The sequence below is a fragment of the Dipteris shenzhenensis genome, chromosome 25, assembly GCF_047967505.1.
Source record: "Dipteris shenzhenensis isolate YYH24624 ecotype China chromosome 25, Dip_SZ_1.0, whole genome shotgun sequence".
Taxonomy (NCBI): Eukaryota; Viridiplantae; Streptophyta; class Polypodiopsida; order Gleicheniales; family Dipteridaceae; genus Dipteris; species Dipteris shenzhenensis.
The window spans coordinates 48,952,702-49,013,649 of NC_141620.1; the positions used below are offsets into that span (position 1 = coordinate 48,952,702).

The 60,948-nt window shown below is 44.0% G+C and overlaps 2 protein-coding genes across 6 annotated transcripts; one reads left to right on the top strand and one right to left on the bottom strand.

Annotated features, from left to right (window-relative positions):
- The first annotated feature begins 1,415 nt into the window (after positions 1-1,415).
- On the top strand, positions 1,416-4,677 carry LOC147885998 (uncharacterized). The gene is made up of 3 exons (XM_087396266.1): positions 1,416-2,799; positions 2,971-4,152; positions 4,289-4,677. Exons 1-3 carry the CDS (start codon positions 1,416-1,418, stop codon positions 4,675-4,677), a joined length of 2,955 nt encoding a protein of 984 aa, XP_087252392.1.
- Positions 4,678-27,027: 22,350 nt separating this feature from the next.
- LOC147885999 (polygalacturonate 4-alpha-galacturonosyltransferase-like) lies at positions 27,028-60,452 on the bottom strand. Of its 5 annotated transcripts, none has more exons than XM_087396489.1 (10): positions 59,053-60,452; positions 58,863-58,897; positions 58,682-58,741; positions 58,146-58,274; positions 57,882-58,053; positions 57,690-57,775; positions 57,037-57,323; positions 29,325-29,682; positions 28,631-29,215; positions 27,028-28,448 (listed from the first exon to the last, which is right to left on the bottom strand). In XM_087396489.1, the coding sequence occupies exons 1-10, from the start codon at positions 59,204-59,206 to the stop codon at positions 28,173-28,175; spliced, it is 2,142 nt and encodes a 713-aa protein (XP_087252615.1). In that variant the 5' UTR covers positions 59,207-60,452; the 3' UTR covers positions 27,028-28,172. The 5 variants fall into 5 exon arrangements, with proteins under 5 accessions (XP_087252615.1, XP_087252613.1, XP_087252611.1 ...); XM_087396487.1 differs by having other exon boundaries at positions 57,690-57,778; XM_087396485.1 differs by having other exon boundaries at positions 27,029-28,448; positions 57,037-57,374.
- Positions 60,453-60,948: the final 496 nt, after the last annotated feature.

Below are 60,948 nucleotides of genomic sequence, written 5' to 3' on the forward strand. Positions count from 1 at the left end.
ACAAAAGTATAGAAGGGCCAATGGGTCCTCCTTGGACTGAAACATATAAGAAACTCATTTTCTCATATGGAAATTGTTGAGTGGTGATTCCTCGGGGATTCATTGATCCATTTTTCTTAATGTCACTCATTGTTCATGTGACATTTCAAATATTTTCTATGGGGGGAGGCACATCTGAAAGATATTTGGTTGATGGAGACACATTGTTTCTAGAAGCCATTCCCTACACTATTAGAATAAAAGGTCTTGGGATTGGCTTGAAAGCATGAGCCATATTCCCTAGGTTATCACCCATGCTTTTGCTATGAAATCAGTTTTACTTTAGGCTAGCAATGTCAAAATTATGGAAATAGGCATCGATTTCATTCTTTTCTTACATTGATCTTGGATTATTAATAGCATTGATACCTAGGTGAGACGCATTGGATGTTATACAAGGTTCTTGCATTACATTGTCAGTTGCCTTTGACTTGGAGATTCACACATGAAGGTGGCCTTCTTTCTTTAGGATGTTGCCTATGGTTCTTGCCTTGGAGTTGCAAGAGAGAACGCAACAGTGCTAGAATCTAAACCAAAACTCGACGACAACTTGAGGACTAGATGCTAGATTGGGTTGGTGCTCATCTACCTTTTTCATTTTTGTCTCTCTATTGGCCTCCTCTATTGCCAATGTAACATTGACTTTTAACTATTTGGGAGGAGCGATAAAGTAGTGGGTGTAAAGTTGAAGGCACAATTGACACGTTTTTCTTGGGGGGAGGGAGGATTTGGGGGAGGGGAGGTGTGCTTGGTCAAGTTTAAGGGTCCCATGGAAGGGACCCTTATGTATTGAGGAATTCAGTGAAAGGTTTGATATTTGTGCGATATGTTGTCTTAGGGTGGTTTACCATAGTATCATAAAGTATCGTAAAGGGTCCTATTTAGGAATGCCTTTCATAGGACAATGTTCTCTTGACTTATCCTAAGCCTCCGAGTAGGAATAGTCTCACCATGGTTTGAAACTATCTTGAATCTCTTTTGATGGCTTTCGAGCAGCTTAGTGGAAGTCACCCTTAGGGATGCATCTGTTTTTTTAATTATAAAGTAGGTGGATGTATTAATGTGTGTTCAATGGGTCTCTAATTCTATATGAAGCATATTGGTAGCACCATGGACTATTACAATCGGACACGTAAACCATTGGGACATGGCAAGGTGTATGAAACACAGTGAGCATGTCACCAAAATATTTTTACATGGGTTTGGTGGTAGCAAGGAGCCTGAGTGAGCGGATGGCACTCCATGAAGTGTGGAGGTGTATGGTGTGGGTGGGAGTCCCCTTCCACATGAAGATGAGTATGAGCTTGGGGTGGGAGGAAAGATAGAGGTTCATTATAAATATAGTTGAAAAGTTTTTGGTGAACAAAATTGAGAGGATGGCACTCTATGAATTGTGCATGTTGGTGGTCTTGGTCTTGTACACGAGCAAGAGCTTATGCTGCGTGCCAGGAGAGGAGGACGCTCGCCGTTTGCTTGAATTCAAGAACTCCATTTCCGATCCCATGCAAAGCCTCTCAAGTTGGCTCATCAATCAAACCTCCTCCTCCTCATCTTGCTCCTTAGCTCGCAATTCTTCTTGCCCACCTCCTTGGTTTGGCCTCCTTTGCCACCCTCCCCATCACCGTGTCACCTCCCTCTCCCTCTCCTCCCTTTCCCTTCACGGCCTCATCCCTCCCTCCCTTGCCCTCCTCCCTTTCCTCCGCACCCTCAACCTTTCGTCGAATCGTTTCACAGGTAGTATTCCCCCTCAACTCGCCAATTGCAGCGCTTTACAAATAATAGATCTCTCTCAAAACGCTCTCTCCGGAAGGATCCCTAGCGAGTTGAGCCTCTTGCGCGAGCTGCAGCTGCTTGATCTCTCCGAAAATCGATTGGAAGGGGACATTCCACCCACCTTTTCAAACTGCTCGGCTCTACTTCGGCTTCGTCTCGCCTCCAATCAGCTCTCTGGCATCATACCGCCTGAGCTCGGCATGTTGAGTAGGCTGGAGAGGCTCTACCTTGGGTCAAATTACGCAGTAGGGGGGACCATTCCTGCGACCTTGTCGAATTGCTCGGCTCTAGTTCACCTTCATCTCGCCCAGAATCAGCTCACTGGCATTATACCACCTGAGCTCGGCATGCTGAGTAGACTGGAGCTGCTCTACCTTCGGAAAAACTCACTGATGGGGGTCATTCCTGCGACCTTGTCAAACTGCTCTGCTCTAATTTATCTTGTTCTGGGCAAGAATCGTCTCTCTGGCATCATACCTCCTGAGTTGAGCATGTTGAATAGACTGGAGTGGCTCTACCTTGATACAAACTCACTCACGGGCAATATACCAGCAGAGCTCGGCATGCTGAATAGATTGAAGATCCTCGATCTTAGGACAAACAATCTATCAGGTGTTGTGCCAACGACTCTGGCAAACTGTTCAGCTTTGGTAAACCTCCGCATTAGTAGCAACGAGCTCACGGGCAGTCTCACGAATATTCTTCTGGGACTATCCAACGCTACAGAATTCCAAGTTCTGGATCTGGGATACAACCGTTTCCAAGGTGAACTTCCCGACGTCTTCGATAGATTATACCCCAGCATCGTTCAGATACTGCTCCGACACAATTCTTTAAGGGGTCCCCTTCCTCGTTCGCTTCGGCATCTCAAGTATCTAATTACTCTAGCGCTCGACGATAATATGTTTCAGGGTGCTATTCCCACCACATTTCTTACCGGCTCTCTCCAATTAGAGGAGCTAAACCTAGCCTCCAACAATCTCACAGGTGGAGTTCCTCTCTTAGCTTTCTACATGGGAAATGGGCTTGGTTTTGAGGTCGTGATTATCGAATCATCATGCGTTCATTTCTTGACATCCACAGTTCTTATCGAATCATTAAGTTTCCGGTTCTGTAAGTACAATATCTCAAATTTTTCTCTTGTTCACAATGACACAGGTTTCATTCCCGCCGATTTGGGAGCCTTAATTCCGGGGCTGTTGATCTTAGATCTATCGCACAACGCTCTAACTGGGCCTATACCCCCAACACTTGGATCGCTCATACAACTACAACATTTAAATCTGTCGAACAACCAGCTCTCAGGCGACATTTTTTCGACTCTTAAGTATCTCGACCAATGTGTTCAACTGATCTCTTTGCAACTAGAGAACAACCAGCTTGGAGGCCACTTACCGCCCAGTCTAGGGAACCTTCGTCTAAACTTGCTCGATATTTCTGACAACAAGCTCACCGGCCCTGTTCCTTCGAGAACAACTTTTGATAATGCATCGATTACAAATCTTACAGGAAACCCAGGACTTTGTGGAATAGTTGTGCACCGACCTTGCAGCATAGGGCCTCCACCGAAGAATACTTCACACGAGCACCATTTAGCTCAGTTTGGACTTTCTGCGATGGGGTCGGTGGTCTTGGGAGTGATACTCCTCCTGGGAATTATTTGGCTGCGCAGGCACTGCTATAGGCGCAAGGAGCGGGCCGAGAGGATCTTAGATCGTGAAGCGCAAGCCTTACAGTTAACCACGCTAAGCAGTATGCTTGTAACAGGCCGGGCGCAAGTGAATCTAAAAGCAGATGAGGTAAGAGAAGCAACAGGTCGTTTCAATGAAATGTATTTTTTGGGCAGGGGCAGCACGGGCGTCGTCTACCGAGCTTTTCTCCCGGAAGGAGGATTAGTGGCAGTCAAATTGCTCAACAACGACATCGCATTGGGAGCTGAGGCCAGCTTTAAAAGAGAGGTTGAGATAATGAGCATGCTGAGGCACAGGAACGTAATGAGAGTGTTGGGTTGTTGCTTTAGTGTGGACGTGAAGGCGATCATACTAGAGTACATGGTAAACGGGAGTCTGGACAAGTATTTGCACGGGGGGTTTGAGCTTTCAAGGGAGCAGAAGCTGAAGATACTGTGTGGAGTGGCACACGGACTGGAATATCTACACCATAGCCATCCTGCTGGCTCCATTGTGCACTGCGATCTCAAGCCTGGAAACATTCTGTTGGATGCAGACTTTGAAGCGCACATTTCCGATTTCGGCATCTCAAAGCTCCTCAACAATGGCGTCAGTCGCCAAGAGTCCGCATCTTTGGTTCTGCGAGGGTCGATTGGCTACATTGCTCCAGGTCAGTGAGAGCTCTTTATTCACAAATATTTGCCACTAGATTTTGTTGCATATGAAGATTGCTCATGCGATTGCGAATTAGATGCGGACCGTAGATTGTTGTTACCTATCGTGCTTCTGTTAAAATGATCACGCAGAGTACAAGTTTGTACCAAATCCAAGTACAAAGGGAGATGTGTACAGCTTTGGAGTGGTGATGCTGGAGGTCCTAACAGGTGAGAGGCCAACGTCCCACGATATACCAATTGAGCATGAGAGCCTTGTGTCTTGGGTGCGATCAGCCTTCCAAAAACAAGAGCTTTGTGTCTTCAATACTCCCAGGTTTCCTTCAGAAGTGGCAAGACGATTGGCGCAAGTTGCTCTGCTGTGCACTCACGATGCACCCACAAAGCGTCCCTCAATGGTCGATGTGTCATGCATCTTGAACGACATTCAGAATGGTCCAAGGCTTCGTGCATATCCCAATTTGTTGCAAAACATACCCAATGCTATTGCTTATTGTCATTCTTCAGACGATGATGATTAAGTGGCTTTTTCTAAAACCTAGAGCTCCTCTAAGAAACGCATTTAAGCTCCATAAATCATTCAAGATTCAGTACTTTAGTAGGAGCTACTGTATATATGCTAGATCTTAGGGCCTTATGTCATGGAAGGGAAATACGTAAGAAATAGCTATTTCTTGCACCATGGGAAATAGGTGGGAAATAGGGTAGGACCATGGGAAATAGCACTCCATGCTCTAGACCTCAAGGTGCTATTTTCCACACACTTGAGAACCATTGACGTGACATTTCCTTTATAGCATGTCTCATTTTCCCTTGGATCATTATGTCATGCATCATAGGAAAAACATGAGAATTAGGCTCTTCCAAGGGAAAAGCATCCAAAATAGCCATCATTATTTTCCCCCTTTTCCCTCTCCATGACATAAGTCCTTTAGTAGGTACATACATCCCTTACTTTTAGTAGGAGCTAATGTCGATACCCTTGGCAAGCCATGCTCTGCATCTTTTGGCTGTAGCATATGTGCAAGAGTAGTTCTCGCTTAGCACATTGTGCCGAGAACAACGTTTACTATCCAAGATTAATTTGTTGCTTGCAATATTATGTAACTTTGCTTATTGTGAGTACTTACCCAATCCTAGCAAATGTGATTTATGGTATCTCATCCATATTTAGTTCAATCTTTAACCATCCTTCCTAATCCTTTCCTCTCTCAATTGTCCTTCCCTCTTTTGCCCCTCGCTTGCCATGGGCATGCCTAATCTAGTTTCACATCAGGCATGAACTAGAGCATCTGAAAACTATATAATATATTTAAAAAATGAATAAACAAATCATCCATCATTAATTTTACTTAAAGCATTCATCAATGAATTACCCCATCCATGATATACTTGTTCGTGTAAAGCTCCCATACTCACCAATAAGTTCACAAAACCCCTTCCTTTGGAAAGGTAGAAACTAAGAAATCAACGTTGGCACCCGATTTGCAAAGCACTAGAGCTAGAATCTAATGTATTTAGGTATCCTTTTTTTGAAGTTATTCCCTCGATCATTCCAATGTGAGTATGATGGATTAATTTTGAGCTATTGCCTTGAATTTTGGTTTTCCTAGCCTAAGCATTACTACCTGAAGCAATAAAAGCTGCTCATCCACTATCAACCACCATAAGAATGTTATAATCACTTGCAAATTCAATAAAACTTTTGAAAGTTAATTTTATAAGGGATAGCCCACCATATATTTCTAGAAGAAGGCAATTCTATATGACCTCATAGGAATGAAAGGCTAAAACATTTGCAAGGTTTAACAGTTTTATTCAAAGAAATATAAAGTTCATAATATTTGAAAAATTTAAAAAAATAAATAGACTTAATTGGATTAAATTGTATTAATATCATGAAACTTTAAAACTTAAGTTCTATAAACTATCTCATGATGCAAATTCATGAAATGGAAAGTACTATAATATAGTTGATAGTACGATGGTGTGAATCATCTTTTGTCTCTTTTTCTCTCACTAATATTAATTGATCAAGATAATTCGGTGAATTTTCTCACTAGAGTAAAAAATGCCTTTTAATCTCACCACATCCTCATCTATTTGTAAATCATGAACACTTATTCATTAAATTGTCTTAGAACCACACAATACAAACTAAAACTTAAGAAATTTCAGAGAATATATTTCTCACTAAATTATCCAAATAGGTGTAGACCTGTCTGAAGATTTCCTTTGGAGATATTTGGCATTGAACTCGACCTTATCTCCTCCATCTAAGCTTGAATCCTATTATAGCCATCCTAGCCAAGAAGTTGTTAGGAGCAATGTGATAACAAAGCAACAATGTGGGAAGTGGAATGCATAAAGTACACAATTCAGAAAGCATATAGAATGGAAGTCACTGATATGTGTGGTTCACCCAATGTGGGCTACATCCATGGAAGAATAGCTAGTCCTATGTTTTTCTTATCTAGCCAGCAAAAAGATATAAGTTACAAGAAATATATCCAATGCTCTCCTGCTATGTGAGCCACACACCATTTTATAAAAATTTGACCACACAACTCATGCACCCATTTTCATATATTTTTTACTTTGGTGGTGCTGTCCCAACAAACCCCCACCAAGGGGGGCCTAAATTGATGTCGCTAGCCCCCCTTGGAACTCAATGGTGATAGAAGTAGGAGGGACGTTGCCACCCATCATAGAGTGGGTATAAACATGCTTACGCCCAAAGAATGGCTAAAATACAATCTCTGAAAAAAGATCACGCTCCACATACAATAATCTCCCACTTGATATCGATCATACTAACTCTACCATAACTACACTCACTGAAATTCTTTGGATCTGGCTTCTATCATATTTTTCCTCATTCTTGAAGACCAATTGAAATTGAGCAAGAGCTCAACTTCTCCTTGGTTATCACCTTAGTCAACATGTCTACAGGATTTTGGTTAGGGTGTATCTTTTTCAGCTTCAACCATCCATCCTCCAAAATAGATCGGATGAAATGACATCTCAGCTATATATGTTTGGTTCTTGAATGAAAGGTTGAATTCTTTGCGAGATGAATAAGACTCTGGCTATCAGTATACAAGTTGCAATTTTCTTGCTTCTGGGCCCAAGTTTCTCCATAAACCTGTGTGACCAAATCATCTCTTTACTAGCCTCTGTATCTGTAACATATGTTGTAGAAGTTTCAATAACATTTTGCAACTTTGAAATCAGGTTACTGTTGTTCCATCTACAGTGAAAACATACCTAATGGTGCTCCTTATTCCATCTTTATCACTTACCATATCTGAATAAATGTTTGAACCTTTATAACATAATGCATGAGTAGTTGTACCTCTTAAATACTAGATAATCCACTTTACAGCCATCCAATGTTATTTACCTGGATTGTTCCACAACAAGACAAAGCACCCATAGACGCATTTACTAAACTAAAAAAAAAACTTACGGGCACGTCTATTTACGCATCTATTTCGCGTTTAGAGACCCACGTCTAACAGCGCGTCTATATAGCAGACAGATGCACGTATAGACGCGCATCTAGATGCGTAAATAGACGCTCTACTAAAAAATTTAAAAGACAGACAGACACATCGTTAAACGCATGTATAGACGCATTTATAAACGGTCTTATAGATGTGCAAATAGATGCTTCTCGAATAGACAGACGCGTATATAGACGCATTGATAGACGCGCTACATAATATTTTTTTTAAAATTTATAGAATGCTGTGTATGTTGTGTATGCTATATAGTTACAAGAATCCCATTTCCACATTGTGTAATTCAATTCTTATAGCCAACCGCATTTTAATTACAATTCCAAATAAAACATTACAATTCCAAAATGCAATAAAATTGAAAGCTCAAAAAGTACTTGTATGTACATATAGCACGAAGCTAAGCCATGTCATGTGGCTTCAAGTACAAAAAATAAGAGGAGTGTCTATACAAGAGGCACGAAGCCAGTGGCTTTAAGTACAAAAAAGAATAGCTAGCACTACTTCTACGACTAATCTATGTTCTCCATGTCCTCGTTCCCTTCCACGCTCCCTTCTGCGCTCCCTTCTACGCTCCCTTCTCCGCCTCCTTCCTCGTCTTCTTCCTTGTCTTCTTGTGTAGGGACCTATAAACAAGGGACAACATATATCAATGTATGAAAAATCAAATCTTTACTTATAATATTGACATTATTTAATTACTTTCAAATACCTCGGGGGCCACTCCAATAGCCCAGATATACTGCTTCTCAGTAATCAACCCATCATGATAGAAGTGCTTCCATGTATCTCCTCTGTGATGGTGGCGGTGGTAGGCTGTCTCGACAGGAGTAGGGTATCTACCCACGATATCAAAGCTGCAAGATGACACAATTTGCGGAGGGGTTACTACAAAGAAACAACCTCCTAATAAACTATATAAGCAATATAATTTGAGATCTATACTTACAAATTGGGCCTCCCATGATTCAACACCCCCTGCTCCAAAATGCATGCTTCCATATTACTCCATCTGGATCCTTCGTGCCTTCACGTGTTGCAGACTGGGGTCCTCCCTCGCTGACTTCATTGCTTTCTTCCACTCACGCTTGTGAGCGGTGTGGGGCCGGCCCCTTAATGGTTGACCTCCCTCGAGCATGGTGAGCTCCACTAATGCCTGCCTCTTAAGCGAAGATCTTTTATTGCCAAGTATCATAACAATCTTTGACTTGGCCCATTTATATGTGAACTGACAATTGGGGGGGTTAGGATACCTAGAGCGAACAGCAGCGAGGGTCTCATCAGCCAACCTATTTGGCTGGTCTTTGTAGTGGATAAAGCAATCTTTGTAATTGTTAGCAATTATAGAGCGCATGAAGGCCATGATGTCCTTCCCCCGTGCATCCATCAAGATGCCTCCTGTCTGAGTGATGTTATAGAATATCGTACCATCACCCAGAGGCACGTCTAAATCATCTGAATCATCATCGTTCCCACCATCACCTCTCCCAAAGCACTGTGCCATGCATCCCCCACCGCTCTCCCTGCTACTACGCCTGCTACCGTGTCGTGTCGAGCTAGTACGCTGGCCACTCGTAGCTGGAGACTGCATGGGACTATGTGGACCACTCGTAGCTAGAGAACCGAGTCTCGACTGCACAGGAGTACGCCGATGGCTCTGCGAGATAGGACCTCCTGACGGCATGGGGGAAGGGGCATAAGACGGCATGGCGAAAGGGGCATAAGACGGCATGGGGGAAGGGGCATAAGACGGCATGGGAGAAGGGCCTCAATTGTGTTGTGTAGCCGGCTGGGCTGTGCTGACTCCACTGGGGTAATCTCAGCTGGTGTGGGGTGGTTTGGAGTCTATAGTGCCGACTCCTGGGGAGTGTTTAGAGTACCCATCATATACCCGTATAACTCTGCAGGACTAGGAGGGTGCCCTAAAAGATTATATAAGTCCCAAAAAATAGACGCCCGGAGATCAGGTGAGCTCGAAGAGCTTCCTGGCCACATGATGAATAGGAAAAAAGAAGAAAAGACAATTACTGATAAGCTGAGAAGAAAGAGGAAGGGAAGAAAAGATTACTGTCGGAGCACGTCTATAGACGCGTCTATTTTTGCATATAATAGTGCGTCTATAGATGCAAGTGTCTGTGTCTGCAAATAGGCTAGACGCGCCTATAGATGCACTCTGAGACGCGCCTATAGATGCGCTCCGACAAACGGACTTTTCTAAAAAGTAGAAAAGAACATGCGCCTGACACAAAAAGGTAACACTGATACCAAAATCATGCGTTTCTTGGATATGAGAAAGTACAAATCCAAAGAGAGCAAACTTCCAAAAAAGATCAACTGTAAAAAGACTCACCTTGGATAGAGGTATGGAAGCTTCTTCTCCTTTTTCAAAGTTGCTTCTCTTCCTTGTTCACCCTCTTCTCCTTTAAGCTTGGAAGTAAGTGTGGGTGCCTTCCTCTTAAGTGTAAGCTTGGAAGTAAGTGTGAGTGCCTTCCTCTTAAGCATCAAAACTATGGATCTGCTAATAGCAAAGTAAGCAAGCCGCGCGAAGTATAAGTAATGTGAAGAAAAGCAAAGCGAGCACGCTTAAAGCAGATTTAAAAACCGCATCTATAGGCACGTCTATACACGCATCTAAATACACAGAGCAGACACGGCTTTAGACGTGCTTGTAGACGTGTACCATAGAATAGACAGATGCGGTTTTAGATGCGCTTGTAGACGTGCACCACAAAACAGACAGACGCGGTTTTAGATGCACCTTTAGACGTGCCACAGAGTTTAAAATTAAATATTTGAAGAAAAGTAAAATTTTTTGGGTTGTTTGTTTATAGGATGTCTTCATCTTCAACAAGTAGCTCTAGTGAGGATGAATTCCTCCGTATCCACCATCGCAAAATGTGGTTGGAGCAAAAAATCAACTGTATGTGTGATCGATGTCGAGGAAACATGTATCATGCACGCAAGATTACACTCAATCACATCTCAAAGTATGGAGAATAGGATGCGACCGTAAACATGGTAAGTGTTGAAGAGTTAAGGTTGATTGAGATACCTATGGGTGTTCATATGTTTGAGTTATGATCCCGTTTTAATTTGATACAGGATGCAGTGCCACACCCGCATATGTTGCCCTATGCTCGCCGTGAGGAGGCGAAGCATCGGCGATATGAGGTGGGATCTTCAGGAGGGACCATTACGGACGCATGGAGTGATGGTGATAGTAGCCCTCCGCCATTACCTCATGAAGCCGTGGAGGAGGAGGTGTTTGATGATATGGTGTGGGATTTATATGTCCATCAAGGGAGGGATGATAGCATGGAGCAGGATGATCTTTTTACTGTAGCATCAACTCCACTGTTTGAGGGGTGCACATTCTCTGTTCCACGTGCCTCCCTTGAGTTACTAAACTTGCAAACCATCTATGGATGGAGCAATGCAAGTTTGAATGCATTACTCACGTAAGCTTTAAAGTCTATTTTGCAAACATAGTGAATTATGCTAGTGGGTCAATTACTCAAATGCTTTTCCTCATTTATGGTCTTCAAGTGCAGGCTAGTGTAAAATGCTTCCAAGGGAGAATAAATTACCGACCTCAAGAGATATGGCAAGGCAACATGTGACCTCTCTTGGAGGATTAGATTACAAGCACATCCATGCATGTGTCAATGATTGCGTTTTGTTTCGTGGACTACATAAGGATGCAAGAGAGTGCCCTACTTGTGGAGAGGCAAGATATAGAGCACATCTCAAAACTTTGGACGTGCCTCATAAGGTTCTGCGACATTTTCCCATAATCCCTCACATCCAACATATGTTCAAGTGCAAATCCATTACAGAGCTCATGTCATGGCATTCCTCCCATCGATCAACCGATGGCAAGTGGAGAACTCCCACAGACTCTCCTACGTGGAAGCATATTGAAGACACATGGCCAAGCTTCAAGGAAGAACCTAGGAGCTTGAGACTTGGATTGGGTATGGACGGTGTGAACCCATTTGGTCTCAAAAGCACCTCTTATAGTGTATGGCTAGTGATATTGGTGAATTATAATCTTCCACCCTCTATGGCTATTAAGAAAGGACATGTTATGCTATCCCTTCTAATTCCAGGGAAACATAAAGTCGAAAATCCTGATGTTTTTTTGGAGCCTTTGATTGACGAGCTAGAGATACTTTGGAGAGCTATTGAGGTGCATGATGTGAGCAGGCCTCCCTCGTCACGAGACTTCAACTACAAAGCAGTCTTGATGTGGACGATGCATGACTTCCCAGGCTATGGCGAGTGTTTAGGTAAGCATTGCACTTCTAATTATGAATAGGCAAAGGATGTGGCACCCTAAACCCACCTTCAACTCTTAATTGCATCTATTGTTCAGGACCCACTACATCAGGTTACCATGCATGTCCTGTTTGTGGTCAGCCAGTTGCCTCATGGGAAAACGCATTGAATAAGGTCATCTATGAGAATCACCATCGATTTCTCCCACCTGATCATCCTAGATATGTTGCCCCTTGGAATGAAGTCCTCCCACAATCACTCACCGTGGGAGATTGGATGAAAATTTTGGATGGTTCCATGACTCCTCCACCACTTGGCATGAGCCAGTAAGGGTTTGTAACTATTGTGTGCTATATTAGTTGGAAATAAAGATTGCCCGCTAACACTTTATTTTGTTTAGATACTCCATCTTTTATCGTTTACCATATTGGTCCCACCTCAAGATCAATCACCTGCTTGATCCCATGCATATCTTCAAGAATGTGGCATCTACCATTTGGGAGCATTTGAATGGGACACGAGATTCCGTAGGCATAAGGGAGGATCTATGTACCACAGGGAGGATGCATGAAGCTTGGCCACAAGAGAGACAAAATGGGCTTGTTTTTTTACCTCGTGTACCGTGGAGGTTATCAAAGCTAGAGATGGCGACGGTGAAGCACGCTATTACTACAATTCGTACTCCCACTAGATGCATGAGGTGTTTGAAGGGAGCCTTTACAAAGAGCAAGAAAAGAGGTGTAGAGCAATTATATGGCTTGAAATCTCATGATTGGCACAAGATGCTCCAAGTAAGTACTTTATGTGCATAATATCTTTTTCCTTTCAAATTTGTGAGTGAATAATTATAAGCAACTAATCAACCACCTCCTCGTGGGTTCAGTTCATACTACCTACTAGCATTTCACATAGTGCATCAAAGGACGTGAAAGATTGTATTTACAAGATGGGCAGCTTGTGAGGTACTTTACATGATACAAAATATGATGCGTATCAATGCTCCATGCAAGGTGTTCATATTGCTAATATGGTGTACTTTTTCATTTCTAGGTATGTGAGCTCAAAGGAAATAGATTCCACCACGCTTGAGAATGCTCGAGTTATGTTAGTGGAGGTGGTTTGTTTAGTGGAGGAGACATTTCCACGTTCTATTCTCACAAGCCAACTACATCTTATAGTGCATTTGGTAGATGAGATTGCTATATGTGGTACTATACATGCACGATAGTTGTTCTTCCTTGAGCACTTCATGAAGACCTTGAAGGGCTTCGTGAGACAAAATGCAAGACCCAAAGGTAGCATGGCTGAGGGTTGGTTGGTACATGAGTCACTTGTATATATTTCTGAGTTTCTTGTTGATGTGGATAGCTCTCTCCCATGACTATGGAGAGATGATGAAGACCCAAGGATGACCTCTATTGTGCCTCAAGGGAAAGGACGCAACAAAGTAATAGACATGGAGTTGCATAATAGTATCAACCTCTATTGCGTGCTTAATAGTGATGTGATGAAAAGATGGGTGACAAGATACGAGGATGCAAAGGCAAGAAGACAAGAAGAAAGGGCCCTCTTTTATACACACCACGGATCTCGTGTTCCATACCCTCAGTATCTAAGAGCACTTCCAAAGGATATTCATGTGGATTGGCTACTTGATGAAATGGAGAAAGCAGAGAAAGATGAGGGGATGCATATCACAATGGAAGAATGGGAGTATGCTAGGGGATGCATGAGCAAGGTCGGTATATATAATGTTATGCATAAGTTAGGAGCTTTTAATAATTTAGATTGCTTATTTAATTGATTTTTTCTTGGTGTAGTGCACTATGTTCAATGCTATATGGTGTGAGGGCAAGCATTTTCGAACACAACGGATTGATGATAAGAGAAACACACAAGATTACGGCGTCATTGCTAGCTTTAAGGGAGCCAATGGAGCCATGGATGATTATTGTGGCATAATCCAAGATATTATTAAGCTTGACTTTCGATGCTTCTTTGTGTATGTTTTGGATGTAAAGTGGTTTAAGGACATGGTGGAAAGAGGCCCTAATGCAACAATCAAATGCCATACAAGTGGCTTTGTAACTATTGACTCCACAAAGTTTTGGCAAAGTAGGAAGGACACACTAGTACTACCGCAACAATGTGAACAGGTGTGGGGGTTAAAGGTCACTGTGCCTTTACCCCGGTTATGTACAATACTCAAACAAAAAAACTTGTGAATTCGGGGTACTACCAAGAGAGGGAGGACATGGGGACCAACAAAAAGTCAAGGGGGGTAGTAAATGCCCCAGGAGGTGGTGGGGGCAAGAGTGAGGCAAGTGGGAGCCTAATGGGGACTAAGGGATGACTCTCCACAAAGGAGAGACCAATATGGAATCGTCCATTCTTTTAATGCCCAAGCCTTCCCATTAGCTGGTTTACCAATCACAAATCTTAAGGGACTAATCCAAGAGGCCGTTTTTGAGTTCGAAATTTCCCTAATGATCACCTCCACATCCAATAAAGATGTAATTCTTGGATTTTTCCTTCAACTTTGTTCTCAATTTCTTATCAACGTGGAAAAATTCTTCACAACCCAAAACCTTCAAAAACCTTTGTCCTACCCATGCCTCTTTTGGAAAGAAATCATCCAAGAAACTTGAAGACAAATTGTTTATTAAGTAAACAACTATATTCATTGCTTCAGCCCAAAGGTATAAGGGTAACCCTGCATGTAGTCTCATGCTCCTTAGATGCTCCATGATTGTTTTGTTCATCCTCTCTGACACACGATTTCTTATCATGTTCAATATTCGAGTTGTCTTCTCTCTATGAATTCCATTGTAACTATCAAATTTCTTACTGTAGTATTAGCCTCCATTATCTGAACTGAGACCCTTTTACTTCTTTCATGCCTCATTTGCAGCCAAAGCTTTCCAGTTCTTAAAATTTTCAAAGACATCAAATTTTCTTTGAGTGCAATAAACCCAAGTTTTTCTAGTTGCATCATCAACAAAAGCAACATAATAGTGAGAGCCATGAAGAGATGATAATCAGCAGGACCCCATACATCTCTAACTTTTCCCTCTTCTTTGTTTCCCAACTTTGAGACTCTTTCGTTTTCCATAAACACAATTCTCACAAAACTCCAAATCAACTTGCTTCAAACCAGCCAATAGATTTCTTGAGTGAAGAATCTACATCCCCTTCTCACTCCTATGTCTAAGCGTATGATGCCACTAATTTGTATCTACTCCTATATAGTGTTAAAAGGGTGCATTTTTTGGCGAGCATCTTTTGGCAAGAGTGTGCAAAAATCTCTCTCTCTCACCCTATATATATATATATATATACACATGTATATATGTATGTATATATATATGTATGTATATATATATATATATATATATATATACCCCTCTAAGTGCATGGTTAAAGAAAAAAGGGGGGATGCCCGTGCATTGTTGACATGTGTACAAAGACGAATTGCCATAATATAAGCAGAAGTCACCTTATGGAGACCTTGAATATAATTGCCTCGTCAGCCCTCCACAGTTATCCCCTCCTGAGGCTTTTGGGAGGCTGTGGAGCTTTTGGTGGGTGGCTATAGGATGGGACTTGGGGACCCCACACCCGCACCCGACCCACTTCTTGAGTGGCACGTGGTGCATTCTGCGCTAACAAGGTATCAAAGTAGATTTTGGCAGCGGTTGTCGTATCTGTTCATATGTGGCCAAGCTATGTAGTTTTTGGAGTCTAGACACCTGGGTCTATGCGCTCGTGCAAACGCATCGTGATCTGCATGGGTGGGCATTAAGGTGACTCATTGCGGAGTTCTATGATTCACGGTGAGTTTGAAGTGTGGTGTTTGTGGTGGTAGCAATTTTTCGCACCTGCGGCTGTCTGTAAGTTTGGTTGGTGTGGACTTTGAGGCACTTTAGGTGGCTTTGGTTTGCTGACCCATGCGATTTGTCCATGTCGCCTTCGTTTTGTGTTGGTCTCACTCCTATTGAAATAAATTATTATTTCAATATGAGTGTCAATGTTATGGTACTACTCTCTCTCTCTCTCTCTCTCTCTCTCTCTCTCTCTCTCTCTCTCTCTCTCTCCCTCCCTCCCTCCCTCCCTCCCTCCCTCCCTCCCTCCCTCCCTCCCTCTCTCTCTCTCTCTCTCTCTCTCTCTCTCTCTCTCTCTCTCTCATTAGTTCTTTTTGTCATTGTTATTGCAATATGACTTACTGATAAAATCTACTTTTCTTATCAATCGCAATAAAATATGTTTCATCATCTAGCCTAATAATCCGAGCTATTTTATTGTACTCCGGGGGCAAGCTCTTCAATAGAATCGCCTCATCTTCTACCTTTGAGCCAAGCTCATGAAGGTCTTTAGAAGAGCATGCATGCAATTCAAGAATGTTGCCAAGTCTTGACTCTCTTCCATATGCAAGTCGAATAATTCTTGTTTGAGAGTATCTTTTGAATGTCTCATCTTTACCTCAAACAGAACCTCTAGAATGGTCTAATTATTAGCACCAGAGTTCATAACATCTAGGCGATGAAAATAGTCATCTCCAAGCTCTCTTTCCATCATCCTAATTGCTTTGTCATTATCTTTCTTCCAAGCCCACTTATCTGCTTCATTAGTGGTTGGATCTTTTTCTGCAGTGGAGACTATTCTCCATAAACTCTTCTACATGAGCCACAATTTGGTTGATAGTTGCTGCTAGCTTGCATAGCTTTGCCCATTGAATTTCATAATAGATGCTTCATATTTCATTTTCTTTAGAGAATCCATGGATGAAAATAGTCATGCATTTCTGAGTTAGACTGAAGGAGTTGACCAAACACATCGACCAACACGCCAAGTTGTGTCTTACACCACCAATTATTGCTCTAGGTTAATTTCATAGATTTTTGAGCCATAAACCATCCAACGATATAGATGCTTGCCAAACTCATTTCTTCATCCCACTCATGAACAACACCACTAAGATCTCACTGCAAACCTCAGTGAACCCCACAGCTAGCTCGACCCTCAAAACCCATCAAACTCTAATTTCATAGGCTCACACTCTAGTCCCAAAGGCTCATAGGACTAGTATGCTCTCATACCAATTGTTGGAAAACTAAAACAATGAACCTTTTATCATTTATAAACATGGAAGTGACATCAACTATTAAAAGCCATTAAGCATGATTACGGATGTAGCCCACCCAAACCCTAATGGTTTTGAGCCACAAATGCTCAATTTTGAAGTAGTCTCCGGGATCGCCCCAATTGGAAAAGATAACATGAGCCATTTGGATATCATATATGGATAACACGAGCCATTTGAAGACAGAGAGAAGGTTGAGAGAATCAGCATATGCCTTAGCGCCACATGGGTCCATGTAGTTGTAACAAAAGAGAGAGAGTGGTACAAGGAACAGGGTTGGCCTTCCTTTCAAAAGGTGACATGTATAAAAGGTCAAGTGGTTGACTTAGGTCTTCATTGTTGTATACAACCTTTGAGAAATACAAGCTCTCTTCTTGCTCATGTGTTAAGATTGAGGTTTACTTGCCAACCCCCTTCACCTTCTTCTCCTTCTCCATCCCCTTCCCTTCTTCCCTCCCCTCCCCTCTCTCTTTCTCACCCCCTTCTTCTTGGTGGAAACCCCATTGCAACAATCTGATAGGCACTCAAGTGACACGAGTGAAGGATTTACTATGCAATTTCCCACAAGCAATAGCATGGGAGTGAGAAGCTCCGTTGGCACACTTCCAGCATCCCCATGACATGTGTCTCCTCCAGAAAACACATCCTTGCCACCATTGCCGGGGAGATATGAGGTATGCTTTTGCATTTCTTTAGCTTCCTCCCATAAACAATCCATTGCACATGTCTTTATGCCTTGTTATTTGAGATTATTGGAAGCAGAAAAAAGTGAAGAAAGAGTGATTTTAGAGGAGAAAAACTTACTTTTCAACGTTCTATCCATAAAGACATTTTCATGCATTTGAGCCTGTTTTTAATTATTTTTTTATGTTTGTTTATACAAGAAGGTAGCTAGAATGATTGCTAAGCTGGTTGTAGTGTCAAATCCAACTAAAAACACTTGAAAATGAAGATTAGAGTGGAATTTTGACGTCCAACTTGTAGAAACCACTTGTTTGTGTGCCAAAAGTTATTGTTTTGTGATGCTTTTTGTTTGTGTTAGGTAGTTCACGTCCTTTCTATGCACTCAAACCTAGAACAAAACTTAAAGAATCACCAAGAATCCTCCAAGAATCATTCGAAGAGTGTCGGCGACACTACATGTTCCCAGGCAATTCCTATCTCGATGACCCGTCACCTTAGCTCTCACTATCCCACTGACCTGTCACCTTAGTTTCTATCCCGTCGACCTATTGCCTTAGTCTCTATCCCACCGACCTAACACATGTCAGTCACCTAACCCGCCACCTTAATTATGATGTGTCAGGGTTTGCTATCCCGCCGACTTGATAGGCATTAACCCAGTGCCTTATCCATGATCCCTCCAACTAGTGCCATTCTGATATTTCTCAGAGGCAAGCCATCCCGCCGGTGGTTAACCCTATGACTATTGCCATATTTCCATCCCACTAACTTGAGTTATCCCACTGCCCATTGCCTTAACGTTAACCTACTGACTCAGTGGCATACCAACCCCAACCCAACCCACCGATACATGTCATTTGCTATCCCGCCGACTATCGCCTTAAGGCTAACCCTCTGACTTGGCGGCATACATCTAACCCTCTGACCAAAGGGATGAGGATAGCATTTCAAACTACACACCTTCTGCCCCGATTTTGGTTCAGCTCCAACAGGGAGTCCAATTCCAAGCTCTCAGTGTTAGGGCCTCGCCATAGTGAACCCTCTAGCTCATACGAGACCGAGAGCTTGAACTAGGAAATTCAAGAACCCACTAGCCCAAGGGCCTCCGAAGCCCCCTACACCAGCATAGCTCCACCTCATTCTCTTGCTCCTTCCATAGCCTCCAGACTAAGGGGGAATATCCAACGGACAACCAATCCTTGAGCCACATGCAGGGACTGAGGTCGTTTTCGTGGACTAAGGACCCAAAGTCTTCATTCGGAACCCTGACTTAGAGTGCATGGAAGACAAAGAACCCTGGATGAGGGACTTAGCAAGATAAAACCTTGGCCTTGGAAACTCACAAGACTTCCAAGGGGGAAAACCCTTATGAACCTCCATACTTCCAGGTGCCCCCAACATTTGCCATTAGGCCACAAGCCACCAACTATGTGCCCTTGCAAGCTCCACCCTACAAACCAATGCAAGGAGCATCCATGCAAATGCTTAGTAACCCGCTCCCTCAGGGAGTCCGACAATTTACTCCCACAATTACAACCCCGATGTTTGGGGGAGTAGGCCTTATGGCCCAAACATCGGCACCCGTAAACCAATGGACCTTGTTACTAGAGCAAGGCCTGAGGCCGCCTCTACGTCCTATTAGTCCCACAATAGAACCACCTTCCAAAGCTTCCCAAATAGTTCTATCGGATGAGGCAAAGCGCATCTTGGTAGACACACTAGGAAGGGGTGCCGCTCCACCCTCGACTATACCTGTATTTCCAATAGGGAACACCAATCCCTCTAGGAGTCGAACCATAGCCATCTCCGAGCTGATAACTAAATTGCTCGAGGAAGGAGATCCAATCTCCCACGTGGAGAGATTTGAGAAAATATGTGAGGCATTGGATGCTCCTGGAGATCTAGAAATGGTTAACACATTTGGTGGATAGCAAGGCAGGCTAATGGTATAGGGCCCTCATCCTTGAGGTGAAAGTCAATTGGGAGGCGTTGTGGAAAGCCTTCATTGTAGGGCTCACCCCCAGTGGTCACAAGTGGAACCCGATTAATCAGTTGTATGAGGTGAAACAAAATGAGAATTAATCCCTTTGATACTACATTGCTAGGATCAGACACCTCAATTCCCACTGTGAACCACATGAGAGGCGAGCGACTATGGCCAGGTTTCCTGAATCCTCATCGAATTGGCAGACCCAAAGCTGCATGACCATTTAATGGTTATGAATCCCACTTCTTCCGAACTTTGCAGTAAGGTAGCCATCTGGATGGATAAGGATGTCAAGGACAAACTAAAACTCCGTCTGAGGTATCATAATTGGTAAGGTCTTCTAGTACGGAACCTGCCGAGAAGGAGGATTAAGATACTAAGGGTTTAGATATGGGCGAGTTGGCCTCTAGTCTACTGAATCAGCTAGGCAAGCAATGGGAAGGCAGGAACATCCAAGGAATCCCCTAAAGAGACAATGTTTGGTGTGGAGTATGCAATGGCAGTCACCCCTCAAATGAGTGCCCCCATCTTAGAGCAAGGCAAGCCCTCTATTGTCCACATTGCTATAGCACGACACCTCTCAGTGCCCATTTTTGAAGGTCCTGTCCCAACCGACCTACCAATTGAGGCCCTAATTTGCCTTGACGGCCCCACCTAACCCAATGAATGTGCAAGGAGCCCCTCTAGCAAATATAGGGAAATATAGGGCACAACATGCTTGATTACTGCCACCCATACTAGGTCTGCAACTACCCCCATCTTGCATAACTCCAGTCAACCACGTATTGGTGGAAGAACTACCTAATGATTACAAACATCCTGATTATCATACTTACGAGGAGAGAAGTGGCATCATAAGTCACTACCTTTTACATGAGGATCAACATGTCCCATTATATCAGACAGTGCCCGTGGCCTCGAGGTCAAGAGACATGAATTCCTTGGCACAAAGGCCCTTGATCCAATGCTCCATGCTTTGAATTCCAAGGGCCGCACTTTTTAAATAACTGCCCATACAGGGATCTTACCCCTGTGGTCCCACCCACAACAGGTCCCACGCCCTTGTGCACGAGATGCAGAGTGGAGCATTTATTCAAGGATTGTCCCTTGAGGAGGCTAGCGACTCTGACCACCTTGCTCAAGAGCACTAGCATCAATTTACTAAGCATTGAACAAGGTCAAGTAGCAATGGAGTTATTGAAGGTCATCACAAGGATGTAGGCAAAGGCCCTAGGCAAAGAAATGAAGAAGCAGGCAAGGAAGGACCGGACTTCCACGTCTCAATTTTCTAAGGCACCCTAGCCTCTGCAGACCAAGTCCAAGAAGGTCATCAAGGTGGGTGAAGGAACAAATCAAGTGCTTATCCAAGATGGTTTAGATGAGGAGACAGCTACCCTCGCCACCTCCTCTAGATCCTGACAAGCCTCTTCGCTGGATGCCCCCATATCCTGATGTAAACAAGCCAGTGTGGGCCCAAGGCCTCACATCTCCACCTTCTCATAAGGGATCTTATCCAAACCCAGTCTTAGAAAAACAATGATTGATAAACGCTCAAAACTTGGCATGGGAATGCCAAGAGAAATTTGAGCATAGACTCAAGGTCAACAAAGGGTCGGATACCATCCAACCTAGACCACTCATAGGGGAGCGAAGGCACTTAGGGTGCTAGAGAGAGTGGAAGAAGAGTAACCACCCACCTTCGATAACTCAAAGGTTCCGGACTTGATGCAATAAATGTTTCAAGAGGACACGTACATGTTCGAGATAAGCCATGAATTAATATTAATGACAGTTTCCATATCATAGTTCAGATCAAGTCCATCTATCATGGTCCAAATTCCTTCAATGGGAGAATAGAGCATCTTTCAAAAAGAGATGAATTTGAAGTTACTATCGCTGAACGCCATAGTGATTATTTCCCTTATGGTGTTAACTAGACCATTTTCACCTTCTAGAGGAATATTTTCATAGCATTGTGCTATGTCAGCAGAAAAAATACTGAATATTTTGTTGGGAAGATTTAGAGTGTAGTCGTAAAGGGATTCAATCCCCCACCACCAAGAACATTTAACTCCACTTCTAAGAAATATCTCATGTTGAGTTTTAGCACATTTATTTTTGAGTTGTGAGACGCATGATTTTAGTAAGTCCAATTTCATCATATGTACACCCAACAGCATTGGTAATTCATTAAAAGTGTTTTTATGGGCTTTGTATATTCCCATAATAAATGGCAACTTGGTGGATAAAGGTGTTATAGAAAATGAATGGAGTTCGGCTTCTATTTTAATCTCTAAATTTAATGTGTTTATAGTAAATCTCCATCATTAAGTCTCTCGTATGCCAAGTCATGGGCAAATTTCCAACAAATCAATGCCAAGTTATTAGAAGCCTTGTCGATTATATGCATGAAAAAATATTCTTTGAGGATACTTAAATTTTCCTAGAAGTGTTTATCACTCCATACATCTTTCATAAACCTCTTATGGTTGGGTAACTTTCTGTATTGGTTCCATGGCCAGTCAGTCATAAGAGAATTTTTTGAAAATTTGTAAAGTAGCATGTAGGGATATGCCAAGTATGTGGCACAATTTTTTCCATGCTTGTTCAAGTGCTTTATGGCCATCTCGTACACAAGGTTTTTTAACTGGTATGTGGTTTAATCCCTTTATGAGCTCACGTCTTAACAGTTCATAATCAATAATACTCAAATCACAAGTAACCACATGACCCCATTTACTATCGATAAATTTTTCAAAATTGTGGCATGAGGATTGTAACTTAGCACTATTACAGAGGTCTCCTTTGGAGAATAAACATATTCCAGTAAATTTTTGTGGAGTTTCCTCGTAAACAAGATTTCATCAAAGATAGAAATATCCACCATTACTTTGCATAAATCACACGCATTTAGGAAAAAGTCCCTCAAGTAGCGGGTTATCAAAAAGAACATGGATGAAGTGTGAAAAGTTACTCTCTCTCATACTTTCCAACATCTTCCTTCCGTGAGTTGAAAAAGAGATCCATCTGTGAACTTGTATTAAATTTTACTAGGATCCCCTTCCTCTATAATAGACATTCTTGAAGAGCTTTTACTTCCCTCCTCAGCATCATATCTTGTGTTGCCATGTCTTGAGTTGTCCATCATGGATGATCAACCGGGGGAGAAATCAAAAGTTTCATGTCTCCTCCTGACATCACTGCCTCTATCAAATCCATAGGAATCAACCGAACGTTGCCCTCTACCTCTACCCACGGGGGGCGGTAGCCTCGTCTTCTAGGTACATTACCCTGTCTCCCACCACGTGCTGAGTTGCCACCACCTCTAGAACTTTTGGGTTGCCTTTCATCCATAACTCTAGCCCATTTTGGGTTGAGAGACCTAACCAAAAAGTTAATCCCTCTTGAAATGGATCAGTGTCTGGATCGTTTTACTGTAGCTTTAACACCTTCATTGGCCATGTCCTGGTAACAGAAGGACATCATAGCTTGCTTAGTCGAGAACTAAAGAAAAGATGAGCACCACTGTATGAAGGCATACATTTTGACTGTAAGGGTGTTGCCATGCATAAATATGTGTATATGATTCAATATGTACCATATAGCATGGTCAAACCACATTACCTTGTTTGGGCATTGTAACCCTGCATTGGTACAATTGCATTTTAAGTAGGGTCACATATAATTCCAAACTGTTCTAAGCTCACGGGCAGAGATAGGCCATTTGATATTCGGAGACAGTTGCTACGATATAAGCTTGCCACCAGTGCATAACATTTATCTCCCTTGCAAGCAGCGGCTTGATTAGCCTGTAGGTCGAGTACTGAGCATCTACGACTCAGTTGGATGGCTGGAATATCAGCGCCACGAACTACTATCAACCTAAGTACCGAAGGTTAAGGTAAAACCTCATGCCATAAATAGTTTTGCAAAGCCAAGATATAGCGCGCATATGTTGTAATCGCATCATTTTTTTCTATGAGCAGATCATATCTTCGTGGCCTATTTGATCAACTAGGCACTTCCTCACTCAAGACCATATGACACAATACGGAGAACTCGTGATACAATGGTCATTATATGTGGGTAAGCATCGGCATTTAAAACTCCTCCTTCCAGGTAATTTATTTAATAGGTGGAAAAGGATCTTTTTTACTGTAATCACAAACTCTTTCTTTTAGCTAATTGCTACATTTTTGTACTACTGAGACTTCACATTATTACATATAGTAGCAATTGACTAGCTGGCACCTTGATTACATGGATGGCAATTAGATCCGAATTCTTAACCAAGACTTGTCTATCTTACCATCCTATATGGGAATGGCTATGGAACAACTTGGCTAAGGAGTTAATACCATCATGTGTTTTTTAGAGAATCTATGTGTGATAAGAATTGAAAATGACTCTGGCAAGTCTTCTTCTTTGTTTACCTTGGCTATATGGAGAGGTAACGCTACAAGTGACTTAGTAAAAAGAGGCATTTTAGAAAAGGCAACAAGATATTACCCTATATTATGATGATCATATTCTTTATATTTGGCATGTTGACTAATTGACAATTTTTTATGAAGAGATTACCTTATAAATTATGATAGGAATTATCTCATGACCCCATACTAGGGAATTTGTATAATGCCAGTTCTGGAAAGAGAAATACATGGAGCATCTGGATACCTATACAGGTTGATCCCCTTCCGGCTCCTTCCATTGGAATCCAAGGATTTTCATCCATCATTTCCAGCAAGTAAATCCCCAACAGCATGACAGTGGTCTAATTTCTATGGATCCGAAAAACTAGCGACTACTGTTGATCCAGCTAAGTATTTCTGATTGGTGCCGCATTTGGGAACTTTCTGCAAAATCTTTTGACAATGCCCTTTCCACTATTCAAAAGCTATTAAAAGTTGGAAGGATAATTTCCAATGATGAGTCACAATATGAGGAGTATAAAAGAAAATTTGATGGGGTGATTAAAGCAATTTACCGCTACCACAATGCGGAATATCTTTTGGATAGTCGTGGAGGAAGGAAGCGCAACACCACTGTTACACCTTTTTCCACAAAAATACACTCTCTTATTCCATTTGATACTTTATCTCAAGAAGAGAGAAATATCCTTACACAGGACTGCTGCACTAAACACTTTGGCTCTGAATATCAAGGATATTTCAGTTAATCCCCTTATCCTAAGAAGAACACTGGAAGGAACATTTGCACACCAGGTTGACCATAAGTTGTGGTTTCTTAGTGACTTGAGCGTTACAACACCTATCACATTTGAAATGTGGGCAGTTTTGGCAGGGATCACTAAGAATGTTGATACTGTTAAAAAAGAATATAAGAACATGGCTATTGAGGGGAGACCGGCACATACTGATAACATCCTAGTGGAACTCTTTCCTCTAAATGAGTTGGAAGAGTCTTTTTGCACATCAAAGCAAGGGATTTTTTGCAGCCAAAAAACTTTACTACCTGCAAAAAATTCATCGTATTGCTCAGTTCGGATTTATTTATGGTCCGCTTACGTGCGCCAGCTCTTGTGTCTTACGTTCACGATGCCTTCAATTGGCGTATATCCATCACCAAGCTTGGCTTGAGTTCCTGTTCTTTCTTGCCGGCTGTCATGCGCTGGAGTAGTAGGAGAAGACCCGATCTTAGCTCTGCCCACGCGACATATATTGTGAGGCGTCGCCACTCGAAAGGCGTATGAGGAGGTCTCTCTACGCTATTCTCTACGCAAGGTCTCTGTACGGGATAGGGAAGCCAGTCGTGTTGGCTGAGGGTGGAGAGATGCTACGAAGCTGCGTAGTGATCATCCATGGCTTCAAGGAAGGTATTTATAGCTATCGTTCGCCACAGACTGACCAGTCGGTTTGGCTCCATACGTCGCTTCAAATGCTCATGAGGACTGTGATGAAAAATGTCACGTATTAAAAGCATGATTTCCCTAAAAATGTGTACTAAGTTATATGCTCTTTAATCGTGTAACAGTATGGGCATTCTCAAGATAGTCCATGAATCATCTTTAGTCCATTATGACCATACTAGATGCATCCTTCTCACCATCATTCAACGGTCCCCATCTCTATATCACACTAAAGAAACCATACGCAAGTACCATCAGCTGTGATATTTGTGTTTACGCGTAAAGCCACAGATAATGTTCTTTGATTTCGAAGCATGTAGAGGAATGTTAGATTGAATAGTGTATGCAATATTTTATCACAATCCAGAGGTTTCAACCATCCTTTCATGACCCCGTACATGAGCAATGTTCGGGTTTTAAACAAGTATCATGAACCGTAATTATTTGTTTTAGAGTATTTGAAGGATTGATTAGATATTTAAGCCCCAAACTATTTTAATGGTCCATTCTTTATTTATGGATTAGGAGGAATAGGTTATCCAACAAGGCTACCATGCCATCAAGGATATGCAAAAAGCATGAGGGCCAAGCTCCACTTGCATAGATAGGCAAACAGAGGATAGCAACAGAGGACAACATAACTACCACATAGAAGGTAGTATACGGCAACCAATATTCCTCATCAGAAGTTCAAAAGGAAGCAAGAAAGGGTAGCTTCTGCATGAAACTTCTTAACAATAGTACATTTGCAAAGCATGCAATGGACAACATGCTACCACTTTCGGCATTTACGAAGGGAGAGCTCCAAGTTGAGTGTTTGACTCTCAACAAGCGCTCTGTCAATGTCCACTTTGGGCATGGTGATGTTACCATGCACCACACGTCCACACTTCCCCAATCCAACTTTGCATTTTGGGTCATAATGTAATTTATGATTTTGGAAGATATATAAGACATTGCAATTGACTAGCTTATTTAGACAAGTTTGGACTCGAGGATAAGCATAATAGAATAGTTGTGCATGCCTCAATAGTAGAGTGGAAGATTGTTGGCCTACAAATGCTTATTGTTAGGAATATCGGTCATGGAAAGATTGAACATGACTGGGGTTTCAATCTATTGTCCTTAGGGGGTGTATCCTCTATTAATCATGAGACCTTCAAACTCACTAAAGTTCAATAACTAATGGAATAAAAGGTGCTCAATTCTCACACCTTCACTTGGATTTGCAAAGGACATAAATTTGTGACACTAGCTTGGAAAGGACATAATACACAACCAAGGGAAAACAAGGTTGAGCATTGAAAGACTATTGACCATTGGATTTCAACTATGCGTTGTTGGATGTATAACCTTGCTTTGCATCCACAACGTATGAAAAATAGTAGTTTTAATGAGACAATAACAATCTCAACCGAGGTAAGAATAGTTGTTAAATTCTAATTCCCACCTATTTTCTTTTCCATTAAGTTGAGATCCCTCCTCTATGGGGAGAGGAGATAGTGGACTTAATGTCGTGTAGAATACATAATTGGAAGGGCACCTTTTTGAGAATATGAGCTCGTAATAATTAAGTACTCTCATGCTGGCGGGTTTCCAGACGATGGACTCCTGCCCCATCGATTTCTCTTCCCTGCGCTCTGTTGGAATATCCCGGTGCACTACACTCTACCGACGAGAAGGAAGGCGACGACCTTTGTAAAAGTTTTAGAACAAACCGAAAGAGACCGAAATTTAAGGTGAACAGAAACAGTATCAATTGCTTCGCCTGTAAAGTCTCAAAACGTGAACCGTTAGGTTGAGCCGTACTTGCCAACATTATTTGTAAGTACCTCTGTGCATGCGTATTGCTGGTTCATAAGTACTAATATGCTGTCACAAACAAAATTCAGATCGCTGCAAGTCCATAATACAATCTCTCCGAGAACTTTAAGCACTTTGGCTTCTCTCGAGTACTCCCTTAAAAAAACTGGTAATATCCTTCCCCTCCGCTATGCATTGCATGAATATATGCCATGTCGGTAATAACCATTCAGACCTGTGGATGCATTGTGTCGAATTCCTGCCAAAACTGGAAATAGCCACGACTTATCACTGAAGGCCTGATTGCTAGCAGTCTGAGAGCAGCAGTATGAAGTACAAGCTTCTTTCAGTAGAATGTATACAAAATGGGTATCCCTTATCCATCCATTACACCTGACCTTTGATTGTAGCCAAACCAAATTAAAGAATGTGATCCCCATGATGGGTTTTTTCACCAGCTGTGGGCCTATGCACAACAGGCTGTCTTTACCAGCACTTTATCAGATAGCTCTGGAAAGTGTCCTACAGTCAAGGAGTCATGGGAAGGAAACTCTCAATGCCATGCCATCCAATTGGATCTTGAAAAGATTGTCTTCATCTTGAAAAGATTGACTGAAGACTAGATGCCATGAATTCCATGGACAAAGAATTGAAACAGAACAAAGTCAGCTTACAAACATCCCAATCAGGGAATAGGACTCATGACCTTGCATCTTATGCACAGCCAATAAACTTTATTGGTTGATGTTGCATTGTTGTAGAAAAGGATGATTGTAATTTACATATCGTGTCCAATAATTCTTGTACTTTGCCATAGCCAGCTCTAACCAGGGCTTCATGTTACCATTATAGTGTACCACAGCAGCACCATCTATTTCACTTCGATCCACACTTGGGTTATATCCTAAGCCCAGGACATGCCATGATTTGTCCAAAGGATGGGTGAGCTTGTAGAATGTTATAAGACCTGGAGGCAGGGTCCCTAACTTCCACAATACCCTGTCTTCATTCTGGAAAGACACAGTAAGAATTCGAAGGCAAAAATATGTCAGGATACGAATTTGAAAGTCCACTCAGACATACTCAAATAATTTGAAAAGAGAAGGGCAAAGGGGGGGGAAGGAATCGGTTGATTGTGGCATTATGCAACTTCAAGAATGTGCCCTGTAAGTCACGATAAACCACCACTCACCATGTTTTGCCACTTGTGGTAGATGCCAGTGATGTCTCTCTTTTTCCATTGCTGAAGATCAAAGAGATTCATGCCATAGGCCCAGCCACAAGCATGTGGATCAAAATTCCTTCTGATGTGAGGATTTGAGAAGTTCAAATACTTGTCAAAACGATGAAAACTGTGACCACAAGTCTCTACAGCACCATTCACCATTCCATTCAAATTTACAGACCACAAAGCTGTCAAGTCTTTCTGTACTACAATGTCATCATCCAGAAAGAGGATCTTATCCAATTTTGGAAACGCCTCAGGAAGATAAAAGCGGAGATGATTCAACATTGACAAATACTTGGGATTTCGATATTTTAGATTGGAGGACCCAGCAGCTGTCGTTGCATGATCTGCTTTGAAATAATACTCCTTCATTGCAGCAGATTCAAGCTGTCTTAAGACGGGACAGTAGGAAGAATTTAACCAGGCAAAATCATCAATATTTTGGATATCAATTGTGGCATCGCCAGGTAAATTTGCCAAGAACCACATCTTCATAGCAGCATAGTTTAACTTGTCAGTGACAACGTGAAATACATGCTTCCAGGGTTCCTGCTTCAAAGCAAGAGCAACACAACATTAAACTAATGTAGGACAATGCAAAGCTTTATCAATTAACGATGGGCATACCACAATACTCAGTTAAGATTTAAATTGATACCTTTGCATTATGGACTGTTGAGTTCACTACCACAGACGCTGCCAGGACATTGTCAGAGAACAAAGCATAGTGGAAGAGGCTGTTGTCCTCAAGCTTGTCCTGACCAGAAAACTTCCTTTCATCCTCAGGTATCTTGTAATACTCTACAGTAAGCCGCATGGACAAACAGTGTATTCCTTTAGGGAGTGTTTTGGCTGCAAGCTGACTCAAAAATGTGCTTTGCTTTTTGAGCACCCGTGCCTGTTCTTCTGATGACTGCAGCATGGCCCTCAGCTTCTTTGTTATGGCTGTGCAGTCATAGAGTTGCTCTCTGGCTCTTGATAGCACTTGCCCCATTGACTTGATTCTTTCAGAAGCACTGCATCATAAGAAGTCACAATATGAGCTACATCAGAATCACAATCATATAACAGTCTTCAATAGAGGCTGCATCTATCCCATGCACAATGTGCAAGAAAACAACTTGTATGCAGCAAACAGAGCGTACCAGTATAATCTACTGAGCAACCTATGCTCCTTTGTTCAAAGGCACTGCCGAAAGTTGCGACGCTTACACTACTCAATGCATGATTTTAGTCAGACACAAGAAAGTCAAAATCGTAATGATCAAAAGAGATCTGTCTTTCAATATTACTAAACTGAAGTCCCAGGTTTTCAAGGAATTCTTAAATATTGTAGATTCTCTTGTTTCTTCCCTTTGATTTTGAAAAATATATCAATTTGTAATATTGTATATATTCAAGTGTTTTAACAGAGAATTGGAGGGGGGGGCGGGAAGGGGTTGAAAGAAAAGTTGATGCAAGCTATAAAAGTTCAACACAATGGAACAGAAAGTGCATGATGTGGACAACAAGCTAAAAAAAGGAGATAGATGTAAGACATTAAGATAACTAAGCACCAGGACATCATCACCAAATCACATCTCCGAGAGAACAGCAAGAGCATCAAGAGCACGCTAAGAATCTCAAAATAGTGGGAGTGGAAGAAGCAAGGAGGAAGATATGGCAGCGATCCTCAGCAATGTATTTCAGAAAACAATGCACATTTTTGCAATCCAATGGCAGGCTGCCTTCAAGGTAGGAAGGAAGGGTACAGACCTAGGCATCTAATTGTAAAATTCCAAGAAACACAATTCAGAGATAAGTACATAGCCATAAGTACCATCTCAAGGGGCACTCTATGGATATTTACCTTCATAAGACTAGAATATATCCAATCTTACAAATTGTAATTTTTTATAGAACAATAAGAGACTTTAGACAAAATTATGAATAGATATGAAAATGAAAAATGAAAAATAAAGGAAAAAATAAAACTAAAATAAAAATTAAAAATTAACTTAGTAAGCTCTTGGGTAAATCCAATGCTCAAGTGCTTCCCAACCTTCGAAATCCCAACCAAAGGATGCTGACATCCCAAAGACAACGTTCAAGACAGAGCGAGCTCATTACGAGTTAGAAGTCATGCCATCGATCTCAAAAATGTGCCACTAACCTGCAATAAATTGATGTAACTGGTGTTCATTGAGCATATAGCAGTGTGCATGTTCATTTTTTAAGATGATATCTTGATCTTCTCAGCCATAGCAGAGCAACACATAAGGGATGTATGGAAAGCCCTCCAGCTTTTGTGTGATAATCAATTATATCTCAATGCCAAAAAGAGTGAGTACGGTCTGATGGAAATCGGTATATCATCAGCACAGATGGCATTCACTTGGACCCCAAAAAGATTCAGGCAATCACATCTGGGCAATCCCCACGACGCCTCAAGAGATCTGATCTTTTATAGGACTTTGCCAGGCCTAATGCTCTCACGTGCCCAGATTCTCCACCACTTCAGCACCCTTAAGATATCTATTAAAAGGAGTTAGACATGTCCGCAAAAGATTTCCATTACCGACGCAGCTCTGCAGGCCATCCACGATTTACAACAGTTGGCTACTACAACTCCTATTATAAAACTATTTTTGGTCATCAGAGATGCAAGCAATGTGGCCATCAGGACAATTTTACAACAAGAAGAAAGGCCCGTGGCTTACTATAGCAGAAAGCTCAATGACGCTGAAAAGAACTACTCGGTCTATGACAGAGAATTATTCAAACTGTGATCCAGGCATTGAAGCATTGGAAGCCGTTCCTTTATGGGCAGACTTTCATAGTCAAAACAAATCATCAAGCCTTAAAATGGCTTTGGACAATGCCCAGCTCCCAATGGAGTGATCGACAATCCTAATGGAGTCAAATATTTCAACAATTCATAGGCTTGATTGAATTTGTCCCTCAAAAGAATAACTTGTAGCCGACACTTGAAGTAGGAAAGCATCCATTTAGATAGTACAAGGGACCACTGTGCACAAGATTCAAGTAAAAGACCTTGATTCTATGAAAATACAGTACGCAGATTTAACGGAGTTCGGCACTCAGGTTCGGTTCGCCATAACTATCGCTCCCAATCATTACTCAATCCAAGATGAGTGGCTATTCTACAAGCAGAGACTATGTGTGTTTAATACAAGCAGCGGGCTCTTCTCCATGATGCCCATGATGCCCTCATAGGTGGCCATCAATGGCGAATTGGAGAAACTAGAGTGCTACTTTCACTGGCCAAAAATGCGGAAGAATATATATAGTTATGTGCAGAGATGTCAAATCTGCCAAAAAGTAAAACTGTCCCATCAGAATGCAGTAGGGTTGTTTCAGCTCTTACGATCCTAGAAGGACATCACGATGGATTTTGTGGGACCCCTTCCAACATCTGCAAGTACGCAAAACACTCAATGTCTAGCCATTGTTGATCGTTTTAGCAAATAACGGCCAAGGCAAAAGACATAGCCCGCTTATTTATCAAGTATTAGAATCTGATTGGAGGATTGTCACGGAGCATTACTACAGGCAGGGATTTCAAATACACCTCGCAATTGCTCTAGATGTCTCGTGCATTCCATCTGCAAACTAGCTGGCAATCAGAGGTGTATAGTCAATTGGCATTTGACGTACTAAAATCTTATTGTCATGATGTGCAGTCAAAGTGGGAGCAGTATCTTCTACTCATATATGTAGGCTCAAGGAAGCGAAAGGATGCAAAGAATGGAGTAAGGAGTAAAAGCCGTCACATTAACTATGAAAGAAATGAAAGTACAAAGTACAATAAAAGGAAACCCTAGGACAGAGTGTCCTAGTGGTACCACTAGTACTAGGTGTCATAAGACACTAAAAGTACTTGGTAGCCTAAGTGCCAATAACTAAAGCTACATGGCACATCCCAGGGCCCAGAGGGCATCAATATGCCCGGGAGATGATGGCCTACAAACCCTCCTCCATGGTATGGGCTGAAGTATTCTCGAAACGTCTCAGAACACCTAGTATTTTCTAGTCATGGTGGCACATGTTCATCCCAAGGGATATAGCCTCCTATGGATGTACAAGGTATGCCAAATCATGTAGCAAAGGGAACCAAGTGTAAAGCCTGTCGAAAGACTTCAAACTTGGGACGAGGAAGTGCCTTTGTAAACATATTTGCTATGTTGTCCTCTGTGGGAAGGTAGGATAATTCTCTGTCTCCTGTTGACAACCGCTCTCTAACATAATGATAGTGAACCTCAATGTGCTTAGTACGTGCATGAAACACTGGATTACGCGCAATAGCTAAAGCACTCTGGCTGTCAGTGTAGACCATAGTGGAGGATGTCTGGCGGATACCAAGATCTGCAAGTAACTGTCGCAGCCAGACACACTCTACTGTAGCGGTGACGGCTGCCCTGTACTCAGCCTCATAGCTGGATGTGGCAATTGTTGGCTGCTTCTTGCTGAGCCAAGAGATACATGAACTGCCAAGCAAAAAACAATTGCCGGTATGTAACACTTTGGTGTCGGAACAACCTGCCCAGTCACTATCCGCATGGTAAGTGAGCCCTGATCACCATAGAAGAGGGCTAAATCCTGTGCCTCTGAGATCTCTGAAGACTCTCTTCACTACCTATCAATGCTGTGAATTGGGCATGTACATGAACTTGCTGAGCTGGAATATTGCTGCATGCATATTGTACGTTGGGTCTGGTGTGGCACAAGTAAATGACGGCCTGCTAGTAAAGGGTGATATCACATGGTGGACTCTCATCATGAGCTGGGTCCACTAGAGTAGAGATTGGCTTGCAATCCTCGAACTGAAAACAATCAAGGAGCTGTCCAATATGAAGCCTGGGTCCACTAGAGTAGAGATTGGCTTGCAATCCTCGAACTGAAAACAATCAAGGAGCTGTCCAATATACTTGGACTGTGTCATCATAATACCCCCCTCAACATGAGCAAACTAAATGCCCAAATAATAGTGCAGCTGTCCCATGTCTGACATTTCAAAAGCTTGCTGCAAATCAGCCTTGAAAGCTGCAATATGCTGAGTATTAGGGCCAGTGATCAGCATGTCATCCACATATAAAATCAGCATGAGCAAACCGAATGCCCAAATAATAGTGCAGTTGTCCCATGTCTGACATTTCAAAAGCTTGCTGCAAATCATCCTTGAAAGCTGCAATATGCTGAGTATCAGGGTCAATGATCAACATATCATCCACATATAAAAGCAGCACTAAAAATCAGATCCAGTCCCACAGACGTAAAGAGTGGGCTCTGTTGGGCTATTCTGCAAATCAGCCTTGAAAGCTGCTATATGCTGAGTATCAGGGTCAGTGATCAACATATCATCCACATATAAAATCAGCACTAAAACATCAGATCCACTCCCACAGACGTAAAGAGTGGGCTCTGTTGGGCTATTTTGAAAACAAGGGACATTAATTGAGCATGAATTTTAGCATACCATGCCCTGGGGGCCTGCTTTAAACCATAAAGGGATTTTCTCAGCCGGCATACTTTGTTTTCAAAGCCAACAACCTCAAAGCCAAGAGGTTGTGTCACATAAACTTCTTCCTGCAGATCCCCATGAAGAAAGGCAGTCTTAATGTCAAGCTGGTGCACTTGCCAATGGTGATGGGCTGCAATGGCAATGACACATCTAATAGATGTAATCCTAGAAGTGGGAGCAAAGGTCTCCTCAAAGTCAATGCCTTGTTGTTGGGCATACCCTTTTGCAAGAAGACGGGTTTTGTGTTGATCTATGCTGCCATCAAATTTCCTTTTTAATTTGTAGACCCATCGGGTACCAATGGCATGCTTGCCAGGAGGTAGATCTACTAATTCCCATGTGTCATTTTTGGCAATAGATTTTAGCTCAGCTCTCATTGCATCCATCCACTCTTTGCTATCAAAAGCATCTTCATGGCATAAAGGCTCTTCATTAGGAGTGCAAAATCAAGAAAGTGACCATGCATCAGTCTATTCCCTGATCTTGTCCGGGCAGCAAGAGATTGATCTTGTTTGCTGTCCCTCAATGTGTCAAGAAGCCATCTCGGAACTTGCCTTTGTTGTCTATTGACAGCTCTTTCTTCAATCACTGCATCATGAATATTGGGATCATTTTGTGTTGGAAGAGGAACCTGCAAATCAGCATGGGTTGCTGGCTGATCATTGCTTATTGGAGGGCCTACAAGAGGCTCATGTTGCTGGTCAAAGTCCCCTCCTAAGGGAAGAAGAGGTGACCAAGAGTCAAAGGCATCAAACATGTCATCTAGCTTTGCTTTGCAGTCCACAAAAGGAGAAGCTGAATGTTCAGTAAAGATTATATCTCTACTGACAATAATCTTCCCAGTATTTGGTTGGTACAACCGATACCCTTTGCTCTCCTAGCTATAACCAATAAATACGCATTTGATTGCCTTATCATCAAGCTTATGTCTCAGCTGAGATGATACATGGACATATGCAAGAGACCCAAAAACTCTCATGTGTGAAAGTGAAGGCTTCCTGCCTTTCCCTGCTTCATAAGGTGTAATTGTCCTCAATGCCCTTGTAGGTGATCTATTCAGCACATAGTTGGCACATATCACTGCATCAAGCCAAAATTTATTGGGCAAGGACTTGGCATCTGGCCATCTCCATAGTGGACTTGTTCTTTCTTTCAAGAATGAGGAGTGTAAGGAGTAGCAATGCCCCATGAAGACAAGAATGCATCAAACTCCTGTGACATATACTCTCCCCCCCTATCTGTGTTGAGGGTGACAAGCTTGCATCCTGATTCATTTTCAACCATTTTCAGCCCCCTCTGAAAGCAAGAGAACACTTCAGATTTGTCTTTTAAAGCATATACGCAGCAATATCTTGTGAAGTCATCGATTAGAGTCATGAAATATTTGTACCCTCCAATGGCATTGTCCTCGTTGGGACACACTAGCTGCAATTTCCTTTGTGGGAATTTTGGACAATCTTTTTGAAAAAGAAACTGATGCATCTTACCCAAAAGACAACCCTCACACACATGTTTGGAAACTGTGTGAGTTTGAGGTACATCATTTGCCATGCCCTGCAAATGTAACTTGGCAAGAGCTCTATAATTTAGATGACCCATTCGCTCATGCCAAAGATGAGTTTCAGCAAGCTGTGAATCTGAAATAGCAAATGCTTCAGTAGAAATTGCAGCTAAGTGATAATCAAGGTGATAAAGCCCCAAGTGCCAGTGAGAACTATGGCATTGTCATCACGAAGATCATATACTAGGCATCTGTATCCATCAAAAATCACTCTGAAACCAGAAGTAGCAATTGCTGAAATTGAATTCAAGTTGACTTCAATTGAAGGCACAAAAAGAACATTTGTCAAAGTGACAGGATGGCTTGAAATGGATGTGAGCTGCGCATCTCCAATTCCTTTTACAGCATAGGAAGCATTATTAGCACATGTGGCAGTCCCCCCTCGAGGTGCATTAGCCAAGGAATGAAACAACTGTCTACAAGAGGTTACGTGCTTGGAAGCACCACTATCAAAATACCAAGACTGAGCATCATTAGCAGAAAAGAATGCATCAACTTTGGAGGGATCAAAAGAGCAATGGACAGCCCATGCCCAATCATCCTGAAGAGCATGTGCATGTCAGGCATCTGCTGGCTCATGGGATTCAATTGCATGTGAGGCATTTGCTGTCAATCCTACTTTCTTCTTCTCCGAAGCAATGCGCTTCCTGCATTCTGACATTTCATGCCCTGGCTTACAACAATAGTTGCATCTTTTCTTCTTTGACTTATCTGCTGTATTTTGAGATACATTTGAGGAATTGCCACTGTTAGGCATATATTTAGGCTTGCCCATAGGCTTGGAAGCCTTGCCTTTTCCTTTCTATTGTGAAGCAAACGCATGATCAGGAATAGTAGCTTGCCTATTAGCACGACTCTTCTTGCAAAAGCAAAGTGACTAACTGATCAAATGAGTAGTGATCATGATTTCCATTGGCCACAAGTCTAAGGGTTGTAGCAAAACCCTTGATATGTGTCTGGCAGTCCATTCAATGTAGTGCTAACAAGCTGAGAATTAGGCACCACTTCATCAATATTTGCAAGTTGCTCCATGAGGTCCTTGACCTTTGTTAAATATGTATCCATTGAGTCACTTTCCTGCATGCTGAGTTCCTGCAATTGTCTTCTCAAATATGCAACCCGCGCCTCATTGCGAACCTGATAAAGAGAAGCTAGCTTATCCCAAGCATCCTTCGCTGTCTTGCATGACCGGATGTGTGAAATAATGATTCTCTTGCATGATAAGGCAAGAAGAGTCGGGAGGATTCCCCCCTGGAGGAGTGCCAGCAGTAGGGGCAGTCACTTGAGCATTGGCTGGCCTCAAATCAATACCTGAAACAGTATTCTAGAAGTTTCTGGCAACTAGAATGTGCTTCATAAGGTAGGACCACATAGGATAGTTGGTGCCATCCAACATATCATCTTCACGGAGAACGCCAAATAAATCATTATTGTGGCCAGCCATAGTGCCAAAAAATGGAAAACAAAGAGCACTAACTAACAATATCCAATACAAGTGCAAAATTGTCCATAAGCCTCAAGGCTTTCAACTGCAAAGTGCTGGCTGTCTCAAATATCTATAAGCCAAGAAAAGATATTCCAGGAGGCACCACGAGGCCTCAAGGCAATACGAGGCCTTTCTTGCTCAAATACAAAGATGAAGAGAGCAAATAGACTGGAAATTGAAATAGCAAGGTAGAGGGACAGAATCACCAGCTGAAATTGAGCTTTAAATACAAAAGCCCCAAATTTTGGAAACCCCTGATTTGATGACGTGGGACAATGTGACGGTGCTGAAACTGAGTGTAACTGAAGACTGCAATTTCTGGAAGTATTTCAGTTACCAAGCTTGTCCAAAGTGTTGGAGGGGCAAGTGGAAGGCTTGAATGTCAAAAGCCCTAAATTTCTTTGATGGAAATTAGGGCTTGACAGGGAAAAAACAGTTGACTTGCTGTAATAGTGTGCTGGAGTTGGAAAGCACCCACCAAATGTAGGCAGATAGGCGACTGTTCTAGAACAGGAGCGACTGATAGGTGCCTCTTCTATCAGTAGTACAGTTGTACGAATGAATGGGGGGCTGCTCAACCACGTCGACATGCAGTTGGGGGACTGTTTGCGTCCTGAACTGAGGTCGCCAAGGGCATATGGGTACCCCGAACTGTGTGTAGCTGCCCCAATCTGTGTAAAGCTGCCCCGAACTTGCTGAAAGCTGGTTCTAGAGCAGTTGCCTGTTCTAGAGCAGCAAGTAGAGGAGCTTCTTGATGATGAGCTGCCTCGGGATGTGGAAGAGAGCTGCCACGGCTGAAAGACAGCTAGAATAGCCCCAAAACCTAGAAATCTCCTCGAAAAGGGTGTAGATCAGCTCTAGAGCAGTCCTCTAGGCTGAGAAAGTACCGGGGGGAAGATTCTTCATGGTGACCAATTCTACAAAAGCTCGACAAGGAGCACGCAGACTCGAGTCTAGAGATAGCCGGCAGATAGTGTTAGAAAATACCCAACAGAGTGTTGGGGTAAAGGCACATTGCCAACCCTTCATTAAAAGATAGGACACCTATGACTGTCTTAAGACAGTCATAGGGTAAACCTAATCCTAATAAAACACAAGTGAGTTTGTGGTGTGGCTCATCATTCTTTCACACCCACACTTGAGTGTCTCTCTCTCTCACTCTCACTCTCTTGCTCTTCTTCCCCCTTCACTCCCTTTCAACTGGTATCAGAGCCTTTCCTCTCCACTCCCTAGCCTACCCAACCCTTTCCATACGGACGTACGGACAGCGCCGTACGACCGTACGTCATCCGTACAGTCGTACGGACGGACTGCGGCGGCGCATTTCGCCTGCAGGGCAACAGACCAGGGCACAGGCGGCGCAGCAGATCAAGGTGAAGGCGGGCTGCAGGGCGACAGCGCGGGCGCGGGCACGGGCTGTGGCGTGGGCACGGGCGGCGACGCGGGTTGCGGGCCTCCTTGCATAGCAGCTGCTAGCTGCAGCTCGAGGCGCCGCATCAAGCAAGCAGCCAGCAGCTACATAGCAGTTGCTACTAGCTGCTAAGCCTCTCGAGGCATCGCGCAGCTGGATCTCCTTTGACGTGCGTGTGTGCGCGTAGAGAGCCAGGTACAGAAAAGTACAGCAAACACAAATTTTTTTTTGGGAGAGGAATAGTGCTGAAGCACTCTGTTTTGTGCGTGGTACATGCATGTACGCGCAGTACATGAAGCGTTCCTGATGCATTCCTGAAGCATTTCAGCTGTATACTGTGCATTTGTTGAGGTACAGCAGGTACTCTCGTGTCCCTCACGCTTGAGGTGACTTGTGCCACAGTGGTGGTGTTTGCGCAGTTACTTGTCTTTCAGGAAGGTCAGATGCTTGTTTTGCAGAAGCTTCTATGCATTTACTGAGTGCAATTCTCAGTTTTGGGTGACCATTTCAAAGGGCTTTTGCCTGGACGTGTTTGCAGTATATGCCTTGAGGCAGTGTGTAGCCAAGGAGCACACATTTGCTTTGTTTCCGCAGTGCATTTGGTGACATTTGTTGCAGGTCACATTCTTTGTACGCACTTTGAAAATCTCAGTTGAGCCACGCTTGGTCAGGGCGCATCGAGTTTACTCGGTCCCTAACTGCCCATCGTTGACAGTGCTCAAAAGATTTTCTTGGTGTTTGTACGTTGTGATTTGTGTTGTTACTGAGTACACAGGGGCAGTCTATGCATTGCACATTGTCAGGTAAAAGTGTCAGAGAGATTTTCATATTGCGTGCTACCTCAGTGTTGAGGTGTTCTCCACTTGATTCAGGTGTCAGATCAAAGGGCTTTTGCCCAGACTTTGTTTGATAGCACTTGGGTTACCGACAGAGATCTTCAGATGCATTTTCTCCCCTTGGCATAAGGGTGATTGCTTGGGATTTATCCCATTTACTGTTGCAGGTTTTGTGACAGGCTGAAGTGTCTTATTTTTTTTGGGTGTTTGCCAAGTGGTTTCTACAATTTAACTCAGTGCAATACCTCATCTGAGGTGGGAGAAGTGATCAGTACAGTCAGTACAGCAGTGTTTACAGCAGTGTTTGTGGTTTGTCAAATGATTATGCACTGTTAAGCACTTGTTGAGCAGCTGCAGCAGTCTGAAATTACTGTTTTTATGCCTCTTTGAGCACAGTACAGTGTGTCAGAAGGTACAGTATTTGCAGGGTCATTTACTGTTTTGCTGCAGATTTCCCTGACAGTAAAAACAGCACCATTGAGAGTGCTTCTGGCTCTTGAATAGAGCAGGTTTTTCTGAGAAATCAGAATTTTTATTCAATCTTTTTACTTCCAGGGAGTCAGGTACTTTCCTCATCTGATATGGCATCAGGGGGAAGTGATTCTTCAATTCTGAACATAAAGAAACTGGAAGGAGCACACAACTATGCATTATGGGCAGAACAGTGCTTGAATGTACTTCTGTTAAAGAAGATTGCTAAGCCCATAAGGGTGAAGGGTGTCAAGCCATCTGACATGGCAGCTGATGACTGGGAAGAGCTTGATTTGTCCGCGAGGGCAGCTATCATGCTCACTATTTCAGACACTCTTGTGTTCAATGTACAGGCTGAAAAGACCTCTTATGGTCTATGGCAAAGACTAGAAGAATTGTATGCCCAAAAGAGCTCAGCCAGTAAGGTTTATTGGCTGAAGAAGCTGGTCGATCTTCGCATGAAGGAAGGTACAGCTATGACCTCACACTTGAGTGAGTTCAATGCCATCTTTACACAGCTGATTGCACAGGGGTTGAACCTTGATGAGGAGTTCAAGGCTACTTTCTTGCTGTGTACCCTCCCCGAGAGTTGGGACACTTTCAAGACCACCCTGTCAAACTCGAATGCCACTCTTATTTATGCTGATGTAGAGAGCTCTCTCCTTATGGAGGAGATGAGCAGGAAGAATAATGCGGGCAGCAAGTCTTCAAATGCTTTGCAGGTACAGGACAGAGGCAGGACTCAGCAGAAGGGGAGATCTGCTAGTAAGTCCAAATCCCGCAGTCAGTCCCGTGGCAAAAAGGACATTGAATGCTTTTATTGTGGCAAGAAGGGACATGTGAAGTCTAAGTGCTTCAAGTTCATACGGGATCAGAAAGCCAAGAAGGCTGAAACAAAGGATGCAGGAAATGCAAGCAAAGGCAAAGGCAAGGCCAAGGCAGATGACTTGGATGCAGTGAATGTTGCAGCAGAGGACAGTGACAGTGACATACATGATGTTTTATGCTCTTCTGCTGTAATAGCACATGCTTTGGTTATTGATGGCCATGACATGCACACCTGGCTCTTGGATTCAGGTGCCTCTTTTCATGTTACTTCTCATAGGGAGTGGTTTACTTCCTACACAGGTACTCATGGAGTTGTTCATCTTGGGAACAACTATGCATGTCAGATTGCAGGGATTGGCAGTATACAGATAGTATTTACTGATGGACGGTCATTTATGCTTGATGGTGTTCGCCACGTGCCGCAAATCAAGAAAAATCTGATTAGCACTGGCTTATTGGATGACAGTGGTTACCACACCACATTTGGGGATTCCAAATGGGTGATTACTGATGGCCAGACTGTAGTGGCTGAGGGTTTTAAGAGTGATACCTTGTACCCTCTTTATGTTTCCAGTGTGGGTAATCATGTTGTTGCCATAACCGAGCTGCCAAAGGTTTCATTGTGGCATAGCCGGTTGGGACACATGTCTGTTAAAGGAATGCAAGAACTGTCACGTTTGGGTTATCTGCCGCCTCTTTCTTTTTCAGATTTGCCTACTTGTGATCATTGTATATTTGGCAAGCACTCTGTCACTCCTCATAAGAGGAGAACTCCCCAGAATAGAGCACCACTTGATTTAGTGCACACTAATTTGTGTGAGATGCCACAGTTATCACTAGGGGGTGCAAAATATTTTATTACTTTCATTGATGATGCCACACGTAAGGTGTGGGTCTATTTCTTGAAGCATAAGGGAGATGCCTTAGATGCTTTCAAGAAGTTTGTCGCTCAGGTAGAGAATCGGACAGGTCGTAGGCTGAAATGCCTCAGATCCGATAATGGGGGTGAGTATGTGTCACATGCTTTTGTGCAGTTTTGCCAAGCTAAGGGCATCAAACAGGAACTCACAGCCCCTCATAATGCATCTCAAAATGGTGCAAGTGAGCGGATGAATCGAACTATTTAGGAAAAGGTTCGATGTATGTTGTCTTATGCTGCATTACCCCATGGCTTTTGGGCAGAAGCCGTGCAAACAGCAGTTCACATTATTAACAGGTCGCCAAACAAGGCTTTGGAGTTGAAAGTGCCAGAGGAGGTGTGGTCTGGCAAGCCACCTTCATATAAGCACTTACGTGTATTTGGCTGCGAGTGCTTTGCTCATGTACGCAAAGAACTGCGCAACAAACTGGATCCAAAGTCTATCAGATGCATCTTTATGGGTTATGGTGACGAAGGTGAAATGGGGTAAAGGTTATGGGATCCCGTTAAACGGAAGATTATACGCAGCAATGATGTCATCTTTAAAGAGGATAGTGTACACAAGGAACCCGTGCAACCTGTGGAATACAGGAGGGTTATTTATGATGATGTTGGACAGCAAAGAATGCCCATTTATATGCAGCAGCAGCCTGCTGCAGATAACCCTGTTCAAGAGGGTATACAGGCTGAAAATCAGCCATATAATTTTGCCAATGATGCACCACTGGATATGCCAGCAGATGGAGCTGTAGCACAGCCAGATATGGTGGTACAGCCACCCGTCATGCATGAAGAACAGGCTGGACAGCAGCCTAATCCGGAACATTTTGTTAGGAGGAGCACCCGTGTACAACGGCCTCCTGCCAGGTTTGTTCCAGGAGCCAATAATGTGGCTGATTTTATCATGCTGACAGAGTGTGGTGAGCCTTCCAGCTTCAAGGAAGCTATGGGAAGTACAGAGAAAAAGAAGTGGGAGAAAGCCATGCAGTCAGAAATGGACTCCCTACTTCAGAATGATACATGGGACTTGGTGCGGTTACCTGCAGGTAGAAAGGTTTTGCCATGCAAGTGGGTCTACAAAGTCAAAGTGGATTCAAATGCTTTACCTAGGTATAAGGCCAGATTGGTTGCCAAGGGATTTAAGCAGGAGAAGGGCATTGACTTTGATGAGATCTTTTCCCCTGTAGTCAAGATGACTACTTTGAGAGCAGTGTTGGCTCTTGTTGCTCATGATGACATGGATTTATGTCAGATGGATGTGAAGACAGCCTTTCTTCACGGAGATCTCCATGATGAGATCTATATGAGTCAGCCAGAGGGATATGCTGTTAAAGGGAAAGAGCAGCTTGTGTGTAAGCTCAAGAGGAGCTTGTATGGACTCAAGCAGGCGCCAAGGGAATGGTACAAGAAGTTTGATGCCTTCATGCAGTCCCAAGGGTATCATCGGTGTGAGACCGATCATTGCTTGTACACCAAACGGGCAAAGGATGGCAGTTTGATGCTACTCATTCTATATGTGGATGACATGCTTATTGCCAGTAAATCTCAGCATGAGATTAGTGCTTTGAAGAAACAACTGCATGAGTCTTTTGACATGAAAGACTTGGGTGATGCAAATCATATTCTTGGCATGCGTATTACTCGTGACAGGTCCAAGGGACTTTTGTTTCTGTCACAGAAAGAGTACATTAACAAAGTACTGCAGAGGTTTAAAATGGAGGAGGGGAAGTCCATTAGTACCCAGTTGCCTCCACATTTAAAACTCAGCAGTAAGGACAGCCCCAGATCAGATGATGATAAGGCTGAAATGGCCAAGGTTCCGTATGCATCTGCAGTTGGATCTTTGATGTATGCCATGGTTGCCACTCGTCTGGATATTGCTTTTGCGGTGGGAGTCATCAGCAGGTATATGGCAAATCCAGGCAAGCGGCATTGGGAAGCAGTGAAAGGTGTCTTGAGGTATCTCAAGGGTACCAAAGACTTGTGCATATGCTATGGTAGGCAAGATGCATTGGTGCATGGTTTTACAGATTCAGACTATGCAGGGAATGCAGATAAGAAGTCTACTACCGGTTATATTTTCACATTTGCAGGAGGTGCTATATCATGGGTGTCTCGGTTGCAGAAATGCGTTGCACTGTCAACCACAGAAGCTGAATATGTTGCAGCCACTGAGGCCTGCAAGGAAGCAATATGGCTTACTCGGCTGGTGGGAGATTTGGGCATTACAGGAGATATGCCAATTTTGCATTGTGATAGTCAGAGTGCTATCATGTTGGCAAAGAATCCGGTCTTTCATCAGAAGACCAAGCACATAGAAGTGAAATATCATTTCATCAGGGAGGTACTGGAAGACAAGCGACTTCAGCTTGTGAAAGTGCATACTGATGATAATCCTGCAATTTGCTCACTAAGAGCTTGCCTACAGAGCGGTTTGCACATTGCCGCCACATCATGGGATTAGAATGAGACCATTCTTACTTTATGGTCTTGTATACAGTAACTGTATAATGCTGTAATTTTTATTCTTTTCTCCCCTTTAGGCACATTGGCCTTTAGGTGGGAGGTTGTTGGGGTAAAGGCACATTGCCAACCCTTCATTAAAAGATAGGACACCTATGACTGTCTTAAGACAGTCATAGGGTAAACCTAATCCTAATAAAACACAAGTGAGTTTGTGGTGTGGCTCATCATTCTTTCACACCCACACTTGAGTGTCTCTCTCTCTCACTCTCACTCTCTTGCTCTTCTTCCCCCTTCACTCCCTTTCACAGAGGGTACACGCACAGCGGAATACTTATAGTAATGCCCAGGAGCTCACATAGTGTGCGGTGTGGGGTGTGGAATCACAAACTTCTTTACTTATGTGCATACAATAGGTGTGCAAACTCATCAATAGACAATGAACCAACCAGATAGAGAAACCACCAAAATATATATTTCCGTCCAAAACTATGGACACAATACAAAAGAGACAGATCCAGAGTCCCACCAATGATGTGGTCCTCTATTCTTACCACAAGGTCCTCCTCCTATCTGCCGGCTATCTCTAGACTCGAGCCCGCGTGCTCCACCTGGAGCTTCTGTAGACTTTCCATCCAGTGTGTTCTTCTCCACCTTACTGCCTGTGAATCAGCCTAGGTGGGCAGCCGCTGCCAAGCTTTGTCTGCAGCACACACATCCCTGTTCCACTGCTCCAACCTGCTTGTGAATGGCTGCTCCAGAAGGTATGATGATCACAACACCTTGCTGCCCTAGAAGACAGCCAAGGTCCAGCCTTGCTGCAGCCCTTTGACGGCGCCTTGTCCTGGCCGTACCTCTTCCGTACACTGCCCTGCAGCAGCCTGTACAGATCCGTACAGCTTTGTACCCTGCTCCGTACACATGCTGATGTCAGCGCACCTTTCATAGGGTCCTGCTGCAGTCCACTGAGTGCCTCATGCCAGGCCTGATCCAAGACACTGTGTTCCCGCCATCTTCCTGCACATGAGCTGCTCCTGATGCAACCTTTCATCCTTGGGATACCCCACCAACCATGAATGCTCCAGATCTGTCCCAGATCCACACATCAAGGTAATCTCTCTTTGGGCACATCTTGCCCTAGGTCTCCCTCCCCCACGCACTCCTCATTTGGGGGCTTACAGATGGGGAGGTGACCTTTCCAACACCCCCTCTCACCGACACATCTCGGCCCAATGCCAACACGTCAATGACGATGCTCCAGTAACTCCCTGGTTGTAGTCCTCTGGAACCTTTCGATGTCGAAATCTTTTCCTGGCTTTTCATCCAGTGGCTCTTGCTCCACCAGGTCCGGTTCCGCTTCCACACACCATCTTGGTACACAGGTCCATCTTTGGTAGCACCTCCTGGCACCCCCTTCCGTCACATTCCTGCTTTTGAATTCGAGCAACCCAGCCTCCACGATCTTCTAGTTGTCCCCCTCATAATGACTGAACAACCTGGAGTCTTCCAGGCACCATGCTCTGAGGGTCTGTTTCAACCCGTCCTTCCTTTGGCAAGGTCTGCAACAAAAGTACATCTCCAGATCACCTGGACTGCGAACTTTAAACGCACCTGACTGAACCTGAGTCACCGTCCTTCTCGCAAGGGCACAATCCTCCAGTCGTGGAAGTCGATTCCCAAGAGCTTCTGAATCAGGGTCGTCCTTCAGCAAGGTCCCTGCCTTCAAGCTCCCACACCAGTGAGCCTCCTACTTGGGCTCTGATACCATGTTAGAAAATACCCAACAGAGGGTACACGCACAGCGGAAGACTTATAGTAATGCCCAGGAGCTCACACAGTGTGGGGTGTGGAATCACAAACTTCTTTACTTATGTGCATACAATAGGTGTGCAGACTCATCAATAGACAATGAGACAATCAGATAGAGAAACCACCAAAATATATATTTCCGTCCAGAACTATGGACACAATACAAAAGAGACAGATCCAGAGTCCCACCAATGATGTGGTCCTCTAATCTTACCACACAAGGTCCTTCTCCTATCTGCTGGCTATCTCTAGACTCGAGCCCGCGTGCTCCACCTGGAGCTTCTGTAGACTTTCCGTCCAATGTGTTCTTCTCCACCTTACTGCCTGTGAATCAGCCTAGGTGGGCAGCCGCTGCCAACCTTTGTCTGCAGCACACAGATCCCTGTTCCACTGCTCCAACCTGCTTGTGAATGGTTGCTCCAGAAGGTACGATGATCACAACACCTTGCTGCCCTAGAAGACAGCCAAGGTCCAGCCTCTAGGGAATTCAGTCTGCAGCTCACCTTCAACTCTCCTTCACCCCCAGTGTGAGGCCCAAGGGAGTAGCTCCTGGCTGCTCCTGTCTGCTCCTTGAACTGCTGGATAGTTGGATGATTTAATGGGGCATGAAGCCCCTCCTTTTATAGGCCTAGAGGCCTGTCAAAAAACCCGACCAGTCTGCCCTGACTGGGCCGACTGGACAGACCAGGTTGGCTGGCCCAACCGACCTGGTTGGCTCAGCCCAACCAGCCCTATATAAGGGCCCTAGCCAGGCCATTTTGGGCTGCTGCTAGACTCCCCTTTTCTGCTGCTGGAGACCCTGCTGCAGGCTGTATACCTGCCCATAGACCCCCACTATACTGTGCCTTGCTGCAGCCCTTTGCCGGCGCCTTGTCCTGGCCGTACCTCTTCCGTACACTGCCCTGCAGCAGCCCGTACAGATCCGTACAGCTTTGTACCCTGCTCCGTACACATGCTGATGTCAGCGCGCCTTTCATAGGGTCCTGCTGCAGTCCACTGAGTGCCTCATGCCAGGCCTGATCCAAGACACTGTGTCCCCGCCATCTTCCTGCACATGAGCTGCTCCTGATGCAACCTTTCATCCTTGGGATACCCCACCAACCATGAATGCTCCAGATCTGTCCCAGATCCACACATCCAGGTAATGTCTGTTTGGGCACATCTTGCTTTAGGTCTCCCTCCCCCACGCACTCCTCATTTGGGGGCTTACAGATGGGGAGGTGACCTTTCCAACAGATAGGAGAAGTACCTTGTGGTAAGATCAGAGGACCACACCATTGGTGGGACTGTGGATCTATCTCTTTCGTATTGAGTCCATAGCTTTGGACGGAAATATATTATTTTGGTGTCTTCTATATCTGGCTGGTTCATTGTCTATTGATGAGTCTGCACATCTATGTGATGCACATTAAGTAAAGAAGTTTGTGATTCCACACCCCACACGCACATTGTGTGAGCTTCTGGGCATTACTATCAGTCTTCCACTGTGCGTACCCTCTGTTGGGTCATTTCTAACATGGTATCAAAGCCCAAGTAGGAGGCTCCCAGGTGTGGGAGCCTGAAGGCAGGGACCTTGTTGAAGGACAAACCTGATTCAGAAGCTCTAGGGAATCGACTTCCACGACTAGAGGATTGTGCCCTTGTGAGAAGGAGGGTGACTCAGATTCAGTCAAGTGGGTTCAGAGTTATGGTCTACTAAAAATTGAGTTTGGTTGACTTTGCTGTGTGGTATAACAGCAGAGATGTCGACCCCTACAGCCTCTTCAGCCCTTGCTCTCCCTTCCTCCTCCCCCAGTTTCCTCTCATTCACTATCCCTAACTTTGGAGAGTCAAGAAAATTGGACGGGACCAACTACCCAATCCGCAGTCATTTAGTGGCTCGGAAGTTGTGGAAGCTGACCACGGGAGCGGAGGCGAAGCCGAAGGACATGGTGGACAGGCAAGGGGAGATAGTCATGGCAGTAGACAGAGAGGAGCTCGAAGCTTGGGAAGACAGAGATGCCCATGCCCTAGTATTAATCATAGGGACTATGGCGGACTCTGTTCTTTCACATATCCAGATGGCCGAGATGTCAGTAGAGGCGTGGGTCACTCTGAAGGATCTATACGAGACAGACAACACCTCCCGGATTTTGCTTCTTCAGCATCAACTCTACAATCTTGATATGGAAGGAGATACAATACATAGCCACTTGACGAAGATCAAGGTGGTGAGGGATCAGCTGGTAGCAATTGGTCAAAAGATAGACTCATGCCATTTGGCTTTAATGGTACTAAGGAGACTACCTCGAAGTTTCAAGAGCTTTGTTACGACTATGACAGCAGGACAGAGGACCAAACCTCTAACGTTTGAGAAGTTGGGTCAATTATTGCTATAGGAGGACGCTCAGGAGAAGCTCTACAATGAGGACAAAGATGACAAGGCAATGCTGGCGAAGCATTACGCTGGCAAAGGAAAGGGTAAGCCTAAAGGTGTCAAGTCCAAGAAAGACGACTCTGACGACAAGGAGACTTCTAAAAGAAAGCAGAAGAAGAAGTGCTTCTACTGTGATACGCCAAGACATTTTGCAAAGGATTGCAGAAAGAAAAAGGCGGATCAGAAAAACAAAAAGGAGTCTAACTCAAATTCAGAGGGAGAGGCCAAAGCAAATGTGGTAATCAAAGAGTTGTTCCTGATGACATCATCGAGTGTTACGGAGGTCAGATATGTTGACCAAGAAATCACAGTGAGAATGTCTGACATAGAGATGTGGGTCGACGAGGAGTCAGATGCCTTTATGAAGGTGAAGGACAGCATGGAGCACTTGGCATCTTCTAAGTGCATGGCTGTTGACACTGACACGAGAGTGGATTCCATTCCATGAAGGGCCTTGGGGTCTCATGGTCAGATGGATGCTGTACTTCAGAAGGGGACAGTAAAGGATTACACAGGCTTTTGGTGGGTGCCTCGATGAGGAACAGGGTTTGCCTTCAGAGCAAACACACAGGCAGTACAACAGTCTCGTATGTACTTGATATTTTGCATTTGAGCCTTTATAGCATGCTTTGGACAGACTCTGCTCTTCAATTTTCTCAGGAGATACGAGATTGGAAGGAATTAGCCTTCTTCGAAGGTGAAGGGAAGTATGGTTGCTTCTTCAAATCTCAGACGCAGATTGCTAGAAGATGATGGATAAAGAGTACTGAAGCCAGAAGAGTACCTGCTTGACAACTCAGCGAGAGTTCTCGATACAGGTTATCTAGAAATATTCATTGGTTGCAGACCTTGCCAAAGGAAGGACAAGTTGAAACAAACCCTCGGAGCATGATGCCTGGAAGACTCCAGGTTGTTCACTCATTATGAGGGGGACAACTAGAAGATCGTGACGACTGGATTGCTCGAGTTCGAAGGCAAGAATGTGACTGAAGGAGGTGGTGCCAGGAGGTGCTACCAAAGATGGACCTATGTACCAGGTGTTGAGATATCGAGCTCCACTCATGATATCCCAGGGTGACCATTGTGCATTTATGTCATCAACTTGTTAGCTGCAGATGCGGTTGGTACACCGCCCATGAATAATAGCTGGATGACAGCTATCCTTATAGTTCGTGGCTCAGTTAGTATGCGACCTTAGTTAGCTGAGTTTGGTTTGAGACCCACATATAGGGTTCTTCTATTTCTTTGTACTAGAGTTATTTTGGCTTTCACAACTAAGAAGAGGAAAACTATTTTCAGCCTCCACCTTTGTGTGTATTCCCCTATTGTGTATGTGAGAAAGCCGCAAGTGAGACTCCTTCCCTCTCTCCCACTATCTTCACATGGTATTAGAGCTTGGTTCGTGGTAAGGAGCTCAAGAAAGCAAACCAAGTTCGCGGTGTCCTGGTAAGAGGACCAGTGTTGCTTTTCTTTTTCGAGTTTGGGAGCAAATCTCTGCAGGTAGCACAGCTAGAAGTGCAAGAGTGCACTGTCTCAGATTGAGACACCCTTCGCGGTGTGACGAGAGGACAGTATATGCTGCGGGTGAGGGCAAAGTCCTCGGTGACTTTATTTTTCTGATTCGAGACTATTTCAGGGCCCGTTTTGAAGGCAGAAGTTCTTCGCAGGCACTCCGAAAAAGGTCCGGTTTTTGCTGTGCGACCACTGCTCTGCAGGTCGGTGAAAAGTTACCGCAGAAATTGCATCGTATGCCTGTGCGCAGAGATATTGGGAGTTGCAGAATCATCCTTGTTGCCTGTTGATGCAAAATCGTCACTAGCAAGTGACTGTGTGGTCAAATACCACTTTCATCAGTTTTGCAGATCTGCTCGTGTGAGGTAAAAGCTGTGTTTTTTGCAGTGACAATATTTTGCAGTGTTCTGCAATGGCATCTGATTCTCTTTTACAGATTGTCACTGAAAAGCTTGACAAGAACAACTTCCAAACATGGAAGTTTATAATGACGAATTTCCTTATGGAAAAAGGCTATTGGGAGTTCATTACAAGAAATGAAGAAGAACCAGTTCTTCCTAATGTTCCCAATCAACAGGAAATGCAGGCATTTAAAGGATGGCATGAGAGAGCCAGAAAAGTTATGTAATGGCTTTCTATCAGTATTTCGGATTCTATGATTGTGCATATTCAGGATGCAAGTACGCCAAAGAAGGCATGGGATACTTTCGCAAAAATGTACAGCACAAATACGCAAGCCAGGAAAATGCAGCTCAAGCAGGAGCTCAAGCAGGAGTTACACAATGTGCAGAGAGAAAATATGAGCATCAATGACTACCACATGAAGGTGAAGAAAATTGCAGATGCACTTGCTTCCATTGGGTCGCCAGTGGAAGATGATCTAGTTTCTGTGACCTTGAATGATCTAAGAAAGGATTATGCACAGTTCCGGACATCCATTGCCGTCTGTGAAAAATTTCCTGATTTTGAGGAGTTGTTTGCTCTTCTAATTTCTGAAGAGCAGAGAAATGGTGGTACATCTTCTTCAGGAGGAACTTCAAAAGAAACTGTCTTCTACTCAAATGCTGGAACAGGTAGAGGCAAAGGTAGAGGAGGCCGATCTGGAGGCCGTGGTAGAAATCCGAATATGTAGCAAACCCAAGAAAACCAGTCCTTTGGAGGAGGACGTGGTAACTCTAGAGGCAGGGGGAGCCAAAGAGGTCGTGGTGGATGGCAGAGAGACCAAAATGCAAACAGCAATGTTGAATGCTACTATTGTGGTAAAATGGGTCATATGGCTAAAGACTGCTACAAAAAGCAGAATGACATTATGAATGGAAAATTGCAGCAAGGCAATTATGCATCTTCTAGTAGACACGGTGATGACAGAAATGAGCATCTATTTATGGTGCAACACATGACCAATTCTGTGACAAGTGCAGAAGAAAGAAATGATGTGTGGTATGTTGACTCAGGTGCGTCAAACCACATGACATGTCATGCAAAATGGATGCAGGATGCAAGAAAAATGGAAACACCAGGATTTGTGGAGACTGGCGATGATACTGCACATCCTATTGTGCAGATTGGTAAGATTCCTTTGTCTATGCAGGATGGGAAAAAGAAATATCTGTTTGATGTATTTCATGTACTGAACATTACCAAGAACCTAGTTTCTGTTGGTCAAATGGTTGAGCAGGGCTTGCAAGTCAGATTTAATCCTCATGGATGCTTTGTTGAGGATATGAAAAATAACGGTCGCTTGATAGCAAAAGGAAAGAAGAAGGGCAGGATGTTTACGTTGGATGCGGACATGCCTGAATTGAGTGCAGCAATGTTTGCACATGGAACCGGTGTAGTTGCAGATATTGATATCTGGCATAAACGCATTGGTCATGTTAATGTACAGCGACTTAAATCAATGCAGGCCCAAAATATTATTACAGGATTGCCTAAATTCAAGGTTGCAGAAATGCATAAGGTATGTGAAGCCTGTCAATTTGAAAAACAGGCAAGGAAACCATTTCCTAGGCATGTTCAAGAGAGTAAGAAGCCATTGGAATTAATCCACTCTGATGTGTGGACTACTAAAGCTGCATCTATTGGAAGCTGTCATTATTTTATCACTTTATTGATGACTACAGCAGAAAAGTTTGGATGTATTTTATGAAAAAGAAAAGTGAAGTGTTTGGGCACTTTAAAGCTTTTAAAGCTATGGTTGAAAAAGAAACAGGCTTGTAAATAAAATGCCTAAGGTCAGATGGAGGGGGAGAGTACCTCTCAAATGAGTTTGCAAGGTTCCTGCAAGAGCATGGCATAAAGCAGCAATATTCATACCCCACGGCAAAATGGACTTGCAGAAAGAAAAAACAGACATATTGGAGAGATATCTCGGGCCATGCTAAATGAAAAAGACCTTCTAGATTATTATTGGGCTGAAGCAGTTGCTACAACAGTTTACATAATGAAGAGATATCGAGCTCCACTCGTGATATCCCAGGGTGACCATTCTGCATTTATGTCACTGACTTGTTAGCTGCAGATGCGGTTGGTATACCGTCCATGAATAATAGCTGGATGACAGCTATCCTTATCTACTCTAGTTCGTGGCTCACTTAGTATGCCACCTTAGTTAGCTGAGTTTGGTTTGAGACCCACATATAGGGTTCTTCTATTTCTTTGTACTAGAGTTCTTTTGGCTTTCACAACTAAGAAGAGAAAAACTGTTTTCAGCCTCTACCTTTGTGTGTATTCCCCCATTGTGTATGTGAGAAAGCCGCAAGTGAGAATCCTTCCCTCTCTCCCACTATCTTCACATCAGGATGGTGTGCGAAAGCGGAACCAGACTTGGTAGTAGGAGCCACTGGATGAAAAGCCAAGAAAAGATTTTGACACCGAAATGTTCCAGAGGACTATGACCAGGGAGTTATTGGAGCATCATCATCAACGCTTTGGCATTGGGCCGAGATGTGTCGGTGAGAGGGGGTGTTGGAAAGGTCACCTCCCCATCTGTAAGCCACCATATGAGGAGAGCATAGGGGAGGTAGACCAGGGGATACTGGGGCTGCCACATGGGCAGCACACAGAAAGGGCAGAGGCTGCCACATGGGCAGCACACAGTCTGCCATGTGGGCAGCTGTCAAAGCAGGAATCCATGGGCCTGCAAAAGAGGCGCACACGTGGCGGCATAGGCAGGCTGAAGGTGCCTTCGTGGCAGGCTGTCTGGCAGAGGAGATGGCACAGAAGGGCGGGGCAGACCAGCAGATTGGGTCGGCCACATGGAGGCCAGGTGGAGCAGCAAATGGGGCTGCTAGTGGGCAGTGGCATGCCTTCTATAGGGCTGGGCCCTTGCCTAAATTGGAGGGCCAAAGGCCCTAGAAGTGTGGGCCAAAGGGCCCCAGTTTTAGAGCCCTTAAAGGGCTGGACATACTGGTTGGCCAGTATGAAGCTGACTGGTCGGTTTTTATGACAGGCCCCTAGGCCTATAAAAGGAGGGCCTCCAGCCCTCATAAATTATCATCTGGAGCAGCAGAGCCTCAGCAGACTAGCCTCAGCAGACTGGAGCAGCAGATCAGCACCTATAGGGCCTACATCCAGGAGGTGTATAGGAGGCTGACGAGCTGCAGACAAGCTGAGTTAGGGCTGCACACCTAGGCTGACATTCAGGGCAGCAAGGTGTAGAGATCAAGGCACGGTGACCAAGTCTACAGAAGCTCGACAAGGAGCACGCGGACTCGAGTCTAGAGATAGCCGGCAGATAGGAGAAGTACCTTGTGTTAAGATCAGAGGACCACACCATTGGTGGGACTGTGGATCTATCTCTTTTGTATTGTGTCCATAGCTTTGGTTGGAAATATATTATTTTGGGTCTTCTATATCTGGCTGGTTCATTGTCTATTGATGAGTCTGCACATCTATGTGATGCACATTAAGTAAAGAAGTTTGTGATTCCACACCCCACACACACACTGTGTGAGCTCTTGGGCATTACTATCAGTCTTCCGCTGTGCGTACCCTCTGTTGGGTCATTTCTAACAATAGGCCATAGTGTATTGTACACCGTATGAAGCAACTTTGGCAGGAGGTTTCTTCACTTCTCACCAGGCTTATCTCAATGTCTCTCAAAGCCAATAAAACTACAAAATCCATGGCAGAGATCACGAAGTTAGTTAAAGACCGCCTTGCTAAAGCGCAAGCAGCGTACACATGCCAAGCCAACAAGTCCAGATCAAGATGTCAACTATAAAGAGGGTGATTTGGTTTATCTAAGGATTATTAAGCAAAGGTGGGCAAGTGATGCTTCCAAGCTCTCCTTCATAAGTTTTGGACCCTTCCCCATCATTAAGCAGATCGACGACGTCTCCATGAAGTTGCGACTGCAAACAATTGGACAATACACAATGTTTTTCACATCTTGTGGTTGGAACTTTATATCGGCCCAACACTCAGTGATATTACAGATGAGCAGCAACCCAAAGTGATCGATGATGCAGAGTTATAAAGTCAGAGAAGATTCTCCTCCACAAATGGAACTTGGAAGCATGGGTCAGGGCGAATCCTACACGAAGTTCCGAGATCGAGGGACCCATGAAGCGGTTTAGAGTTCCCATAGATATTGGTAGACTACTTGGAGACCATGCATTTACCACTAAGTTAAGAAGAAGGAATGACACATGCACCCCTGCACTTGGATTATGACTATGAAAACTGGCTACATCAACAAGTGCTACTAGATCCTTATTCTAGGTGATTTTGTCGTATGCCGTGATCCCATTGTGATCCCAAGTCCAGAGACAGTCAGGGCCCAAGCACGACTACGTAGGTCACTCTCTCAAGCCTTAGATCAGTCCTTGTTCATAGGTATCCACTGGAGAACTCAATAGGTTATTGTTTTCCTCTTAGGATTTAGCTAGGTCTAGGTCTCAGCCTAGGATAGGAGCCCAGAAGGGCCCTGAAGGGATGGACCAAGAGAAGAGGACAGGAGCAGCCAAGATGGGAACCCCAAAGGGCCCCCTGACGCAGCTCCACATCAACAGAAAAGGGCTGGGAGAAGGCACCTTTTATCGGCTGCCTTCTGCCCCTCCCTAGGCAGCCTGGAGGGCTAGTTTTGAGGGCCAACCAGCTGACTGGCTAGTCTGCTATTTTAGGCTGGTTGGGCCAGCCAACCAAGCCCCTCCGGCCCCTTATTTAAATGGGAGCTTGCAGCCTCATTCCTCACTCGGCTCCTCCACAGTTCAGCCTCCTCCAGCCCCAGAGCAGCCTCTAGCCCCTCCAAAATTCCTAAGGATAGCAGCATGCTTAGAAGTCGCTTGGGTGATTCCAAGAGGCTGTCTACGCAGCAGCACAACCCGGGCTCGGAGTAGAGGTTTGGGATTCTGTTTCAGCAGCTCAGCTTTCGTTTTCCAGTTTTCAGCTCTTTCTTAGCTCTTTTTAGCTCCACATCTCTCAGCTTTCACACAGTTTTCTCAAGCTCCATATCTCTCAGATTCTGTCCTCCCTTCACCTCTCTCACTCACACAACCTTGGTCAAAATTGGGTTGTTTCTCAAGCATTCGTGAGTCAGCTCTCAGTGTCGAAGGGTCATCCTCAGAGTTGCATTCCATGCTCTCTTAAGGAGTGTAGTTAGCCTTTTTACTCTTGTGGTGAGCAGACTTTCCTTCTAAATTAAAACCTTTGGGAAAAAGGTATGCACGTTCTCATCCAAAAAGCTTCTAGAGGCCTAGCTGCCTAGAAAAATTTATTTTAGTTAGCCAAATTCTCCTTCAATATGCTCCATAGGAAAACAACAAAAGGATTAAAAACCAGATTTTGTCATTGCTGCATATGAAGGTTTCAAATCTCCAATCAAAGAATCTTTTTTATGAGCTTTCCTAGCTTCCCTACTACCTAACATGCTCTTGAAAACTCATGAAAGTAGTACGATATGTCTGACCTACATAAAGACTATGACTGTTGTAGATTATAATATTCTAGTTCATTGCTTTGTCTTTCATGTCCTTTATCACTTGAACCAAATGATTGTTGCAAATTCTCTATTTGCTTCATTAGAAATGTACCAAGATCCTACACGAGAAGAAAACAATAAGTACCACCCATAATAAAATAAAAACTAACACTACTTGATGGCATCCAATGTGTACAAGACTCAAGTTCTACTTGAAAGCTGTTTTGGTGAAACAACTTTTAGACTTTCTCCTCTTAACGGATGTAAGTAGGGGTTTTTGGGGATTGGATGCTCATTTAGTAAGTAGGGGATATTTTGGGATTGGAATTTAGTGGCTCCACTGCAGGTCTTTGTATCTGATCTTTTCGGTCTCTCATAGATCTTTTGGTCCCTTGGAGACTACTCTCTCTCTCTCTCTCTCTCGTGCATCCACAGAGAGAGAGAGAGAGAGATTGAGTGTGTGCAGGCACGCGCACACATAGTACGCGTGCTCGCGCACACAGAATATTAATGGCTGAGACCTCATCTGTAGGTATAAATATCCTGAGCAGATATGGTACCTTGGAAGAACAGTGTGCCCCTAGTAAAGACTACGAAAACACTCCTGGGTTTAGCCCCACCAGACTTCCAGTTGCTTTTTCAAATGACGCACCAGCTTCCTGAGAAATGCAGGCAGAAATCGACACTCCTGTACTCTCTGGGAACATGGAAATGCCAGGGGATGGAACCACGATGCAAGTAACCTGGCTTTACCTGAGAGGAAAAGTCCTCCTTGCATCATGGGGTGGGAGAGATGACTTGGCAGTTTATCCACAAGAAAAAGGAACACCAAAGTTAAAAATACAAGAGATATGCTTAAGCTCTCATCAGTACCAAAGTATCAACGGACATGGTACAAACCTATGTTACTCTACGTACAAACCCATACTAGAGTACATGATATAGTTCCAAGAATAGAATATGAACTGCATCCTAGCAGACAAGCATGCATTTGACATGATCCAAAAACCAATTTGAATCTTTCAAAATTGTCACCTGTGCGTAGCATCTTCCTCAAAGCATAAACTGTTATCTTCAGGAAATGTTCGTAGTTTTAATCTGATAAAATTTTCCTTCTTGCAACCGAAGAAGTAACAGAAAATGCCAACCCTTAAAAGGCCCTCTCGTTCTTTTATCCCAATGGAGTGCTAAAGGATACAAACAGCAAAGCTTACCTGCGTGGCAGATCTGAGTCAACGTTAGCTTCTCCAAGCGTCCGCTGACTCTCTTTTATACGCAATCTCAAGTCTCGCAAAATGTGAGGGTGGTTGTGCGATTGAGCAATACTAGTGTATACTCTTGCCATGATTAGCTGATCCCGCATTAACCTCACCAACGAATCGGAGCTTTCATCATTTTCTCGTCTCCAAATACTGTACTTGTTCAGGACACTACCACTGTCGTCAACCTCCTTTGCTCGTTCAATGGCCTGCTTCTCTAGCTTGGCAGCTGCTGCTTCATCCTGTTGAGTGAGCTCTCTCAGTCTCTTCACTTTCCTCTCTATTCTCATCTGCTGCATGAAAGCATCAAAGATGAGGGACTGCTAACCCTCAATACCTGAGAGCAGAAAATCAATTGACTCCCAAAAATCGGGTTGCAAAGTAGTTGCTGGCTGGTACTTGAATAAGTTGCGTACTTATTCCACATTCTTAACAAGGTAAGAACTAAGAGCACTACTGCAGACGTGAACGGTTCCGGATTTCACAATGTTCCACCCCCAAAGAAGTGAAAAGATGGAGATACGAAATACGAACGCATTTTTTATATATATCGCCCAACCCCTTACATGATTCAACTAGTTCTCCAAAACTGAGGAATTGGAACATACACGTCTTTCATTTTGAGCAGGGGTCAGCTTATCAGTTTGCGTATGTCCTGGATCTTCCTGCGACCCTCCTGGATCTTGCATTGACCCTGCTGCAAGCAGCAATGCAATGTTAGACATGACTTTACTTACTCTTTTATATACCTTTACTTTAGTTTTTTTCCGTGAACATGAAAATAAAATCCCCAAATCCACCTGTTATCGCATTTGAGCTTTCCTCGTCTTCAGCCTCTTCGATGCTGTTGAAAGCTTCACTGTCCTCAATCAGTAAAGCTGTTTTTTCTTCGTCATGGTCCTTCTCATCCATCTTTGCGTTAAGTTGTACTTCAGCATGAGTCATTTCCTCCGCTTTGGCTGAATTATTCGCCTTTTTGCAATAGTGGGGAACAAATCACGGCTTTCACAAATTCAAGACACGTGTGCAAAATACAGGGAGCAATTGCAAAAATTGCGACCTACCTGCATAGAATTGAAGCCCGCATCCAGTGGATTTTCAATGACCCAGGAGGATGACAGATCTTTCCTGCTGACCGCATTCAGGCTCAGAGGTCCAGAATCATCTGTGTTGGATAGAATGACATCAATCACCTGGTCAAACCAAAGAGAATGAAATTTAGACTCAGGCAAGAGAAGTGGGAGGGTCCAATCCACAGCGATCGATCTTTCTCATTAAGTTATCAAGATAAGGACATGGAGCGGAAAAAAACTTCCGGATTTAGAAAAGCTACGTTGTTGACACAATAACAAAGAAAATGCGGAAGTAGTCTCAGGAGTAAAGAAATTCAGCTCAACACAGGTGTCAACAAATTTTAATTTGTCGTTTCACTTTAGCTGTAACGAACTCTGTGATTTCTTGCTGGGCGATTCACGATTGAAAGCCATGGAAAATTTGCGGACAATTTAGTTTCAGTTTGCCTGCGATCAAGCGTTTTTTTAAGCAAGCTTTTTCTGATTCCGAACTCTCCAATACGAACTTTTGAATATAAAAAGCCTACCTCCTTTGGAAACATGTTCTCTATTTGTTCAACTGCACTGAGCTTCCTAAGCTCCTGGACCTGCGTCAGCGAGATACTCAGCGATTTCTGGTCTAAAGCTTTCCACATCCACAAGAGACGCTACGTTGGCTCGCCTAATGAGAACAAATTACGGTAAAGCTGAAATCCGAAGAGTTCGTACCGCGTGTGCCGATCCATCCGGAAAATCTTTTCGCCCTGTAAAACAAGGACACGAGTCAAAAGCAAGGGTCAGCGAGCCGGGAAAAAGAAACTTCGTTCATGAGAACAACGTCCCACGGCTCCCTGTCAATGGATTATGCGGAACGATCTAAGGAGCTTCAAAGTTGATGGGAGAGAAGTGGCGGCATTACCGAAACTAGACCTGACATTTCCACCGTATGGTGCATAGAAGACCAACGGCGTCAAGACCGAGACAAAGAGCAAACTCAATACGGGGAGGCGATACTTGCTAGCAACTCTGGGACGCGGCATGGGCACATTGCCGGATACCTTTCGCAACGGCATGTTGGAGGGTGTCGAGATGGTTCGAAACGATGTGCAATACTACACCATGATCGTCGGGACGGGTTGATTTGAAGCAAGGATCAACTTCGTATGGCAGGAGCCGAAAGCGATCTCAAGAAGCTCGGACGCTGCTGGAATGGTGAGCAAGGCATGCAGAAAACGGTAGAAGAAGCGCCTGGAGCAGGCTTGTTGAGCTCTGCAAGCGCAGGGGGCTCACGTGCAGGGGGAGGAAGTGAGGGAAAATGAGCGAGCGCGCAATCCGATAACGGGGTTGCTGTGAAAGGCGATCAGATGGAGAAGATGCATACTTCGAGATTGGAAAACAGCTCACGGGCAGAAGCAGGAACCGCAGGCAGGTACTCCGCAGCTGGTTGGCTTCCTTCTTGCCCCTGCAGCGATGGAGAAGGCGATGTCCGTTGAGAGTACTGTCGATTGAGATGTTAGGGAACAGTTGGAAAGGTCGGTCCAGACTGCAATGGCGTATTCCTGCAGCTCACGGGTGAAGAAACCTCCATCTTTTCGGCTATGGCGAGAACGGCTTCATCTGCTGCTCCTCCTGCTGCATTGTCGTTCGCTTCAAGTGCCCCGAATCCCTTTCCACGACAATGCTGGCATACCTGCTACAGTGAGTGCTACGCTTCTCTCAATGTCTGTTCTCCTCTGCCACAATCTCTCCCCCTTCCTGCTCCTCTTCGTTGCGATTTCGCTGTTGCTACTGCTATCGCAGCCACCGAAGCTGGAGCCTCTCCAGCAACGTCTTCATTTCGCTGTCCTGGATCATCCCGACCTCCCACGGCTCCACATCGCAGCGCGTCCTCGGCTTCTTTTGCTTGCTCGTACGGCTATCAAGGCGTGGCGAGGCTCGATCTCAAAGGAGCTGCAGACACTGCGGGAGCTGGTTGTGCAATTGCTACAACTAAAGGAAGGACGGGGAGAGGCGCAGAGGGGGGGAGGAGCGTGGCTAGGGGAGAGGCGACAGGGAAGGGAAAGGCAAGGGTGGAGAAGGGGAACCGTCATAGCGAAAAGCTTCGAGGCGTGAACAGAAAACCGCCATAGCCAAAAGTTTCAAAGCTTCAAAACAACAAAGTACGCAGGAAACCGTAGCCAAAAGCTTCAAAGCGTCAAAAGAACAAGCTTCAAAGGCAAGGGAGTCGGGTAGCCAAAAGCTTGAAAGCTTCAGCAGACGACCGCTATAGCCAAAAAAGCTTCATCAGAAGAAGACCGCCATAGCCAAAAAGCTTCAAAAGCTTCAACACAACAAACAGAAGAAGAAGAAGAAGATGATGACTGAGTAATAAGCAAGCAAAGCACCAAGAAACCTTACTCGCCAGTTGGCACCTTTTCTACAGGGCCGTCCCCTCACGTGTCTCCTACGTGTATAAGCAGAAACCTTTCTCACCAGCTGGCACCTTTTCTACAGGGCCGTCCCCTGACGTGTCTCCTACGCGTATAAACAGGCCCAGCACCCAGAAACCTTTCTCGCCAGCTGGCACCTTTTCTACAGGGCCGTCCCTTCACGTGTTTCATACGTGTCCACTTTCTCATGCAATCCTCCCTGTACGCCCCTTCATTTTTTGACTTTATGTCTTATTTTCCCCGACACCCTCCCAATCACCGCCAGGTGTCGGTGGCTATTTCCAGAGTCTCCTTTCGGTGGGACCCGCTCTTTGCTCTGAAGACCGGCAGTCGCCGGTAGCTGGCAACCCGCTAACGCCGGTGCGAGGATCGCGGCCATGCAAAAA

What these genes read in the sequence shown, in the direction of transcription:
- LOC147885998 (XM_087396266.1), top strand. Translation starts at nt 1,416, where the DNA reads ATGGCACTCTATGAATTGTGCATGTTGGTGGTCTTGGTCTTGTACACG. An exon ending in AGCCTCCAACAATCTCACAG is followed by an intron (nt 2,800 to 2,970) that starts GTGGAGTTCCTC and finishes ACAATGACACAG; the next exon opens with GTTTCATTCCCGCCGATTTG. An exon ending in GATTGGCTACATTGCTCCAG is followed by an intron (nt 4,153 to 4,288) that starts GTCAGTGAGAGC and finishes ATGATCACGCAG; the next exon opens with AGTACAAGTTTGTACCAAAT.
- LOC147885999 (XM_087396484.1), bottom strand. Translation starts at nt 59,206, where the DNA reads ATGCCGTTGCGAAAGGTATCCGGCAATGTGCCCATGCCGCGTCCCAGA. An exon ending in CGGGCTTCAATTCTATGCAG is followed by an intron (nt 58,054 to 58,145) that starts GTAGGTCGCAAT and finishes TATTGCAAAAAG; the next exon opens with GCGAATAATTCAGCCAAAGC. An exon ending in GACTCAGATCTGCCACGCAG is followed by an intron (nt 29,683 to 57,036) that starts GTAAGCTTTGCT and finishes CTTATGATGCAG; the next exon opens with TGCTTCTGAAAGAATCAAGT.